Source organism: Gymnogyps californianus, chromosome 10 (assembly GCF_018139145.2).
Source record: "Gymnogyps californianus isolate 813 chromosome 10, ASM1813914v2, whole genome shotgun sequence".
Classification (NCBI taxonomy): domain Eukaryota; kingdom Metazoa; phylum Chordata; class Aves; order Accipitriformes; family Cathartidae; genus Gymnogyps; species Gymnogyps californianus.
Genome location: NC_059480.1, coordinates 1,423,552 through 1,484,499, shown reverse-complemented (window position 1 = coordinate 1,484,499; position 60,948 = coordinate 1,423,552). Strand labels below are relative to the sequence as shown.

Below are 60,948 nucleotides of genomic sequence, written 5' to 3'. Positions count from 1 at the left end.
TATTCCCTGGACAGATCAGAAGAAATAAATACACTTTGGTATCACGGGTTATAGCAAATGTCTAAGTAACATAAATCAGATTAAATATCACAGCAGATCAGCACTGTAGTACAACCAGCAAAGCAAAGGTGTGTCTGAGTAGAAACAGTCACCAGGGAGGAAAATGCCATGACTATGGGGTCTGTATGCATTGGCCACAGCCAAAAGGACACAATTGAATTTACTTAAAATACACAGCAAAATAATATAGGAGACTACTAGATTGTAATTTCTGCTTTTCAACCTGCTCCAAAAAAAAAAAAAAGAAAAAAAAATCAGATGGCAAAACCAGAGCAAAGATACACTGTCATTTCAGCAAAACACTGTTTTTTCTGATCAACAGAGGACACAGGTCACGGGATACTCTTCACCTCTCCAAACTCTGAGTAGGAGAAGACATTGCCTAATTGCATGAAAGCCTGCCCAAAGGGAAGGCGGCAATGGGATAGCATCGCTTTTACATCTGGGCTATTATTAAATGGGAATTTTAACCTATTAGAAGAATTAGAAAAGGGCACAAGGCACAATCCTGGTCCTGGGTATCAGAGTTCATATGTAAAATATGAGCGAACTGTTCTACTCTGAAAGCATAAAAAGGCATTACTTTTGTTGGCATACTAACAGGCAGTCAAATAAAACCCATGTTCATAACAAGCTAGGACACAAACTCAGAGTAGGGGAAACATGATAGAAAACACCATCCTATTTACAGACTGCTTTGTTTGCGTATACTTTTTGCTTCTGAAGTTAAAAATATTTTATAAAAGATGGCGCAACTCAAGCCCAGAAAGTCTGCTAGACATAGTCGTGTTTTGAAGGGTACGAACGTCTTCCATCCTCACTTCGAGCAGCTTCTTCATATCCTGCACCCTTCCTAGTCTTCGTTTCAGGTTCATACCCCGAACCAACCTTATACGGCCCTGTTCTGTAGGAGATATTCCGTCCTGAGGCATTGTAGGACACTGCTTTGTAACTGAAAGAAACACGAAAGATGGCATCAGCCACTGGAGGGTCTGTGACTACCCTGTGTTGCACCCTGTGTTCCTGTTTGCTGTCGGATTTTAGGCAGCTTTGTACTGTGTCATCACTTGGAGCCACTCCATGAGCTCAGAGCCAACCATCCATGGACAGGCTGCAAGTCTCTGAACATTTTTTCATAAAATTATACTTTCTTTCCCATGAGTAAATCCTTGGTTGAGTGAAGGACCCACACACAATAACCAGCTACGTAGACGTACAAAGCCCTACCTGATGTAAATCGTAGCTCAGCTGATGCAATCTACACCTGCTGATGATCTGCTATGCAATTCGCAATCGAAGCTGCAATTAATGGGCCTGGCTTAGCCAGCACATTGCAAATTTTAGATTTTAAGGTTGATCTCTCCTGTCCTCTCTATTTGTTTGCAAGTCATGTAGTCAGGGAAGGGAAATGGTCACTTTTGACCCATGATACAGGGCAAACAGGTGTATCATCATGATAACTCTTGCAACAGGGGTATTACGCATAGACATATCCTGTGGTGTGCTGGCTGTATGCTATCCCAACAGCCAAGGTTTCATGCAATACCTTCCCATGTCTACCACAGATAGATAGGCTTACCGGGATTCTTCTGGAATCAGCCCTCTACAAGCAAGGCACATCATGATGCCTCCTATGAGGGCCAGGCCACCTGCCACCCAGCCAACGAAGAGGGCTGAGCCAAAGGTGTACCTACAAAACACAGAGACGTGGCTGGTTAGTGCTGTGAGAGTGGTCCAGTCTGCTTCTCTTCTGAAACGCACTGAACGTTGTCGTTCTCCCTCTGGCCCTGCAGAAGTTCCCGTGAGCACCGTCCCGCCTGCGGGCTCATCCTCAGTGGGCTCTCTACCTGCTTCCTGAGCTGCATGAACAGAGACATCCCAGCCAATTTGCTTGGACAAATTATCTCCAGTGCAGATAAGAAAGAGACTCAATAAATCTTCCGAGTCCTGGGACCAGACTAATATGCACCCAGAGTCTGCCTTTCCTTCGGCTGCAGCACACCCTGGCCCTGAGGGAGATCTGCTCCGTGGAGCACCCTGAGCCAGTTGACCACCTACCTGTTCTGGACGTTCTGTATTCCCTGGTACATGTTGGCTGTGGACATCCAGAAGTTTGTGACCAGCATGTTGGCAAACACAGACACTCCGGTGATGGCACACAGGCCTGAGATCAGACAGAAGGACAAACTGAGACCCACATAGTACAAGCAGTCACCTTTGTCCTTGGGGAAGCACCTTACAGCTCTGGAAAGGTGGGTGAGACGCTGCTTTGTGTCCTGGCATGTACCGTCAGCAGAAGTGGGGACCCACAATATGTTACACGTCTCTGCCAGGATTTCTACATGTTTACAATCCAGCAGCAAGAATACAATGTCACACTACAAAATCCCAAGTCATACCAGCAGGAATCTTTCTGCTGATGTTTTCTCACAGAAAATGAGTTTAACAAACAGATCATTTTAGCTGCTGGAAATATCCAGTAGTTCAGTTTTAAAGATCTGTTTTACAGTGAAAAACATGGACAAAAGATTCCCTATCAGAAATTACTTTTATGAATGGGAAAACACACTCTCTGTCACATGGAAGAGGAGATACATTTGGTTCACAACCTGTTCATCGCCAGGTAGTGATGCCTGGCAGCCTGGAAGACCAGACTCAAGAGGCAGGAACTTAGTCCATTCATCTGCACAGGCGATCACTGTGATGCCCAGCCGTGACGAGCCCGGCAGCAATGGCATTATCATTCGCTATTTCGCTATTGATCTCCTTAGCAGAGTGATTCGTGCTAACAAAGGTCATCATTGTACTGTACGCCACTGTGGAAGGAGGTATAAAACACAGCTAAAGGTCACGTCAGCGTTCTTTGCCAAAAAAGATGGACTCCAGCCTTTCTGGGCATTCCAAGTCCTCACTACACCCACCGAGACCTCTGGGTCTTTCCTGAAACCCAATTACTCACAGCACTGGGGAGGGTCTGAGCAATCAGTGGTGCTTCTGCCTCAGGTCCCCATATAGCCTTCCCTATCGTGGTACTTCAGTGTCACAGTCTTTAACACTTCTGTCCTGAGAGCAGCCCTTATTTTAGGAAGAACCACAACCTCCAGCTCACAGAGGTGTGACCAAGGGCCAGGTCCACCATGGCACATGGGTACCCAACTCCTCAGCTAGCTGAGGCTAGGGACCTTGTTTTGAAATGGGTGAACTCAACCAAGGGATGTCCCATCCCAAGAGTCAGTCACATCATCGTTTTAGACATCCTCTCTTCCGGAATGCATGTGTGGGCTTTTCTAATATCCTCATTGGCCAAATTCTCAACCCACTGACTCAAATGGGTAAAATGATAGATTTTAAGTGCAAAATTAAAGCTGTGTTGCAGAAGGTGGTTTCCTCTTTCCAACTTGTACTTATTGTACATCTTTAAGTTGTGTTGTATGTCTCATATCCCAACAAAAGTTAAGTGCTGTTCAACTACAAGGATTTTAAATAGGAACATTCTCCTTCCCTTCATTAGGATACGGATTTGATTTGATTACTCATCTGCAAAAAACTGTGGGAAAACCTGTAAGTGTATTAAGCATTTGCAATTTCAAGGTAGCTGGGCAACACGAGGCATTTCTGCAGCCTGCCTGATAACCCAAGGTATTTAAAAATTACGAGCTAGGCTACCACAACCCTGAGAGTCTTCATAGAAGTATTATGTATAAAGCCTGAGACTCTTCAAAAAAACTGTTATGTATAATAAAGGCTATAATGGTCCGTAACAACAGTACACATATAACAAATTAAGAGATATATTTTCTTTTTTATCTGTGGGCTGTTTTTTCAGCCTTCCATGTTCTGTCCCATACAAACTTCTGATTTTCTTTTACTAAGCAGAGGTAGAAACCACTTGACTCCAAGAGGCCAGGCTGGAAGACAAATGCCAATAACTTTATGCAAGCATCAATGCTTTGGGTTGCTCCAGAACATCTGCTACCTATGACCAGAAGTGCATGAAGACTTGCCCAGTCCTCAATTCCAGGCAATTGCAATGCCTTGCACACAAAAGACATGACACCACCCACTTACCAGCAACGATAAACATGATGCCGGAGGTCAGAGTCATGTTGGCTTTTGCAGAATCCTCCATGTTGCCGATACGGATGCATTTCAGAGCAAAAATGCACACAAGGAGGCCAAGGATACCCAGGACGATACCCACGATCATGAGAGCCCTCACAGCCTGGAACATCGCTGCAAAACAAATCGACAAGAGCCACACTAAGTGACTGAAACAACATTCGTCAGAACCTGGGAGGTTTTTAAAGATTGTTTCTGTCTAAAAATAAAAATATTAAAGAAGAAAACCTTGGAAAATGGGCACCGGATCTACTCTCAGCATCATCTGGGGCACTTCTGGAAATGCGGCTGTTTGCCTCAACTTCCCAAAGCGTTTGATGACTTACTTAGACATAATTTTTTGTAAATGTTCATTGGCACCAGTCGCGATTTATTCAGCTGAAATTCATGGAAAGGAGTTGGTGTACAGCTGGGGTAAGCATGAATTCTTTCATAAATGAATTGAGAAAGCTTTTTTTTTTTCTCCCCAAGCAGCGATGAAAGCAGACAGCTCCACCCAACTATCCGTGGTATTTCCAACTACTGTGTGACTCAAAATGGAGTTCTGTGTGTTCCTGCTTTACCGTAAAATGCATGGCACAGGAGAAGAGGAAAATCACCTTGACAAACATTACACATACACCAAGAGAGAGCAACAAAGCTTCGGCAATGACCTCTCCCAGCATATCCTTTCCATGGTTATTTGAAATGTCACTCCTGTATAAATCTGTCCACGTTGAGTAATACAACACGCAAATACCCTAGCCCTGAATTTGTTTAGCGGCCTGCCATCAACATGGGAATGCTTGGTTGGAGGCAGGCTGTGACGCTGGTGGGTCATGCCCATGGGAGCTGAGCGCTGCTGTCAATCAGCTGAAGGTAGCAAAACCCCTCCAGACTCCTCTTGGCTGGAGTAGAAAAGTAGAGGGAAAAGCAAAGGGAAACTTGTACCTTTTAAAATGGAGAAGTGAAGGGGAAAGGCCATGCATTTGAATACCAAGGTGATTTTCTAATAAGGTGGCACACATCCCATCTTGCCTGCAATTCAGTGCTGGCCCCAGACACTTCTCCTCCCTGCCTGGGCACGTGTCCCTGGCAGAGACAGGAAGGCGGCAGCACTGGCAGAGCACCGGGAGAGGGTGGTCGAAAGTATTTCAAGGGCTGTTGTGATTTGGCTGGGATGCTTTGCAGCCTCTTCTTACTCTCCCATGAGCTCGAGCAGCCCTGGGTTTGGCTTTGATGCTCCCCATGCATGACTGTCCCTCTTCAGGGGATATGATACGGGCTCATGACCGACTGAGAAGGGCAGGCAACATATCCTACAGCCCCAGGGACTTCACTCAGCTTACCTGACATCCCTCTTTGCTGGGCTGGCCAGGATGACCATAGTGCCCGAGGGTCCCATATGGCCCAACTGGAGCAGGAGGCACTCACTTGTGCAGGAGAGCAGGGAGCAGACCCTGCTAGCCTTGCACAGGTTGGGAGAAGGGTTTATAAACCTTCCCCAGGAAGGCAAGGGTGGGTGCTGGGTTGCCCGTGTGGGTCTCCTTGCTTGTGGGGTACCACGAACCCGAGCAGAACAGCACTGGCACCATGACGCACAAGGAAGCCAGCGGTCTGCCATCCCACAGGCTGGAAATACACCACCTTCTCCCATCTAGCAGTCCCACTGGGGCTGCTGCTCTTATGACTCAATTTGCCCTTATCAGCTGATAACAAGTGCTAACGAGCCTGGGATTTTCAATCTCCCATTCATCAGCCCCCAGGTGCAAGCTCATTAGTTATTATTCATCAGAGAACAAGAAGCTGGCGGATACGCCTTATCAGCCCTCAAAGGTCGGTCGCACAGCACCTGATGCAAAGCAGAAAGCTGCAAAGGGAAGAAAATCGCAATGCTCATTTGTCTTTACAGTCACTTAAGTTTCTTTGCAACTGCTTTTGTTTCAGGGCAGGCAGGAGAGGCTGATACTCCAGGGCAGCGTAAGACACTACAGATCATGACGGAAGGTCCTTGTCCCCAAGACAGTCCTTCATTCCTGGGATGCTTCCTACAGACCTTACGGTTCCTAGGTGCCATCACTGTGGTGGTCTCAACCCTCCAAGAAGTGACCCTCAGCTAAGACCTCACAGAGATATTGTGGGTTCCCAGGAGAGATGTTCCCAGTGCCTTGGGTGCCCATGGAAGGACACAACAGGCAGGCCAAGCCAAGCAGCTCCTGGGATGCTGCACTTCTGCTGGAGCACTGAAGTCCAAGTGTGGCGAATCTCCATTGAAAAGGAGCAATCTGCAGCTGTTGGAAAGGGGAGAGAGAAACACAGCAGGGCACAACAGAAAAAATGCAAAATAGCCATCAGCAGCGATTCCTCTCTCCATGGGGCTGACTTATGCGCCATCTCCACAAAGGGACGGAAAGGAGCAGAAAGTGCTCCCAGGTTTGCTGTGGCATGAAGGCCTCTTCACTTGCCTCATGGGACTGAAAGTGAGAGCTGTTTGGAAAGAGAGCACTGCAGTTTCAAGTGAATTTTGGCATCCATCAAAAGTCCTCTGAATAGAGCTGCTTTCCAAAGGTGAATGACCTCCCCCCTAGAAGGAAGGAGTGGAAGGGCTCAGACAAACAAAATAGGAGACTAAAGGAAAAAAAATTGTATCAAGAGCACTGGGTAGCAAACAGCCCTACAGTTAAAGTCAAGCCCAGAAACTAGCTGCCATTTTGCATACATATTTTGCCTGAGGTAGGATAACCTTGCTTCATGCCTGCACACATATGGTTGTTCATTTTGCACACCTGATTTCCATGTGAAGGGATAGTGTGCACAGGAAATAGTACAAATGCAAGCTTATTCACCCAAAGAAATGTCAGTGATCTGAAACCACAGTTTGCATCGCTGTGTTTTTCAGATGTAAGTGAGACTGGGGAGTTGTCTTTTTCCCCCAGTGTTGCTGTGAGTAGTGAGAGGTGAGTGAAGTCAAACAACTTAAAGTCATCTAAACTAACATCACTTGCATTTCTGTTACTAATAAAAAATACAAAGGTGGAAATCTAACTTTATGACTTGTTGCGATTAATGGAATGTAGAAAGTTTAGGGGGAAAAAATGAGGGTTTTAAGTTAATCAAGTTCAAGCAGCGGCATTCCTTCTTTATGTTTTAAGGTACTCATCAACTAAACAGACACATAAAGAGAACAAAACTGACAGAATAGCTCTAAGACACAACAGAGAATGCCCGTGACTGCTTTGCACATGTCCTTATTGCTATATTACCTAAAAATAACATAAAAAGTAAAATCTTGATTATGATAAATTGGCATCAAAATGATGGTTACCATTGCCTCATTGCTCTTTTAAAACACAATCACCTACGTACAGCATTATAAGGATAAGTATATATATTGATCAACATTTGTATATATAGTTTAATAAATATATTTTTTATTCTTTAAAACAAACGGTCCCATAGGAGAAGTGACTCCAAACATCAATTTTGCTCTTCCAAGTGAAAAAGAAGTCGCCTAGCAATCCCGAAGCTGGGTACACAGAAACACATTTATTCCATCGCACCCCTCGGGACGGGCACGGGCTTTTCTCAAAAAGCAAACACCGCAGCCAACACACTGGTCTTCAGCAAAGCATTCCCTCCTGCCTCACAGTAGGGACGCAAGGTTAGCATCCTTGAGGATACGGGGCTGAGAGCCCACATCGTGCTCTCTTCTACACCAACCAACAGATGCAAAAGGCCTACATACAGTAGTGCTTGCTTGCACCTATTTGCAATCGTGCACCAAGAGTGAAAAACACTCTCGGGGCCGTATTTATTGCTAGCTGGCAGGGCACAGGCACCACAGCTTACGGGGAGGCACGGCGAGCCAGGCTGGCTGCTCCCCTCCCCTGGGTCCAGCTAGCTCGGGAGCACTGGAATACCCTCGCACGCAGTGGGGTGGGAAAAACAGCTCTTTTTGTAAAGTAAGCAAGCAAACAAGAAAGTAATACTCCTCTGCAATCTACTTCTGTAACCACGAAAACTGCCCAGGTAACGTGAAGTGACTGAGCGCACCTTTCCCCTTCTCACCCTTCCTACACGCGCTGCTCACAGGCAGATTTCTTCAATTCCATTTTTTGCTTTGGGAAAAAAAAAACCCTAAAAACATTTCAGTTGTTTTCTGTAGAAACCATTATTCTGATGATAACAATGCAAAATTACATGCAGCTGTTTTCCTTGTGTTTCGATTCAAAGGGACATAATATCTGTAGGTTTAAACATACTCGCTCTCCTCACATCAGTGGAGCTGTGCTGATTTATGCCAGCAACAGGGCTGAACCCATGATGCTCATCCAGAGATCACCTACACATGCTCCAAGTTGTAACCTCCACTGAGTAAAGGTATTATTTCGGTAACAGATATGCACATATTTTTATGCTCACACACTGAGTAGCCTGGAAATTGTATTCCTCACAAAGTGCTTTAAGATATCTGCTCCTGCTTTTGGATGAAAACTGCGGAGCTACAGGAGAGCTCCTGGGTTAAACCTGGTGCGTCTTTTGCCCCTACCTGGCAGCCCAAGAATGGTGAAATATGGCCGGCACTCTGTAAAGCCAGAGCTCTGCCGCACGCAGCTCCTCCACAGTCCCTGATACTGGAAGACAGCCGTGACCGGGTTGTCATACAAGTCCTGCGTGCTCCACATATCCATGGCAGTGGACACGATGCACCCCGCGACACCCAGCGACGAAACGATGAACCCCATCACCTGGCAGATGGTCGTGGACATGGTGTCTCCCCCGGAGAGAGGAGGTGAGACAGCCCTGATGAAGCCACAGACCTAATGGGAGCACCGAAGTCCTCTTGACTGAGCCACCAGAAACGCAGCAGCTCTTATCAGATGCTTTCCATTGAGCGGTGTGTTTGCTCAAAGTGTTTTTGCAAGATAGTCCAGTTTCACTCTCGACAGGTAGGTTTGTGCTGGCAGGGCCGGAGATATGAGCTTTTGTCCTTTAGAAGTGCTTGTCCTTCCCCAGCTAAGCAGCCACGCTCCGTCGAGTGTTGGCTAACCCACTTGGAACATGCACCGTCCCCCCACCAAAACCCTTTGCTGTCCGTCGGGCTTCTCCTGCGTGCTTGGCACAGTGCAAACATGCTGAGAGGGGCAGAGGGAAGGACCACGTTCCCGGGTGAACTCAGCACCTAGCCCAGGTCACTGCCTCCTTGGCCCTCTGCTTATGCAAAGGGGGAGTAGATCTGCCATCAGACCAAGATAGGGACATCTCCACACCCGGCCACCCATGCAGGTATCCGCACAAGAGGCATGGTGATAGATAGGGATGCCAGCGGTGAGCTCTGCGGGAGGATGCGGGGCCACCAGCTCAACCCAGGGAACAAAGAGGGACATGGCCGCTCCTCGCAGCCGCTTTAAGCATCACTGAGGTTGCCTCGGATGCTGACCATGGCACAACCCAGGGCACCGAGCCAAGACCCCCAAACAGATCCAGCAAAGCTCCTGCAACCCTATTCTCCTCCTGCCTGCATCCCCATCACCCGTCACTTGGCCCCACTGAAACCTGTGTGGGGAGAAGGAGAGGGAGGGGGCAGGGGCTGTTGGAAAGTGCCTTTTTACAGGTGCTTCTCTGTGTTGGCTGAGGAGATGGTCCTGGAAAAAGGGGTGGGGGATATAAAAATTAAGAAACTAATTATCTCTTTGCATGGTGGAGAAGTGCTGGGCTCGGGGAAGCAATATAAATTCTCTGTGCCACTCTGCCTACGGAGCGCAGTGAGTTACAAGGACCTTCCAGACTTCACACTCATCCATTCTCATCTAATACCCTGCTCTGACTGATTTACTTCAGCCCTGACCTAGAAACAAATTCCCGCTTTAACCAGTCCTGATACCGCTCTGTGCCACAGGCACCGTCAATACCATCGCCCGGTTGTGAAGCCGTGTGAAAGCCACCAGGAAGAGAGGAGAGGCTGATTTCTGTGGATGGATGAGTTACGATGGGATTGTTACACATTGGCATCCATCATTGCTTCTGCCTTCTGGAGAAGGACCACTCAGGACACCCCTTTTGCTTTTGCGGCTGTGCACTGAGCTGGTGAGCAGCAGGCAGAGATGCTTTTGCACTGGACTCTGCTGTAGCAGCCAGAGCGCAATTCATATGTCTAGTGGCCACAAATCACAGCCACCAAAGCCCTCCTAGGTCAGGCACAAGATGTCTTTGCTTCCAGCAATTTTATTCAAATTTAGTCCTTTTCACTGACTTTGGCAAGTTTATATCGGAGGAAGGGCTGGCTCCAACTTATCTAAAGGTCAGAAGTTGCCAGCAAAAATAATAGCAGGAACAAAAACCATAGAAGTGAGCCCTCAAGAACCAGAGGTGGTAAGAGCTGCTCATCCTCAGTGAGGGAGAGGGCATGCTGACTAACATTCCTCATCTTGGATAATGCTTTGTGATAAATCAGGGCTGGAGAGGACTTAGAAGCCGGGAGGACAATAAGCGCTAAAACAAGTAATGTGGCCAGCGCTCCATCCCATCCTTCACTGCCCAACAGCCAGAATTGTGTCCCAGTCCAGAAAAGCTGGTTGCACCCAAGCCCTGATGCTCCTCAGCAGCTGCCCAGGACTCCTCTCCTTCTTCATGCCCCAGGACTTGCGGCCTTCTTGCCATCTAGTGGTAAGAGACCACATCACTTTTTCCAGGCTAGACCACTTCAAACCATGTCCCATATTCCTCTGGGACATAACCCCTATTCCCAAGGGTGGTGTCACCCTGCATCATTAGTGTGCAACGGCTTGTGGGGCTGCACAGAAAAATGGACCCATGGACTGGTCACAGCTAAAAATAACTCCTGGGGAGGAAAAAGAAAGGAAGGGGGGAGAATACAAAGGGCAAACATTTTTTTCCAGATTCTTTTTTTTTCCAAAAACCTCTACCACTTTTTAAATTACTGGTTTTTCTGCTAAAGTGGACGTCTAGGTGGTTGCATAAATAGCAGTGGAGGTGGCCCTCCCATGCACCATGCCCGCGTGTTTGCTTTGCCGGGAGGGGAGCCACCACTCCTTCCTCTAACCCTTTCTGCTGGTTTCAGCTGCGTGCAACTGGAGCAGCTTTTCAAGCCAATAGGGACCTTCTCTTCTCCTCCTCTCCCTCTCCACCATTTCACACCCTCAAGCCCCACTGCCTCCCCCCCCAACACACCTGTTAGAAGCAGGGCCATCCCCTGGATTGCCCCTACTTGTGCCCTGAGCTGGACTCTGCCACCCAGGCAGTGCTGCCTCGCTAACCTTTCCTTGGGGATATAATTTTCTCCTGCTGATGGAGGATGCCGCTTCTCATCATCCCTCTTAGTCAGGGCATCGAAACCCCAGAGCAATGGTGGAGCAATCAAAAAATATCATCAACAGCCTCCAGGTATGCAAGAAAGCCTGAGTGAACCAGTCTGTCTTTGATTTTGAGGGCCAGATTGAATCACGTGTCTGAAGAGGATAAACTGGCACAGGGTTGCATATTCCCCCCTGAAACCTCATGCGTGCTCCTCCCAAAAATGGAGCTGAGAAAGCAACTTCAGTAACAAGTTGTCGTCTTTGAAGGATTATTGTGTTTTGGGGGATTTCTATTTGCTCATCCCTAAGAATATTGCCTAAGGTGCTATCCAGCCATCCCAGCATTAGCTGCTTGCCATTTCTCATGCTCTGATTAGCATCACACTTGTAAACACTGGGAACTCAAAGCTCCCCAAATACCTTCCTCAGCGGTTGACTGAAGCAAAGTTCTGGAGAAAAACCACAAACTTGTTTCCATCCCAGCCCTTCCCCTAGCCCCTTTTCTCTGCCTTTCTGAAATGTTCTTATTTTAAGCTTATTTTTAATGATTGTTTCTGAGCCACTCATGATAGGGAAAAACATGTTTCCCTTTGCAAAAAACTCATCACCCCATTTTCCCAGCACCCAGCCCAATAACAGAAGATCACCTGGGAGTTTTATCTGAACTGTTGGCTCAGAGAACAACCTGAAAAGTGGTTGGGTGATAGGATAGCTGCAGACCATGTCTAAGCATCTTTACCACAACCTGATGCTCATCTCCAGCCACCCCTGGGAGATGTTTACAGCCAGGAGTGGTTGAAGGATGGGGATCTCTCTCCAAGCGCGTGCTCGGTCTCCAGCAAGGTGGTTGAATGTTTGGGCCAGAGGGCTTGCCACGCCACATGGTAATGCTGAGCAGTATCTAAGGAAGGGACATGGTGGGGAGGCAGCTCTTGCAAAGGCCGAGCTTCCTCACCCAGGAGCAGAGAACAGGGCTCCCACTCTGAGTATTGGGACATCTCCAGCGGTTTACCCAAACTAGGAAAGGAAGGGTACTTTGTGACCACTCCCCTCTGCAACCTTTATTTCAGCTCATACTTGCTTTATCTACCCACGCGTTGACTCTATATTATCTCAAAACCGTTCACTGGGCCCATTGCAACTCCTGAATGTTATCACCGCCTCTCCCATAAAAATCACCTACAGCTCATGTTTACTTTAAAATTTGCAAATATAGCTCACACCCTACCAGTCAATTCCAGCTTGTTCAGACTGAAACAAAGCAAACCCACCCTTTTCTTTCTGTCCCTCCATTGCTGTGATGACCACAGCCTCCAGGAGCGTGTGGTCCACCAGTCCATAGCACGAGAAGGGCTAACTGGCCTTTCTGAAACTCAGTTGGGAAAGGGGGTCATGGAAGGCCTCTGTCCCAGCTCAGACCCACTCTACCCCATTGGTCTTCAGGTGGTCCAGAGGGGCCTTCAAGGTCCCTCAGCAGAGCTGGGGTGCATGAAGCGGCATCCTTCCCTATGAGCTGTAGCCCAGCCCCACATCTCCACAACCTCTTGCCATTTCCCTTGCCTTGCTCCTCTTCTGGCCCTCAGCCCAGATCCTTTAGGATTATTTTTCATGTCTCTTGTCCTTTCATGGTGTAAAGGCACGAGGCAGCAGCAAGGATGCCATGCATGCATCTAGCTTCCTGACATCCCCTGCGGGGCTCTCTGCCACCTCTCCCCACCTGGAGCATCCCTGAGGATCGGAGTGCCCGAGACCTCTCCAAGGGTCTCACATTAGCTCTTTCCCCATCCCCACACCTCCTTCAGCTCCTGCTGTGAGTGCAAACCCACGGCAGCCTCACGCGCACCCTTGGTAGGTTGTATCAAGTCTCCAGCCCACCAGTGCCACCTAAACCCTTCTGTGCATGAAACTTGGTCTCAAAAGACTTTAAGCAGGTTACAGCAGTTGCCTGCAGACATTTCAAAATCTGGGGCTGAACTGACTGGGTTAAAGGATTTTAAGTAGCAAGCAGAGCTTGGAAGAGACTTTGCTGTGGCCATCACCAATGGAGGATCACGATACGGCAATTAGCAGTCCCCATCCTTACAAACTTTGGGCGTGAAACGCTTCCAGGGAGCAGAGACGCTGTTTCCTTGGCCGGTGGGCTGCCCTGTCTCCAAAATCCCCAGAGCAAGGCTTTTACTAGGGTTATGCCACAAAATGTGCGTTGGTTGTATGAAATCAAAGAAAACCTTGTCAGAACATCGATACAGAAGAAAAAAAATCCAGAGACACCAACATTAAGACTTCCCGGACACGAATTCTCCTCAGGGAACATCTACGCATCTCTGCTAGCCCGCACCAGCAAAACCGAAAGCAGTTGTTTTATGCAAAAGTCTGGACAGTCATGATTACATCCCCATGGGCTATTTTTACTCTGACCCTTCTAGCAGCACATACCCTTTTACTAGTTGGAGAAGTTTAACAGGGTGCTCTCAGACTTTCAAAGTTTGCTGTTGGAAAAGCAAAAATATTCTTATATTTCAAGCCACTAGCTTTTTGTTCCACAGCAGAGAGATGCCTCAGCCTTTCTGAAAGGGTCAAAAGGGGTTTTGGCTTGAGAGCAAATGTCCTTTCAAAAATGGCTGAACCGGTCTAGCTGAAGAGGTCAGGAAAAAAGAGACCAAGACAGACAACAGGAAAATTACTGGCCATGTTATTGTAGTTTAGCAAACTTGTAAGCGACTGAAAAATGCTCCTTTTAGCAGAAAGTGCCTTGTGACTTCCGCACTAGGTGAAACTACCAGCCTCGCCGGAGCTCAGCTATTGCTATTTGTCTATTATTTGTGTGTTCAAATTCAGATCGTGTCCTCCAGACAATCACAGTAAGGTCTGCCGACACACCAAAGCAAGCAGCAAAAAAATAATAAGAGAAAGCAAAATCAGAACAAACAGGCTTAGTTGTCAAGTGACATATTTCACCAGAGACTGACTGTTTATAGCTGAGCAGCAAGGGTGAGAGCCATAAACTACCTGTGTTATTTCTCATTTTCATCTATTATCTTGATTTTTCCTCAATCTACCTGAAATTAAAATTCCCAACTGAATTGAAGATAGATGATGGGCAAGACAAGTTTAATCTTTGCTATGGGAGCGAGGGATTGAGAAAAAAAAAAAAAAATCCTCGGAAACCAAAAACTTCATTGATGTACTCAGGTCACCTCGCTGCTTTGCTAGAGTCCTATTATTTTTATTCACTCTGGCACTATTGTTCCCAATATAAATTGCCATTGTCAGAATAATAAATAGGGGTTTGTAATGGAAATGCTGACAAACCATTAACTATGGTGTGGTTAGCGAGGGGGGTTTAATGGAGATCAAGGTGCAGGACGGTTAAAATAAACACTGGGATGATCCACTTAAGTAACATCTTAGCAAATTAATAATTTGATTTTTAGCATCGTTTTTTCCCCCCCCTCTGGCTGGGATACAGTTGCCCTTTGCTGGTGGTGGGTGGGAAGAAATGCCCGTAGGAGCAGATGAATTCAGGAGAACGGAACCAATCTATAAAGCACAGCAGTGGGGCGCTTGTTTTTTGCACCAGCTTCTCCAGAGACTGGAAGTGTCAGACGATATATAACAGGAAGGAAAAGCGGGGGCAGAGGGGGAGAGCAAGGGAGTGACTTCAGAAGAGCAAGCCCAGTTCATTAAAAAGGGGAAAAAAAAAAAAAAAAAAAATCCACCTCACTTTGTAGGAAGGCACATAAATATTCATATAGCTACGCACCAGTGGGGAAGGCACCGACTTCCCAACACCACTGAGGATGAGGACAGCAACTTCGTGGGGTTCAGGGTCCCACCCGCCTTTATTTTTAATGGTTGTGCTTTATTCTTTGGGCTTTTTTAAATCCCTTTTTGTAGGCGACTGCAATAAGCCCAGCAAACACACATGGTAATTCCACTCTAGGATGACCGGTTCATTAGAAACCCTGCCATTTAGCATAGGATGCTCATTTCTGTCCGCAACTGGGAGGGAGCCACGGAGCTTGCTGGATGTAGCTGAGGAAGGACAGACTGATCTCTCGCAGCCCGTCTGCGAAATGAAGGGAATCCATCCCCCCCAACATTGCTGTGTTTTTCCGTTTTTAGGAAGTTAATAGCCACCCTACAGACACCAGTCTGGAGGCTTGGGAATTGCAAAAAATTCGCTAGGTTTTTTTGCTGTAATGCTGAGGTTGGCGATGGAGGTATTTTGAAAGAACAAAAACCCCCAAATCTCGAGTATTCTGGTTTCTTCAAAGATTAAAGTAGTTCCCAGAGCTGAACACTTGAAAAGCTTAATTGCTTCTTCTGTAGAGTTACATTTTCTGTAATTTTAAGCTTTTAGAGCTGAAGAACTGAGGAAGTTCTGCGGTGTGTTACGGGTGTATGTGTGCGTGGGGAGGATTTGCTTTTCACACCTCTATTTGTTCCTCATATGGCAACTTTAATCTCTTTACCTATAAGCAATTAGCCTGCTGGAGTCGAGTTTTACCAACCTGTCCTGCCCCTTGCTGCATGCATTTTCCCTTGGCGAAACTGCTCGGCTTTGCTGACTGCGATAGCAGTGTGTGAATACATGCCCTGCCCAAACATCCTTCTTTAAATGTCATCCTTCACTCACTCGTACCTGCTACAGCGCACACCTTTTGCTAGGGGCTGCACAACGGGATGCCCAGGCAGGATCAGGCCCACGTCCTTCTAGGAAAACGCATGTCTGCACCCCAGAGTCCGTCGGAACAAACAGGGACATTCAAAGCCACGGCTCCAGCAAGAGGAAGATGCTCGCAGGCATCCCTGGCACACGCACGGGGATGCTGCAGCACAGCTAACGCCAGACGCCAGTTGGGAATGAGGATCCAGAGATGAGGGACATGGAAATACAGCTCAGGGGATGAAACACCTCTCCTACTGGTGTCTGAGGCCACAGCTGCATTGGGTTATACTGGTTTGATTTGCACAAAGATCGACTACTTGTGAAAGAAGCAATTTTTGTGCACAGTGCTTATTTCTGTGTGTTTTGGAAATGCCATTTTGCAGAAGTTTCTGCAATGATCTGCTGATATAATTGGCTTCTTCCCTCCATTCTTGCTGTGTCAGAGCACAGAGGCTAGATGGATATAAGAGTCTATGTGCCTTTTTTCTCACTGTACTAAAGCGAGAAGAAAACCCAGATAATCCTGTTGTAACCTAATTGTTTGCACCCCTAGATACTCTGGGCACAACCAGGGCAGGAATGATACCCGCGGAAGAAAAAAACTGGAACCAAAGGAGAATTAGGGAGAAATCCAGCCTGGTGGTGTTAGCCCGTACAGAAATACAGTGAGCTGAACTGTGACATATCCTCTTAGAAAAGGATCTTCTCCGATGCCAAGAATATTAGTGGTTTCTGGTGGGAAGCCACGCACAGCCATGCAGCTGGGGTAAGAATGTCTATCCAAGCCACCCACGGCACGGGGAACGAATCACCCCACGGAGCAGCCACTGCCCCCGCTGTATTGCCTAGGCATGTATTGCCTGTATACCTCAGGAACCTGATGCATAATCAGCATCAGTAATGAGTTTTGCTGAACCTCAGCTTGGCCATGGGTGGGGGTTCGGGTTGAGATACCTCCAAGGGACCTGTCGTCCAAACAGGGTGAGCACCTGAGGTCCCTTTTGGCTAAAATTTGGGTTCCCTGCTCGGCACCGAAAATCACCCATCACCACCGCTCATGCACGGCTTCTGGCACATGCCCATGGCTCTGCCCTCCCACCTCTCTGCCCTCGCGGCCAGCAAGCCCTACCTGGCAGCCCCAGGATGGTGAAGTAGCCGCGGCATTCGGTGAAGCCGGAGCTTTCCCGGACACATGTGCGCCAGAGACCCTGGTAGTTGAACACCGCCGTCACCGGGTTATTGTACAGGTCTTGGGTGCTCCACTGGTCCATGCACGTTGACGCGATGATGCCTCCTATTCCTAAAGCGGACACCACGAAGCCCATGGACTGGCATATTGTCACAGACATGGCGCCAAGCACTCGGTAGGCAGGTCCTCGGTGTGCACAAGCCTCCACAAGCCGGGTCTGGGGCAAGCAGCCAGGGCAGAAGGGACTTTTAGCTGGAGGCACAGCCTACGTCACGGACGGGAGCCAGGAGAGGTCTGGTCCGCACCATACAAACCTACCCTTTCCCTTTATCTATTTGGGTGAGATAATTTTCCTCACTCGGTACCAAGAACCGTTTGTTATGCACGGCGTAAACGCCTCGCTCTCTGTTTACCTTCTCCCTCCAGGCAGAGGTGCAGCCAGCGCGGGCAGACGGGGACCATCGGGTCCCTCTGGAACAGCCCAGGGGAGAGCTTCTGCAGAAGCGACCGTGCGCTCCAGGAGACCAAGCATAGAGATGCTTAAATTGGATGAAACAGATAAAAATTATGGAGAGCCTAATCCTTTCCTGGCAGGGATGATGCTTTTGAGCTAAGCGGAGAGGCATTTATTAGCACGTCTCTATCTGGGGATGTTTGCTCAACTAAAACATTTAAGCAGAGCGTAGTGTATAAAAGAGGAGAGCGTGTATCAAGGGACAGTGCACCGATGTTTGGATGGGCCTTGCTGCTTGGTGAGCTCGGGCTGGGAGCCCACGGGAAAGGCAGCAGTTGCTGAAGAGTGAATGGTGTGAACCTGCAGTTTGCTGTGGGAGGACCAAGTCTGGCAGGCAGAGCAAGGAAAAAAGTAAATAGAAACAAAGGTGTACACTCATTTGCTATTGCTTTATCCCCCTCATCCAAATATGAATTTGGACTTGTTTAGATGGACAAAGAATGAGGGCAAGGCAGACATGTTGCTATGTATTACTGTAAGACAAGAGCACCTAAGAGACCTGACCTTATCGTAGAAAATCACTTTGTGGGGTAATGTCTTTTTTCCCCATTCTGCTACATCCCTCACCACTTCCTTCCTAGCCCGGTTTTCTACTGGTGCCAGGCTGTTTGCGGCTGGAGAGTAAAGGGGAATGTTGCTGGAGAGCTGCTCTCTGTGAGAGTGAGGAGATGATGAGCCCTGTTTTGGCAGTGCCAGACTCACAGACGGCATGTGGAGGGTCCAGGAAGGGACCTTCAGAAGAAGCGGAGCCCGGTGGAGTGACATCTAGGTGGTCACAGTGGAAGGTCATCAGAGAGCATGAAGAAGTGGACCACTATCATCTGGCTACATTCACCCTTGCTCAAGGACCATTGGGTCTCTCCCAGATGCTTGGTCCTGTGTGTAGACCGACTTCCCTGTGAAGGTACTTCTGAAGAAGATCCAACCTGTTGTGTGAACATAGTGGTTGGCTCCTAGAGATTATTTTGTTTCTGCACCTTTTCGAGAGAACCAAGCAAGCTGGAAGGGACCTTGGAAAGTCATCCAGTCCATTCCCACACCCAAAGCAGAGCAACTCTACTTCTCATAAAGCTCTGACCTGCCATCAGAGAGCATCCATGAAGGAGATGTCGTTCTCACTCGAGATAATTTATCCCAGAGTCTCAAAAATCAATTCTGAAAATTTTATGCCTGATACTGAAGTTTGTTACGCATCATTCATGAAAAGTAGTGCCCGAAAGTAAACACCAAACAGGGAAAAGATAACTCCATGTCTCTCACCAACAGTCCTCTGGTTTAAACACAACATTACCCCATTTTCGTTGTTTTGCCCAAAAGAATAATATTGGTGATTCATGTACACTTTCATAATTCACTCTCTTTTCCAGACCTGTTTTTGGACATAATGATACCCAGTTCCAGTGACACACCTCACCTGCATGTCGTGGCTGTAATTACTTTCGGTATCGGTCAGTCAACACAGCTTAATCACGGAAAGCTTTCCCGGTATCACGTAGCTAAATATAGAGCCTAAGACTAGAGCACAAATACACTCCCCGTGTTTGTCACAACCGGGCTCACCAGGTGACGGGAAAGACTCATGACAGCCAGGGCTTATTCTCAATACATTAACTAAAAGGATAAATTCGCCTTGCATTCGATCAACCTGGGAGGCCTGAAAAACACATCTCCATTCGGTAGACCTCAGTCCCTGGGTGGGAAGCGCTATATACGTGCAAAGGGACAGATCCTGGCCAAATCACCGCTCCGTTTATTTCAATGACTGTGCCAATTTACAGCAGCCAGAAGAGTAGGGTCCCAGAGTGTGAGTAGTATCATTCACAAACAGAAATTTCATAACCGTAACCAAAAGGACAGTTTTATCTACTGACAGCATTTCACAGTGAAAATAATCAAGGACTGAACTCCTTCAACCACCTAAACTTACCAACTTGACGTGAGAGTACCACTTATTTCCCTCGTTCAAAACTCACCAGCACCTTTAACAACTGTTTCTCATGTTGAAGTGCAATCTGCGACTCTCACCCAGGTCGTCTGGGAGGATCAACCACCATCCTGGGCTCTTGCCTTTGCTGTTTCCCCTCCTCCGCCCACCTTTCACAGTGCCTCTCAGCCCACCTTTCACAGTGCCTCTCATCTGAGCAATTCCTCCTTGATTTCCCGGCACTGAAATAAAACGCATCCTGCCCTACTTCGGTTTTCTGTAAAAGCTTATTTCTAGACTGTGATTTTCCCCAGAGCAAGGGCTAGTCCACCCTCCAGTGAACAGTGCCAGAATAAGGTTTGGTATGAAATACAGGTGCTTTTAGTCAGCAGGATTTGTTCATCATAAAGAAGCAGATTTAAACAACCAGAATAAAAAAAAAAAAAAGGAAAAAAAGGAGGGTGAAAGGTGGCTTCTCTTCATTTTTTGTTACTTAATTTAGTATCTTAAACAGAAAAATTAATCTCATCCCATCCTCTTCCCTAGGTCTGTTAAATTTCTGCTATAAAGCCAACCTTTTTTTTATTTCTAAAAAACTCAAAGAATGCCAGTGTAAACCCCTTCTGAACAGCTGCCACCCCTGGTACGAAAAAAACAGCAGGAGATGAAAATATCTCCATAGGGCAAAGATCTCACAGCATCTCCTCTCAGGATAAAAAGAACTCCACCAGACCTGAATTCTACAGAAGCATAGTTGTAAACATATTTTTGATAATAAGATCTACAAATAAGATTAAATAACTACAAATAAAATTAAAGCATAAATACGTGCCTGTGAATATTCATGTGCTTGGTGCGCACCACCGAGCCCAGCAACAGTTTGATTTCCCCCCCACACCCCTCAAATAGATCTGGTGGTCGTGCAGACAGGAGAAGTGGGGTGACTGTAAGGCAACACTCAGCCCAGGACGCCCCGTTTTAACCCATGTGAATTTTCCAAACTAACAGCTTAGGAGGAAAGAGAAGAGATGCCGAAGCTGAGGAAGATGTTACAACGGCAGATGACCTGGGGTTTGCCTGTCTACCGGGGTTAATGGTCTTGATGCTGTGCGAAGCGTCGCACGAAGAGATGTGTAGAGAGAAATCCAACTTACCTCTTTTCAGGACAATACCCCAAGGTGGGCCTTGGGAGAGACAGCCTAACGCTTGCTGGGTGATGCTCGTCCATGCTGGCCAGGGCACTGCCTGGCTCTGCTTCTGCCTTCTGTTTTCTTCCAGATGGAAGTGGAACCGGGAAAGCCTTGTGCTGATAAAACAGCCCTGGAGGAAAATAACCTGCCAACACTGCTCTCAACAGGGGGATTTTCAGCAAATGGTGGTGGTGGGTTTGGCTTTTTCTGTGAAATGGCCTGAAATTAGCCATGGAAAAATGATAAATAAGCTGTAAAAATTAATAAATGATGGCGTACATAAATATTGTAGTTTTGCATTAGTATAATGCAATATGTCAATATCAATAAATCAATATAATGAAAGAAATAATAAGTTATACACAACTTAGAAATAAAAATTCCTGGGAGAAGACCAATTTAAAAATAAACAGAACAGCAAAAGAGGATAGAGCAATGAATTTAGACGTGCAGTTTCACTCGTGCTGGGCCTAAAATGACAGTTATTTCTGGTAAAGACTAAACAGCATAGTCTCATCTCAGTCAGTTGTCTCCCACAAAATGAATATGACAAGGGCAAAGCCTTCCCTGGGTGTTTTTCTAAGGGCCTCGTCAGGGAGGGTGCCACCAGCTGCTCCGGTTAGCCCAAGTCCCGCCAGCTGTGCCTACTGCCCCTCACCGATGCTACGACTGCTTAAGTGAAAAATAATACCTGTTAGAGAATAGAGTTTGTGTTGTTCTCCGTGACTTCGGTGATTTACACTGACTTTAGTCATTGCTGCTGCCCCTAGGAAGGGGACCCCTCGCGGGACCCTGCCCAGAGCCAGCAGCCCCTTCCCGCCAGCAATGTCCGCTCTTCATCTACCACGTCTCCTCACCAACTTCGCAACCCCATTGAAACTCCTTCTTCCAGCACGGTGGAGAAGATTTCTCCTGAATACGGGATTTGTCCCTGCCAAGGAGGACGCCTTCACTGCCTAATTATTTTATTCATAAGCCGGCCGTAACTTCAAAGGCATCTAGGTGACCTATCTAAAGCTAAGTGAATCCCTCACCTCGGAGGAGACCCACTCTTCTTGATCCCTCTGGGGAGCCGGGGTTGGGTGGCGGAGGAGCTGCCGGGGGAGTTATGTGCAGCCGGACAATGAGAAACACATTGACAAAGTGTTCACATTATTGGCTGATAGGTCTGCATCAGTCACTCATTCACAAGCACAAGGTCTAAATTGCAGAACCAATTAACGGCACTAATAGCCCTTGCCTGAATTAATCTTTGAGACAAAAGAGGAGAGAAGTGGAAGAGCTATTAGCAAATCAAGCTGTACCATCCCTGCTTTATTGCGGGAATCTAAGTGTCTGTATTTGGCTATTATGAACTGACTGCAATTACAGCCCTCATTTAAAATGATTAAGTGGTTATAATTATTTTTCAATTAAAACTTAGATCTTCCATTTATACAACATTGCAGGCTTCAATTAAAGTCCTTTTTCCTCCCTTTTTTTTTGGAGGGAAAAAAGTACCACTGTGCCAAAAGAATCTTGCATCTTTTCTACCCATTAAGAGCCAAATAACATGCTAATAAGGCTTTTGTTTGCATCCCTCCTTCCCGGCCTCGCTGAACTCCTACATGGTGAAGGAGATAAACTGCCAGGCACAGCACTTGCAGTACCTGCCAGAGGTCAATAAAAACGAGCTTGGGAAGTGGTACGGGCCTCGGCTGCTTGTCTGAAGCAAGGTACGCCCAAGTGAAACAGTGGATGAACCATTTTCAGGGCTAGGCACTGCAGTACTGAAGTGTTATTTAGAAAGGGGTTTGGGTTTGGAGAGCTGGGGGGACTCGGTTTGTCTGGGATTTTTGCAAAGAGTGAAACACACTGGAAAACACAGAACTGGAGTGAGTGTGGCAGCAGATGAGCTCAGGACAGGTTTCTTCCAGGTCTGGTTTTAAAAACTAATCTGGGGAGAGAGAAACCAAGATCTTTGTATGTAAATTTAGCAAAGTGAAAACTTTTTCTAGTTTTCGTTTCAAAATGATGTCTCTGTTTCCAACTTTACTTACAAGAACTTAAAGAGATCTAAAAGAGGAAAGTAAAAGGAAAGGAAAGGATGCAAAAAGGAGGTTCAGAAGAAATATGTTGGTCCAGCCAGAATGTATTTTTCTGTGAGTTTTTTTAGCCACATGCCCCAAAAATTTATTTGTGCTTTTCATTACCTATATGAGATTAGAGACCTCTGATGGTGTTACTTGCCCTTGACTTCTGTTGCCAAGCTTGACTCAGGAGCGTTAGTCATCAGGTGAGAAAGACAGCTACCATCAAAAAAGCCAGGCCACGCCAAGAAGTCACTCCTTCCATCACTGGGTGGCCTCTAACACAGAATATCATAGTAAGCTTTGTCCCAGAATGCTGGGCACACCAGGAAACTTTATGTAGAGTACGTTTTGCAATTAGCCAGGGAGGGCTGGGTGGAGGGGGCGACTCAGAGGAGCAGGATAAGAAAGGGTTTGTAGCCCAGGAGGGCAGAGGCAGCAGAGCTGCACGGCGCACTTCTGTTTTTCCCAACAGGTCAGAGCCGCAGCCACGGCTTCACGCTATCAGGGTCTTCAAAGAGCAACAAGGAGCACTTTCCCTCCTCAAGCTCATTAGCTCAAGCATGAGAGACCTCTTTGTATATGCCCAAGCAAGATGAGCTTCTCAGGAAGGGTGAACTTCACGCAACCACGCAACTACTACAATCCTGCCTGTCCCCAGGAGGAGGAAACGTATGGGCAGGAGAGCTTTGTCCACCAAAAAGAGTTCAGGAGAACTCATTCATTGCTGGTTGTTTCCCTGTTTTGTGATAAGGAAACACCCTGAAGGAGCAGCAACACAAGAGGTACTGTTTGAAGATGTCGGCAAACTCCTATTCCCACCCAACCTCGACTTACCTCTACAGCCTTCCCTTTTTCTGCCATTGACTTTTCAATCTCAAAACTAACCCACACTGAAGCGTCCCCAGACAAGGTTATTGTCAAAGGAAGCAGAAAGACCAGACCAGCAGACAGGAGCTGGGACCTTTGAGTGGGTCTAGAGGACAAGTGAATGACATTAGCCCCTGTTACAGGGGCTGCAGTACCCTGTATTGGCACCTGGACACCTTGAGGAACCTAGCTGGCAGGGCTTTTGCCAATATGTCTTCTCTAGATTTATTGGTGTTTGGGAATAGGTTGTTTAAATCAAGTCCCTGGAGGGAGATGACCCAGTGAGCTCAATCTGGGACCCCAGGCAGAGGCTTCTGCGAGCAAGGAACAACAAGCGACAGGCTGCAGGTACAGGATCTTGTCTCACTGACACTCATACAAGCTAAGCACATGTGCAATTAACTGTGCAATTAAATACATTCCCAAACAGTGGATATTCTCCTGGATCAGAGCTTTGCAAGGAAGAATCTGAGTACTGCCCAAACTAATGGATGTATTTAGCTTTGACTTGGTGGCTTTGAGTGACAAGAGAAACTTCTACTGCGAAGCGGTGTGAACCAAATGGCACAGGTATTCTTGATGAAGCAAGTGGGACTGGTCCCCCGGGACGAGCTCCTACGAGCACACAGTGCCTTTTCACAATGTACTCATCCATAAATCGATGCTCTTGCTGACAGCCAGCCTAGGTTTCCTTTCTTTTCTAGGTTTGGATCGATAGGCCTTCTTTTCCCACCTTAAATAATTTCTTGATCACTTTGTGCTGTTTCCACTCATGCATTTGTACACAAATATCATGTGTGCCACTTTTGTTATCTTTCTTCTAGGTGGCACGGGCGTTATCCCTTCATCTCACTACATGAATCATATTCTCTAATCTCGTATTGTATTTGTTACACAACTTCAGCCCCCCCAAGTGTATCAATGGTTTTTTTATTATTTTTACAACTCGCAACCCTTCCTCTTGTGCTGATACAACACTGAGGTTGCATATTTAAGTACTTAAAAGCCAAGAAAGGCAGAAACTGAGGTTAAAAGTAGAATAAAACTGTGATATCTTGTGTGCATGTTGTGACATGCTCAGACCCTACAGTCTTCAACTAAGGAGTGGTTGCCTAAAAGGTCAGTGTGTTTGACATGCATAAGGACTTCAGAAGTGATGACTTGCTGCTGCTCACACATTTCAAGGCAATATGGTGTCCTGAATCCTGCTGCCTTCTTTTATTTCTATCCTGGAAGCAATCCATGAAAAAGTTTTCTGCTTGTGAGGGGTAGACAGGAATAATTTACATACTATATAAATTAAAGTATATAAATTTGATGTGCAATGGTAGACTCTGTTTACCTGACCAGTCAGAACAACTTTAAACGCTGTTTCGGGCCACGGAGCAATGAATTTTTCAGCTTCTACATATTTAAGAAGTCATTAATGATTTCTCGATAATTAGCTCTGGAAGCTGATGTCGCACTTTATCTGAGCGAGCACCAGATTGCACAGAGGCTGCAGGGAGACCGGAGCGGGCATGTTCTAGTTACCATATCCAAGGCATGAATAGAGTTAACACTGAACATTGTTGCAAAGATGATGCTCTCGTTCAGTGGTTTCATGATGCAAAATGGCTCTCTCCACCGCTCACAGAAGGCACAACTTAGTGTTTTGTGGCATCAGTTCTCATCAGCGTGTCCTGGTGCCCTGCTTCTCCGTGGTTTGCCAAAAGCATGGTGTTTTTCAGCCTCTTGATCATCGCCGCCAGAAAAGCTCCACTTCACCCCCACCAGCCATCTGTGTATCTCAGGCTCAAATCCCAATCTTAAGCCTTCTTGGCAAACCCTCTCTATCCCCAAATCTCCCTTTGCAGCATGGATGCCCACCAAAGCAAGAAGTCTGGAGGGGTGGAGAGGTTACCTGGGAGGTGACCCAAGGTAACTGGAGGGAAACCAGAGTGAACACAACCACACCCCAGCTCCTCTCGCCTATCTGCAAGAGCCCCAGCACGGATCAGTGTTCCCCCTTAGCCAAGAGCATCACCTTTGTGTGCTCCCACATCGCATGGCAGGGGAGCACGCATGAGCCCCTGCAGCTCCATCCCACCCACCGGCACGCTGCAGCCACAGCCATTAGGTCCCCCGGGCACAAGTGGGTGACTTACTGAAATACCATCAGTGCCTGTGCCAACCACATCATTCTTATACGTAGGAAAACCGTATTAAACCTACTCCACCAGCAGCAATTAATTTTGGGGGGAGGGAGGAGGGTGATTTTTAACATCTAAAGCCCAAACAGATGGTAAATTCCTGTTTCAGGTTTTGTGGCCAGAATCTAAAGGCTCAGACACATCTGTCACAAAAACCATTTCAAGTCTTTCTTCTCCAAGCCTTTGTTTTCTTCTCATTGCTTTGACACCAACAGATTCCCTCTGGAAATTCAGGAATTGTGCTTGCAAATAATACAGCCCCAGCTTTCTCAAGACCTAAAGCCTGGCACTGAAGAGAACAATTGTATCTGTCTCCAGTTTCTTTGGAAAGACAAAATTTACTTTGGCAGTGCTCTTCCGCGTTGGTGGGCAGAAAGCGCCTAGGACACTCATCTAAATCACACTCTTCATTTTTTTTTTTTTCTTGTGTTTACTTCTTACTTCCAAGAAAGCCTACGTGGACCAGACTAGAAGGCCTCTCAAGGTGCCTTTCAGCCTGTTCTATAGCACTCCGAGTAGAGCAAAAGAAACAAGGAGGGGGTTTCACGAGTCTCTGATTTTAGGATGAAACAAAGAGGGAAGATGCAGCGTGTGAGGAATGAGGACAGATGTCCCTGCGAGGCTCCAGCAAAGTCCACTGGGAACAAGGGGCAAGGAATAAACTCTTCCACCGTCCCCTGCATAGCTGTTAAGAGTCAGGATTTATTTTCCCCCTCCAGGGCAGCTTTCTATGCAGTCTGGGAATTCAGAAGGTGCGGTTGTGCTGCTGGCGAGCACCAGTGCTGCAAGGGAGCATCCTTGCAAGGAAAGAAAAGAAGTCTCCAGCCCTTTAGGGGTTATGCCTGCAGATCCTTCGCATTGTATATTTCTGTGTTAAATTCATCATTAATGGATTTTTCTACTCAAAAGCATTCAGATATATCCATTGATGTTACAAGTAGCTAGACAAGAAAGCCACAAAGAAAAGCGCAGTTTCACTCTAGAAAAAGACACTTTTTCTGTACTTGCTCTTGTCGTGTCTGTATCCTTTGCTGCTGTCTTTTGCTCTTTCAAGGAAAGCAGATAGTCTCTCTTTTTGTAATAAGAGGCTCAATTTTCTATTTAAAAACTTCAACTCCATTTTTTAGATAAACCATGTTGGAAAAGCAACCGAAATGGAGCCGGCACATAATTCTAGTATGCAGAGTGTAGGTGTTTCTGTGCAATGCTGTTAATGTAAGGCTACATGAACCCCCATTTCAGTCATAGGGTGTCTAATGCATATCCTAGGTTGATTTTTCAGAGCAAAGATAGGAATGCCGAATTATTGCATTTGTATTGGCCAAACCTCCCCTCTCGGGTGGGAATTTCAAGTTTTATGCAGAGCACGAGCCTGCTCTCTTCCAAGTTACCTTTCTCCCAACTCCTCCTCTTCATTGGGCAAAGAGTCCCCTCTGGGTTTTCCTGTTCTTAAGTGTAGCTTTCCCCCCCCTCCTTGTCCTCTTTTTCATCTACATTACTTTCTCAAGCTGACTCCTGACGTGGCAAGTAGTGAAACTGTTAAAAACGATCACATCCAAAGCAATGACAAGGTTTAACGTGCATGGATTACTTTGAAGAAAAAAAGCCTATAAATATTGTCACTGGCCACATCAAGAATATTTCCAGGGCTCTGTGTTTTCAAAGCAACTCACAAACATTTGACTAATTAATTTCTACATGAGACGCAGGCTGCAGGAAGAGATCCTGCAGACCCTGCATGCATGTGGCATGTACCAGAGCCTCTCATTTTGTCCTCGTGTCACTCAGAGCACCCTGACCCTGCACAGGGTGCCTGGCTGGTACCGGCTTTCGATGTGTTGATAGGCCTATTGATCTGAATAAAAGCAATCTCTGGGCTGTGGCCTGAATACACAAAGATTTATAATTACTTTGTCTTGTTGGGAGTTGTGCGATCTCTGGAGTTTTCATGATTCTGCTGTTGCAGGAGTGATGGGAACACACCTACCCAACTTGGAAAAAAAAAATGGACTTTTTATGGTGGAGAACAGCGCACAGATTAACCCTGCTGATCTAAACCCAGGGGGAAACTTTCACAACAAAAATATTTTTGCAAAGAACGTCAGGCTGGCAGGGGAAAAGCATCAAGCGCTTGCATGCACATGGCAGGGAGATGCCAGCAGCAGTGTGGAGAGGAGCAGCCCCAGCACACGCTGCCCTAAGTGCAGGCAGCTGCCTAGGGGACGTGAGGGACATCTGCCTCCACCTTCCTCAAACCAGAAATCTCTCAAAAAAGAGATATCGGGCTCAGGCAAAGTAACATGGACCGTAGCCACAGGATGGCAGCAGAAACTCGTCGATCCAGTGCCGGCCTGAATTCTCACCCTGCTATGATAGACTTCCTCGATTATAGGCAGTAAATTGAATCATTTTATTGTCTGGAGGAATTTTCTGCAGTTTTCCATCCAGAGACCTGCTTTGGTGTTTCAAGGAGATGGTACACAGATAAAGGACGACGGCGCCCACGCACGCATCCTGTGCCCCGTGGCACACGGGTTTCCCCCAGCAGGAGACAGGCACCCTTCAAGGGCATGGTGCAAAGGGCTGGTGGGTTAATTGATGGGGGAACTCTGCTACTTCATCTGAGACATTGCGGAATCACTGAACACAGATTAAAAAAAAGAAAAAAATACATATAAAAGGCTGTTCGTCCACCTTGTCCACCTCCCTCCTCCTTGCTGCTCCCTCCCTCCAGGACACTGGTTAACCAACCTTTACATACTTAGGCTTTTCAGTCTTTCCAGCCCATTTCAGGTGCGTTGTTGCTCTTCTTCGTCTTCCCTCCTTTTTATTGACTTGTCGGGCTGCGGTTGTCGATAGCAGCCAGTTGGCTGTACAGCCCTGAACGCACAGCCGGGCGCCTGCAAACCTGCTCAGGGCACTGGAAAAGAAAAATACCCTCCCGCTCCCCCTGCTTGTCCATCCATCTGTCATCCTCCAACTCATCTCTCAAAGGCAGGCACCAGCGTTCGGCCACAGCACTCTGTCGATGTCTGATCTGCATTTTTCCTCCTTTCCACGTGCTTCACCACGCAGAACGGCTGGGTCTGAGCAGTGAGCAGAGGGACTTTGCAAACTTCAAATCAGTGCTACTCCCTCTGCCCTGATCTTTCTACCTGTTCTCTCTGTAATAACGTGGCTATGGTTTTTCCTTTAAAAGGCAAATATTAGATGTTTATGCAGGCAATTAAGGTTGGTAGCCCTAGGACTTTTTTTTTTTTTTTTTAGTTTTCCATGTTTTAGTGAGCCTGATTGACTGTCAGTGTTCAGCCAGTGAACTGAGACATAAATTATGCATACAGATCTCCCATGATCAGCCCCTAGACTAATATCCAGCCAGAAAGTTGGTTTGTTTGATTGTTTTTCTAGTTTAGCTGCTTCGCAGTATTGGCAAAGGCAAGCCAGCTGCTTTTCCTGAAACCAGATTTGGACTTTTTGGTTGAAGACCTTCGCCAGCCCCGCTGGGGCCTCTGACACTTTGCCTGGATGAACAAGGAGACAACACTCAGTATCCAGCCCTGCCCTCCTCCAAGACATCTGCTCTTAAACCCAACCACCTCCCTCCAGCTCTTGGCATCCAAGTCTCCAGGTCATACTCGCAGGGCTTTGCAGAACTGCACAGAAAACAGCGTGGGAAGAGGCCAGTGCAAAGCTGTAATTCACATTTCCCCCAGAGAGGGTCCGGGTTTACCTGCAAAATTCTGGCTGTTCAGATGTTGCATCCAGAGCTGACAATAGTCCCAGCCTCACTTTTCTCATGCTATTTCACTGCCTGCAGGTGCAGAGGCTGGAAAGGAGATGACATTCAGTATTAAATAAGTTATTTGGGCATTCCCCCCCCCCAATGGAGGAGTGCTGCTTCCTCTCCTCCCGGATGAATTGTCCCCCTCTGAACTGTTTTTCCCCATCTCCTTTTCCTGTTCAAGTCCTTGACTTACGTAGAGCCTTTCATTTTAATAGTTTGCTGCAGGTTTTGTAAAGAAACCAAGGAAACTCTTGGACCAAGACGACCAAGGAATTCTGAAGCCGACCACGGTTTTCTCCAGACCATATGAACAGCACTGTGCCCCAGAGACACTGTGCCTGTATGACACCGTTACCCCAGACTTCAGGGTCGGGGGGGCCGCAAATGAGGCTGGAAAGGGGGGATATAGGAGCAAGAGCTGGTGGCTGGTCAGGTAGGGTGGCCAGATAAAGGTCCATTCCCCCGTGCTGACCCCCCTAAACTATCTTACCTGGTGGTGTTGAGTAGCCGTAGAGCTGGAGGAGTGATGGGGAAAGTAACTGGGATGCGGTAGCGCTCCCTGTCACCCTTAGAGAGAAGAAATGCCTCAATATTTGACAACTGGGGGAAATAATGAACTCACAGCAGCCATCCCCCTCCACCGCTAAAGCTCCCACCAGTGAGTCCATAACAGCCCCTTGCCAATGGCATGAAAGGCAGCTGGTGGATCCAAACCTGCCCAGACTCGCTATTGATGCGAATCAAGGTCTATCATCTGTCAGAGAGGTTTCTACACCACTGTGAGCTGGTGGTTTTTTCAACTCCCTGTTAAGAAAGTCCATCCCCATCCAAACATAGTTTAAGTCTTTTTCTATTGAACAGGAGCCTGTATCTCTCTTTAACCAGCATTATCATCAGCAGAAAGACCTAAGACTGAAAGGATGTAGAGATTCAGCTAACCATGTCACTGAAAAAAGTGGTCCTGTTGTGATCCCTTTGATTTGGCCCTAAGAAATCCCATCGAAAGATGCACTAAATTGCTGGCTCATAGAAAAATAGAAGTCATTTTATCCAGGCTTTGAGGGAGATATATTTCCCCCTTCAATACAGTATCTAGCAAGTCTGTAACTTAATTGTTATGTTTTGTAGATGAATATGATATCTTACCAATATTTTTGCCAGTGGTGGGTACTTCGAGCTTCTTTCACTTGCAGGATACAAAACCAAGCAACATCATATCACTACACAGTTACCAAGGTAACTGGAGAGAAAGATACAACCAGCTGGGGTTGCACACTTTGTGATCTCACTTCATTAGCTCATTTCTTTACATCTAGCTCGCTTTTCTAGCTCCATTTCTCCCTTTGCCTTGAAACCACACAAGAACCGCAAATCTGCTAAGTCTCTTATGAGAAAGGTGATACTGCCCCAGTGGCTATTTTGCAAGAGGCAGAAAAACTCTTTGTAAGCCATTTGCCACTATGGTTTCCTTCTGGAAGACATTCGTTCACCTGAAAAGGGGAATGATGGGGGCGGGGAAAGTGTGTCATGAAGAAAGAACTGCCAATGCAGTTGTCCCTCTACCCTGGTGGCCCAAAATGTTGGCTCTCACACTCAGAAGGCCTCCGTGTCCAGGGGCCAAGCCATGACGTCCATCGTCCTCCCATGCCTGGCATTAATTCACTCTTGGGCTTGTGCTCCAGGGCAAAGCAAGAGCAGTGGGGAAATGGTCCAGCAGCGATTTGCAAGGTGTCAGCTGGGATTAAGTCCTCAAGGATCACAGTGCGAGCAGCTCCCGCAGAGACCTGTCACAGCATTAGAAAGGGTGGGTGCTAATACTAGTGCCAGGGGAAAATCAAACTGGGAATAGACCTGATATTCGGAAGAACACTGCATAAAGGTGCAGTGAATGCAACTGCTTCCTAAATGCAGTATTTAGTAAGCACCCAGGTGATTGCAATGCAACATAAATAAAATGCATTCAGGAGCATACAGCTAGAGGCTCAAGTACTTCTAACAATTTGGAAGCAAGGTTCTTCACTAGACATTTTTTAATGCATTTGCATGGCAAAGTGTCAAGGCAAGTTGATTTGTGATAAAATCAGTTCTGAAGTACGTTCAGTATAAACCCAAAACTCAAGCCAGGCACTACTTTGAGAAGTTACAACACTAGGATGGATAGCTGTGCAAGTGTAGACCGAAGAGCAATATGCTGCTGCTGAGACACAGAAGGCATCCAGAGATACAGACCCTGCTTTAGTCCCTTCCCACTGTCAGAGGGAGAGGAGGGTGAGAGAAGGCAGGAGATGGTGCGGGGTGCTGTAACCTGTGTAGCACTCAAGGCCTCTCCCATATGCAGTGTTGATGTTTGTCTTTCGCTTGCAGTGCTGTAACTGCTCACCGACACACCTAGAGACTGCTGTGGCAATGTCTTTACCCTGGCATCCCAAGTGCTCTTATCCTCAGGGCCTCGCACTGGTGAATGTGGAAGCACTGTGTGTGTTACTTTGGGAATCTTGTAGAAAGCAGTTGTCATTGACTTGTGAATCACCCTTACTTCCCCTATCTCACTGCCCTTCCCCTTGTTCCCTTTAGTTTATAACTTCAGAGCCTGGTATATAGTATAGTAGAGAACAGTAATTCACATTCAGATAGATGCTACCCAATACTGTACATGCACAAAGCTCAATAACCAGTGTGTAACACCTGCACCTGGTCATGCATACTCCAATCAGTACTGAAAGCAGAAGTGAGAACAGCCCATAGAGTTTGAGCAGGCCCTGATGAAAACCACATCCTTACTGCCAGAGAGGTCATCAGGGAGGGGGAGTGCACTGGAAAGAAGCCCAGATGAGGATGCTCGCCTGGGGACTCCCAGCTGGCATCTGAGCTACCACCCAAGTGCCCAAGGATGGAAGAAGAACAACTCCAGCCTTTGTCATCTGCTGGAGTCCAAGGGCTGGGGTCTTGGGGCTTAGTTCCTCCTCCTTATCAACTTCAGTTCCACTTCAGCCATCTCTGCATCATGGATGTAAAGACTTGCTAGACGCTGGTGTCAGTAATAAGCTAGGCAGTGATTTCAAAGAAACATTGCTTACACAGAGTCGTGCTTGCAATGGGTTGCAGCAAGTACTGAATCAAAGCTTCCCTTGCCTGCCTCCACACCACCAGATACGCACTAAATGCAAAACTCAATACAGAAAACAGCCAGCCACAGAAACATCAAGCCCAAACTCTTTCCCCTCTCCGCCCCCATTTTACTATCTCTTTCCAATCCCAAAGACAAGATACACTGATAAACCTGGGCAATTTGAGCCACGGAGGATGCAGATCTCGGGTATTAGAATAACCCTTGCACACACCTCTCCTTTACACCAAGCAGTTCCCACCTCTAGCACCTCGTCATACCCTATGTGTGGTGCAGATGGGTGAAGCATCATCCTGGGGACATCAGCCCCCCTGCCAGCTCGTTAACCTTGCAGTGTTTGACTCATTTCCAACAGACATGGCAGACTTCGAGCCTTGCACTGCCTCCTCAGCTGCACACTGATGCTTCCAGTGCCCACAAAGGGTGTGCAAGCCACCAAGGACCATGCCACAAGCACGGGAACACATCCCACAGAAAAATAGCCCAAGAGGGACAGCATTTCTGAAATAAGGGGTGGGGGTCGTCCCAGTAGCATCTCCTGGTGGTGACAGCAAAGTGCTCACTGGTCTCTTTTGTGGCTTCAGTACGTGTTTGGTTGCCCATACTCCAGTGGCTCATTTTCAGCACGGTTGGTCTGGGTTGCGGGCAGGCCACAGGAACAGCTACCAGCTCCATTGCCTTCCCTACACCCTGTTACACTTATGTTTAAAAGCCATGCCCAGGGGAGAAATTATTTAACATAAGGACCATCTGTCATGCTCCCTCTAGGAGAGACCTGAGGCACACTGGATGCGCTATGGGGAAAAGTATGGAAAAGCTGGGAATGGGATAGTTCTCCTACTACGCCCTGTGCTTGTTATTACCAAAAAAAAGGGTAGCTGCTGAGCCTCATAACTTGTATTTCAGAGCACATCAGCCTATCCCACTGCCTCCTGGGAAGAAGATACATCCTGGCCTGGTTTCTAACTTTTTTTTTTTTAATAATACTGCTTGTCTCCCAAGCTGTGCGTTCCTGCTTCTCTTTCCATCTTCTCCCTTTGAGAATGAAAGCAAGGACAGGTCACTTGCCTTTTTATATGAGCATCTCTCTGAACATCTCCAAGAGAGGGAGAGAGAGAAAAGGAAACCAAAAACACAAAACAAAATGAGAGAACATTTTTAATTGGAAGTGTTTTGTTTTCGCCAGGATTTTAACTTTAGAGAGCACCTCACAAATACTCTCTCAGGGTCCACTGCTGAACAGCTTTATTCTGCCACAGGCAGGCTTTCATGGTGCAGCACAATAGCTTTTGTTTCAGAAGTATAGGGCAATGAGGACCTTGAATGCCAGAGGTCTGCATTATATCCATAACTGTAGATTTGGATGGTGGAACGGAGGTTGGGGGAAGGTGAGAATGAAAAATTTCTCCATTGTGTAGATGGAGTCCTTCCAGCAAACACTGGCACAATAGGAAGCACATTCTTAAGAGCTGAAGCAGACTCTGGATAAAGACTCACTCATTTTGTACATAATGGTCCCTGTGCTTTAACCTTGTACAGCTGCTATGACACCTGCTTTTCAAAGCCATTGTCGAAGAACAAGCAGAGCTTTGTCTGCTGTATACATTCTGTGCCACACGTTAACATTTCTCTTTTTGTATTTACTTTTGTTTCCCCCACCTTCTCTCTCCCTCTTTTTTTTTTTTCTTTTTTAAACATAACAGTTATGAATGAAAGGCTGAAAACTAATTTCAGCCTTGATTCCGGCAACCAGTCTGAAAGTCTAAATGTGTTGTAATGCAGAATAAAGGGCAGATATTAAACTGGGGAGTACTATTTTCCTTTTCTATCAAACCATCGGTCTTTGTGTCTCTGCTTCCTCCTCTTTTTTCCCCGTTTCCCTCTCTTTCCATCTCTCTGGCTCTGGTTTGAAAGGGCGGGCAGAACCCATCAGCTCGTCTCCCCTCCAGCAGAAATAGCTGGAGGACTCCGTGGCACTGGCTCACTCACCGCTGTGACTCACCGGGACACATCTGGGATGGATGGTGGGAAGTCCGGGTCACCAGCGCTCATGATGAGATGGGAAAGGTTTGGGGCACCACAGTCCTCAAGTGGACTTTTCTTGGGCGGGGATCCAGCTGAAGACAAGAGCAAAGAAAGCCTGCAGCACACGGGATCTCAGTTATCTTCCTCTCACTTTGCAATCCGCGGTGGAAGTAGATCAAAGACATCAGGTCCTGCTGAATTACCTTAAAGCTCCCTCATTTCCAAGTTTCCTTAGCTGAGTAGGTGCTGGCTACAGGGGGCAATGGGAATAAGAAAAGCTGCTACTGATCTATCAAGGAGTAAACAAATGATGATTCTGGCCAATCATAGAATGGTTTGGGTTGGAAGGGACCTTAAAGATCATCTTGTTCCAAACCCCTGCCATGGGCAGGGACACCTTCCACTAGGCCAGGTTGCTCAGTGGAGCAGCTAAAATCCAGGCCCCAAGATCTGGTCGTGAATCATATAATGACAAGGTTATTGATGATGCTCGCTCCATGGAAATATCTGTGAAGCAGCGAGTAATTGTCCAATGCCTCATCCCATGGGTGATGGCCTCTATGTCATACAGCAGATCATCTCTATAGGGAGGAGGTTCTGCTTAGTTTTCTTCAACGAGCAGAATCAGGACTGATAGTAGCCACCAGTCTGGGTCTGCTTCTTCTCTGACCAGCACAGGTTCCAGCTTTGGCAGAGGCTTAAAGCTGTGGCAATGCTGTTAGCTATATCATTTTATGAACACACACATCAAAACAGAGTAGGAGCGGATGGCCAGAGAGGAAAACGAGTGATCTGCTCACGTAAGGTTGGTTATTCCAAGCATGTGGCATTGCCCCTGAGCAGTACAAGTTAACAGGTCCAAGGTGCAGCAAAACCCTTAATAACCACCACCATTAAAATTGTCTGGGCTTTATGCTTGCATTTGTTTTTGCGGCTTGGGAGGTTTCCTTTGGTTTGTGGCTACAAACCCAGCTCCACTCAAAGGCAGATTTTGAGGGCTACGGGAAACGTCTCCTCCTCAGCTTAACCTCCCTTCCCAGAGCATGAGTACAGCTCCAGCAGAAGGGGTGGGGAGGATCCCCAGTGTGCAGATTATCCATCAGATTCAGCTCCTTTCCGACACTGGTATTACCGTGGCATGAGAAGAGACATCAACGACAGTGAGAAGTGTGGGGTAGGAGTGGTTCCCAGGTCCTAGACACTAGACATATATTCTCCTTTTCTCAAAGAGAAAAAAAAAGAAAAAAGAGGCCAAAAGATGAAATTAAAGGCAGGAGGCTGGTTTCTGAAATCCCTATTTGAGTTTCAGTTTTTCATGAGAATAACTCAGACTTATTTGTTTCATGCTTGCTTTCATTTCTAATTACTGACGGGAAGTGCCTACCACATTCACTTGATCTTTAGCATGTTCATACTTGTTGGGGAAGGGAAAAATCCATGGATCTATCCAGAAGACAAGCCACTGTCCTCAGAATGTGAGCAGCTGGCAGGATGGCAGGCAAAAAAGAGGGGCCGGCTGGAGCAGGGCTAAACACTGAGCTTCTGATGGGCACAAATCTTGGATGCTGGGAGAGATTCGTTGGCATAAAACCTGCCTTAGCACTGTGTTTATCGGCGCTGCTGCCCAAGATGAGAAACTTAAACAGGACTCTCACGAGATCAATGTTATTTCTGAAACAACACATCCTTTACTGACCTGAATCGAGGCGTTATTTCTTTTTTAAGTACACTTCTCATTCGACCGGTTTGGCGTGAAGCTTGGACATGTGCACCTTTCAAGTCCAGACACTGGGAGCTGAATGAGAAAGAGTTGAATGAGAATGATGAGAAATTATAACACAACTGTTAAAAACAAGTCTCAAGGTTTTCATGCATACCTCCTGAATTAAGCAGCCTAACTCTTAGCAAGGGATGCATCGGTCTGCTGTGCTGCACAAGTCCTTCCCAGTTATGTTGGAAGGGGGGTGTGAATCCCAGCGGGCTGAATTTCATAATATCTATAGAAGTAGGAATGTTTCTTCAATTTAAAAAAAAAAAAAGGCAAAGAAAAAGCCAGAGTGGATGCAACTTGCACCTTCAATACTCAGTCCTCTTTCGTGTCAGACCCCCAAGATCAGTTCACGCCTCCATATCTAGGCTGTTAATAGAGCATGAGACAATTCAGGCACCGAGCCATTCGGAGCATAATCCTGCCATTTGAAAGCATATAAAGGCACTTCATAACAGCAAGTGTCAATAGCCACTCCCCTATTGATATAACATCCCTTCCCTCCTCCATAAACTCCATCTGGCAAAGAAAACAAACAAGGGTTATATGAAATCTAACCCCAGCATAGCTATAAAAGATGCTTCATAAAAAAAACACCAAAAAAAAGTCATATTTAATCTGCTAATTCATGCGCAGGTCCCTGCTCCTTGTTTAGGAAGTGTGTGCACAGAACAGTTCCAATTAGGGCAGAGGGGGAAATACAGCTCGTATCCTCCACCACATAAGCTGCTGGGAGACCTGTCAGATAACAGATAAAAGATCTGGTGGAAAGGGGAAGAGGCAGATGCTGAAGGAGCCCTTAATCCATAGTCTCATTGCAGACCATTGGACATCCCTGCATCCCACGCATTTTTTGCATCCCCAAGTCATTGGGGGACACAGCAGCAGAGCTGAAAAGGAGCATGGATCAGAGAGATGCTGCCAGAGGATTCTGGAAGGGAACCAAAACCCAACTTGCTGCAGACACGTAGCTTGCACTGGGGCTCGCTGCAGCCGGGGCTGGGACCCAGGCGGTGCTCAGTCTGCTGAATCTGCCTCTCACGCCCGAGCACCCTGCCCTGTGGGTAAAGGCAGCACCGGCCTGGCAGCAGGGCTTCCTGCAACACCAGGCGCTGTCTGTCAGACAAAAGCACCAAAATGCGTCACTGTCTCTTTCAAAATGTCCTGCAGTCGCCCTGAAAGATTCCAGGTCCGTGCTTTTCTTGAGGAGCAAGGAGTGACAGGCAGAGGGTAGATCTGAAAACCCCCAAGGAGCGATCAAGGAAGAATTTAGGCACCTACATCAAGAAACATAGACCACAAAAGCTCTCTTTTGGCAGCTGAGTGCCTGCTAGCACCTAAATCCCTGCTAGAGCGCATATGCAGAAGCACTGGCCTCACGGAAAGGCTGGCCAGTCAGGATGCCCCATGTTCTCCAAGGTGCAGGGTCCGTGAGAAATATCTGGGCCAATTTCTAGGAGTGTCTCAGGAGAAGGTCTAACCTGCTGGGCAGAGGAGAGCTGGACATCCCTTCCCCAGTCCCATCAAAGCGGTATAAAAAGGAGTGCATCTTCCACAGTGTCCCAGCAGCCCAGTTAACCATGCCCAGCAACATGTCTGAGATGTCAATACCAGCCTCAGAGCAGCTCCTTATTCTGTGCTACAAGAAAATGCCTCCATCAGAGAGTCACCGTTCCTCTAGCCCCAGCTTAGGTGTTTCCTAGGCTTTCCCTACTGCCACACAACTCCATGCACTGGCTGCGGGGACTCTCTTGGCTATCAGCTGTCCCATTCCACCCGGGAGAGGTCTAATCCACCCATATTGAGTTCATGAAACCCATTCTCAGACCCACATCAAGCATGGGGACCACAGAGCATCACCAAACCTGTGCCCTTCTCTGGATCTGGAACTGCGATTTGAGAGAAGGGTCCAGACTCCTAGAACTTACGAACCTTTGCCAGAGTCCTTGCAGGAGTTAAATCTCCCTCCTAACCCATCATCCTAGGCTCCTGCAAGTTTATCAGAAAGGTCTTTCCCATTGTTTCGAGGAGCCGGTTGTTTTGGGGAGCTTCTGGTACCAGTCACTCCCAGAAAGCTATGTAGGCAATAGAGCATTCTGAAAGAAAAAGCACAAAATAAGTGAATTACTGTAAAACTGGCAAAAGGCACCTTTGCTGCCCTGATGGGGCACCACATGTACTTCACTTGCATGGAAGGAACCAGAAGATGTAAGAAGAGACCTTCAGAGGCCAGAGATGGGGTGAAGCAGAGGTGATTCGGCTGTGTCCAGTTTTTGCATCGGTCAAATGAAAGATGATTTGCAAAAAGAGCGACCCTGATTGGTTAATGAACATCTCAATTTACAGCAGCAAAATGCTGGGTGCCATCAAATGCAACCCAAAGTTAAAGCTATGACTGCTTTAATAATCAATGACTGCAGAGTATTTAAAAAAACAGCTAAGCTTTCAGGGGCTTAAGACTTATTGCTCGCATTTTCTCAGCTTTCTTAAAGAAAAAAGGGGTGTTGTAGAAAATGGTCAAATTTATCATTTATAGCAAAATATTAATGTAGCAGCAGGAGACTTGATGTGGCCATCTATCTACAAGCATTCAGACTTCAAAGGAAGCATAAACACGAAATTAATGGTTTGTCTAGTGTAAAGGAAAAATAAATGCAAATGTAGCCTCATTAATACCAAGTGGGTGACTTCTTGGTTTATGGGGTTTGGATTGATTTTGTCAAAGGCCAATAGATTTATTAAAAATGTCTTTTAAATTTAGCATCCGTATACCCATTAGTTGAAAGAAATAAAATTCCCTGCAATTGCCACCACCTCTCCTCCTCCTCTCCCCCCTCCCTGGATGTTGTTTTACCTAAATAAAGTTCTTGCATTAGGACTCACTTTCATACTGAAATATGTCTCTTGTAGGAGCCGCTATAAACGTCAGCATTTTCCACAGCGTTAGTTTATGGGCAGAGTGAATTTTAATGGCATCGTAATCTCGCTGCAATCAATTGTGGTACGTGGGGGGGGGGGAACCTTAGGGAGTGTCCATTAACCAGAGCTCTGCATCACTCCCAGTGCTCAGGAGCTTTCAAAGGGTGCTTGGAGGATTTTTTTTTTTTTCCTTTTTCTTTTTAATACCTATTCACAAAATGTTTGTTCTCAGCTGTTTCACCTCATTTCTCACGGCTCAAAGTGAGCTGAGAGGATCCTAACTCCTCTTCTCAGGACATGCTTTCTGGCTGGGACATCTCATGTCCATCCTCTGCCACCCCTCCGACCCACCAAGACCAGGATGGGATGCTTTCCAGATGTCACATAGACAACGGTGGCAGCTGGTGGCTACATAATCATGGTCCACAGGCTGGTTTGTTGTTTTACATAATTTAACATTCAGGGATCTGACAATAAGTCTACCCCTTGGCATGACATAATGGCTGAGCTGATTTAACCCCTTCAACATACACTGTCCCAACACACACGCCATCTCCTGCAACAAACAAGGCACTTGCCCAAAACTCGAGGTCAGCAAAATGTGCTTGTGCATCTCAGGCCCTCAAGCACACAACTACCAGAGCAGCAAACAGAAAAGAGGACGTGGGAGAGCTCATCCTGAGCATCTGTGACCCATAAGGCAAAGGAAGAACATAAGCTTGAACCATGCAAGAACCTTTTTCCTACATCTTTTGACCAGTTGAAGCTGACAATACTCTGCACCAGGTTTCCACCACTCATGGCAAAGCAGCCACTCCAGTCATGGAGCAAAGCTGTAGGATCACGTCCTCTCCGAGACAAACCCCTAACCTAGCATGTAACAAGGTTAGCTGATGCATAGCATGGGGTTTTCATTAGGAAAATAGAAGAATACCACCTTATAGTCCCATATCACACATTTTTGGGTTGCTGCAGGACTCAAGGTCACAATTCCCCACTCCAAGAACCATTGGGAAGTTGTCCTGAAACACAATTCTTTGGTTAAAGTCCATTTGTTCAGGCTATTTTAAAGAACGAACTTGCAGAGATATTGCTGTGCTCCCACATCTGTACAGGAAAACGGTACAATGTTATGGGAGAGAAACAAACGGCGAGAAACAAGAGATCTGGGCCCCAAGGGTGTGCTTGGTTAAGTAGAAGGTGAGATGAGGGAGACACAGGCGACTAGGAGAGAATAGACCTAAACTCAGAAAAGGCCTGAAAATGGCAAGTTTGAAATCCTTGTTAACAGATGGGGATGTAATGCAAGGGAGACACACATATATCAAATTTCTGTGTATATACAAAGACAGAAGAGAAAAGGTCTTCACTCATTTTCTGCATTAACTGTAAGTGGGGATGTTTAAGATAAACTGACTTTAAAGTTCACAAACAAAAACCACGACAGCTGCATGAAGAGCATCCTTTCCCATATCTGGGGGGGGGGGTCTGTAACTTTGATCTAGTTCTTTATTTAAGCAGAGTACAAAAACTAGGAAATATATCGTGATCCTTTGAATCATCACATTCACCACACAGAAAAACAATTTGATTTAGATGGTCCCAAAAAAGTCAAAAGAAATTAAGACATTGGATTTCCTAGGAATTGTAGTTTTACACACACCTGAATACTAGTGTAAAGATTGCAAGGGGATCCACCACCTCCCACTCTAGTAGAAGATGCCACTTGGGTGCAGTGATTTGTTCTGGCGTTCTTGACAACTCTAGATTTGCTCTCTCACTGCAGTTTTTCCTTCCGCCAGAAAAAGAAACCAGGATGCAAGTAGATGCTTTGCTATTCGGTTCTAGCGGTCCGTATTGCAGGAAGCGGTTATATATTTAGAGTATAGCTGGAGACCCCTTGAACCAGATTCACCATTCGTAGCACAGGACCAGCTACACACCCCCAGGGTGTTTGAAGCACGTAGGCAGACACAGGCGACCACAGATGTTGGGCAACAAATGGGACATTTTCCCATAAAAGCTATCAAAAGAAAGAAGTGTATGTAAATGCATTTATTCCAAGAAAAATAACAAGGCTTCAGCTTGTGGGCTTCCATTAAAAACAGAAATGTTTTCAGTACAGTGGGGTCCCTGAGTATCTGCAGTCTACCTGGTAAAAGCTCCAGTGCCATACACCCCAACGTGCCTTTCACTGTTTGGTGTGTGAATTCCTATTAAAAGTGACTCAATCTGCTGTCACTATCAATGCATAAATCTCGGGGCTGACAGCGATTAGCAGAAGACAAACGGTCAAAAAAACGTAACACTCTCCTTGACCTAGAAATCATCAATTCAGGAAAGCATCTGAAAACACCCTGGAACCTGTCAGCAGAGCTGGGAGGGGAACAAGTCTCCCGACTCATTTAAATCTTTTAGATGCAAAATGTTTGTCCTACATGGACAGGTCAAAATCAAAACCAAATAAAACCAGAAAACTCAACACAAACCGTGGCTTTGCGCACACAGGTGCTTTGTTTTCTCAAACCAGAAACAAAATATTTACAGTAAAAAAAAAAAGTCTGATTAGGTTTCTCATTTGCATCCACATCCAAATGCAAACTCTGCTTCAAGGGGAAAAGCGGATCTTTTAAACTGAAAATGCCATTTCAGCCATTGCAGAAAGACTCCCGAGTCACTAACACAAGCCAGAGCTGACCCCTTCCATGGACATCTTCATGGCTGGGCTTTTCTGAACATACAGAAGAGTTTGAGAAGGAACCAGCCCCATTAGCAAAATGCTCATCACAGCACTTACGGTGCCCGTTCACCTTGCAGCAGAGAGGAGGAAGCCTGGCTGAGCCCACACAGTCTGGAGCAGGCGTCTCCAGTCCTCTCTCGGACTTGGCAAGCCAACTTTTGGCACAGCCAGAGCACAGTTTCCAAAATATGCGGAGCCCCTGATGCCTGAGCACCCCCAGCTTGCATTCGTAGCTAGGTATGGCAAGCAGGAGGCAGAGCATGCCACGCTTACATGGCTGTGGAGAGACAAGCAAGGCGGAGAGGACAGGGATTGACAAGGAAACAAAAAAATAAAGCAAGAAGCTAAATAAAAGCTGGGGCCAATCCTGCCTCCCCCCTCCCCACAGTGAATCTGTATTGTTCCTCATACAGAGAGTGGGAGAATCAGGGTGTCTGATGGTGGAAGAACTCAATTGCAAGGAAAATCCGAGTACACGTGGACATGCCAAATCCCCTAGGGGTAACCCAGCAAATTAACAGAGATGTGGGGTAATGAAGAAATAGGTGGAACACTCCCTGATCCTGTGCCAGTTGCTGTCTAGGACGTCTGCCTGTTGGGAGCATCGCTCCTGGCTCAGCCTGCCCCGGGGTGGCCGGTTCTCCTGCAGAGGAGCCAGGCTCTCAGGTCCCAAACCTGCCATGCCATTAGCACCCAGATCACCTGGATGGATTTGGATTCACCAGCACCTACTGATACAAGACGACTGCCAACCCTTGCGGCCAGTACCAAACCATTAGCCAAGGCTTCCCTCGTTCCTAGCTCAGGCTGGACTCAACCATTTGCACCTCAAAGCAGGTCCAGACCCTGAGACAACCCTCTGCTGCAGCTCAGCTGAGTCTGCTGAGCTGCCTCTCCCTCCGTCCTCTGCACAACCTCCTCTGGAGCGATGGTCAGCCCTTTTATCAGGCATTGAGCACAAGGAAGCCGCCCAAACAGTTGTCCTTAATGAAAGCTTTTGTCTGGCTTCAGAAAGAGCCAGTAAATACATCTGGCTGCTGCTTCTCCTCCTTCCTATAAGTGTTTCAGGGCCATTCTGTGTTGCCCATGCTGATAGCAGACAAACAGAGGATTCAGCTGGTTTTCCCTTTCTCATTTCTTCTTTCTAATAGGGCTCAGAAAAAAAAAATGATGAACTACTGCAGTAAGTGCATTTATGTTACATCTGCAGCATCTATAACATTTTGGCATGCTTGCAAAGTGAGAGAGACCTCCTGTTATTTTGCAGCCACCCAGTTGGACAACCCCTTGAGCCTTGTCTACACTGCTGCTACCGTTATCCTCACCAGACACGTGGGGACAAATCCAAAACACCAGAGCAGAGCTAGTCTGTGGTGAGAGAGATCAGCTTATACAGCATTCACTGCACAGGTAAGGCCACCATGTAAGAAAAACAAGATTATGGGTGATGTTTCTTTTCCAGCCTTCAAAATTCAGAAAAAAGATGAGACATGCTTAGGGAAAATGTTCTCAGTATATCCCTTCTTGCACCTTTCTTTTCATTTTTTAAAATTAAATATGGAACAATCCAGGGTGGTTTTTTTTTTAAAAAATGATATTAAAATGAACATATTTTTGCAAAATGTTCCCTCCTAGTAAGTTTAAATACAGCTTTCATGCTCTGAAAAATCTCAGTAAGGGGAATTTATTTCTGGTCTTTTTGAGATGATTCTTTGAGCGGAGCTATTCTCAAGCCTGGGCTTGCAGAGAGCTGGGTGTGAACTTGCTTTCTTTCCTATTGGGAGGGTTTTTTTTACAAATTGATAACATGCTCCGTGGGGCAAGATGAGGAGAGGAAGATGAAGTTTTTTCCTGGAGAGTGATGCTGTTAATCTTTCTTTCTTTCTTATTTGCTTAGTGCAAGCAAGCTTGGTGCTTTCCAGCAAGCCCCGGTGTGCCAGTCCGGTCTGAGACTGGAAACCCCCTTGAAAATGAAAAACAGATAGGGTATCTACAGCCACATACTTACCATGCAGGTTTCTTACATTTGGAGGGCAGTAGATATGCCCTGCTAAATATCTACTAAATTAGCCATAATCTGGTCAATCTCTCAAGCCAGCAAGCTTTTCCCATTACGGTATCACACTCAGTAATATGTCTCCCTCCCCTACGTACCCAGCCTGGTGCCAGGTCTTCAAAGCACAGCACATCTTTCCCTCTGCCTCCAAATGGGGCCATTTACCATCTTCCCCCCACCCTGCCCAGTGAGCACCTGCGATCCAACAGGCAAGAAGCTTTGGTGCAATGGACTTTGCTGGGATGTTCCCTGGCAGCTCCGCATTGTCCCCTCTCTCTGCTTCCAACCAGCCTGCACCAGAGCTCGCAATTCTCTTAACCCTGCCTCCAACAGGCATGCGTTTAGACCCTAGTACAAGGTACAGTCTTGCCTGGTGCCAATTTGTCTCTGCTGTCGTCTTCCAGGAGGGTTTAATAGTCTTTCCTTGCTTTGCTGCATTTCTATTTCTCCTGGTGGAGCCTCACAAGGATTGAATCTGCCTCCCCTCCCTTTAAGCTGAGCAATATCATGTTTCTTATCCAACAGCAAGTCCCAAATCCATCCCGCAGCCTCACAAGAGGCTGGGCATTCAATTAACCGTGTTTTAACCACAGATTAGGTAAACTAATCTGCAGTCTGGCTGTCCTATGTTACTGCAGCTTGAACAATTCCCTACAACACCCCAAAAGGCAAAATGAAAATTTTCTCCCTTCCACATCATCTGACAGGCAAAGTTTTAAGGTTTCCCTCCCTCGTACACACATACGTTCTCTATGTCCCTGGTCAGATAGCTGCAGACCTTCCTACCTGATTTGAGTTGTCTAAAGGGTCCCTACACACTTCATGCATCAGCTGCTTAGGAAAACAGGTCTTCATTCTGCATGTATCAACATGAGCCTTAGATAATAAATGGAGGACTAGAAGAAGAGAGAAATCATCAGGGCTGTTAATTTGACACCGACTCTTTTGATCTCCTCTTTAGATCATAAGGAAAGGGTAAGTGTGCTTCCTTTTAATCTTCACTCCCGCACTTTAAAGGCCTCAATAATGTTCCCACCAACCAGATCATTTTCATTTGCAGCTCTAATTAATCTGTGAATAAATATGCTTCGGAGAGGTGGATTGATTTAAATGAGGGCTGTCTTTTCACCTTTAATCTATAATGCTGCATTTCTCTCTTGAGAAAATAGCTTCTAGCTTGCACTCTCTCCCTTTCTCCCCAAGTTCATGCAAGGCTCTTTCTCCTCTTTTTTATTATTATAAAATAATGGCTTCAGCAGGTGAATAAAAGGTTAGGCAAGTTTGACAAAAATGGGAAGCTATTCACCCTTGCTACCTTTAATCTACTGCATTCTCCTCCTAATGAGTGTAAATTACCCAAGCTATTTCACAGAGTCTTTATATGGCATAATACCAGCCAGCAGGCCATTCTCAGAAGGGCGTTTTTATAGTATTAGTATTATCTTTAATCTTTTGTGGTGTGAAGAATAAGGACAACACAAGGATCCACACAAAGCAGTAGGAGCCAGGCAGAGGGGAACCTGGCAGGGCCCGCTGGGCTGTGTGAAGGAATGGGTCCTCCATCAGAAGGATCCGGCAGTCAAGTGGCATCCTCCTAGGATGGAAACCCACCAAAAAAAAATCCAGCCTCATTGGCTTTGCAAAGCTTGGCTAAAGCCACATCAGTGCGTCTGAGTTTTCTGTACCAGTCATTAGTGGCTTCAGCCAGGGTTAGGAGAGGAAGAGATATCTGGCCCCCCAAACTCCCTCGTATGCAGTCTTCTCGTGCTGGTTTGCAGAACCGAGGTCTAGGCATAGATGCAGCAAAGATCTGCCTGCGTGGCAAACCACACGCATGCGAGCAGTGCCATCTATCTCCATAGCACAGAGGTCCAGACAAATCCCATCTCTGATGGGAACAGAAAAACCCATACTCAGATAATCCCATTCTGGGAAGATGAGAGCTGGAGGTGGAGCCAGCCCGCTCATGGGGATGTCAGGTAGCGACTGCATGCATCCACGGCACAGGGAGCAGCATTAGAGGAGCATCCTGGAGGACAAACTCGCAAGCTCTGAGGACAGAAGGGATGAAGAGGAAAGCTAAAGTAAAACATCCCTCACAGCCTCTGACAAACAGCAAACTGAGGGGAGATCTAGGAGGAAATCTTGCAATGTAGATCTCAAACAGGCCAATACCACCAACATAAAGAAGTAACTCTGATTATTGAGAAGAAATCAAACTAGGTTTACATGCAAAGGAACACTTCAGAAGCGAGTCTCACATCTTCACTGATGATCTGGAGAAGGCATTTGAGACATTTCTCCTGGAGGTATTCAAGTCAAATCGGAAGCAGCTGTGAATGAGAGTTACAAAGGGGCTACAGCATACAGGATTTGGTCAGGAAAAGTGCAAGATATCTCACTGTTGGGGTTAAATATCCTGCAACACTCATACCCAATGTGAAAAAGAACCTGGGAAGCTACAGTGTGGGCAGGGGCTTTGCCTTTAGGTGAGCACCGTGTTAAGCCTGCCCTCACAATAGAATAAGAAAGCAAGAAACAGATGATCCACAAGCGGTCAAGTTGGCTTGAGGAATTGCCACCGCTCATGTGAGATGCTACAATAGACTGGGAAAGCAGTACAAGAGCCCTTGCTACTTCACAGTGATGTTTGTTAGTTCCCACCACCTACGGAGAGTGCTGGTGACAAACTGGGAGCATTATCGCTTTTCAGCGGGAACGCCAGTGGGAACCCATACACCCACTGACCCTGCCAGATCCATGGAGCCCAGGGATGAGCATCAAGCCACATCCCTCGCTAGCGTGAACTGATGCCACGTCACAGCATCCATGGGTGTCACCAACCCCTGCCAGCCACTGTGCTGGAGCCGGGCTGCACATTACAAGGAGGGCAAGAGGGAGGACTGGGTACAGCCGGGCAGCAGAACTGAGCTGAGAAACTGTCCCCCTCCCAAATTTGGCCAGCGGTCTGAGGAAGGAGCAGAGTTTACACATAGGCAAAGATAATAAAACGTCAATAAAATCCTCCTGGAGCCAAAAGCAAATCTTGGCTTTGCTGCAAGCAGTAACTAGGCCATTCACGAGCCCAGCCTATTGCTAAACCCCTTCAGTCATTTCTCTCATCTCAGGCTGGTTCAGGTCCCCATTACTTCTGTCATATTATATGTCTTCCATTTTTTTTTTTAAATTTGCCACTTGTGATTATTATTCTCCAGTCTAAGAATGCCTCATATTCAGAGGTTCCTTTGTTTCACTCTTATTATGCACACCATATATGTTCAAGGTCGCTAGTTAGTCTATTATTCAAGCGGGCACTTTTTTCCTTTTTTATTCCCCCCTCCTCGAAGAGGCTCAGTTCAAGGTCTCACATTCTCTGCTTTCTCCCCTAAGTTTTACCATTTCTTTTTCTTATAAAAAGATTTTCCCTTGCCTCACATTCTCCAGTAGCTTCCATTCAATTCAATCCCTGCTAATATATATCCACAAGAAGCCCAGGGCAGACCCCAAGTCAGCTGCTTCTGCTGTTTTAAAAGAACCAAAGAAAGCTCTTTATTTTCTTAGACTCTCCAGCAATTTCTTGAGTTGCAAACTGATATACAAAGCGTTCTTAGAGGTGGTCAGGAGATTTCCATATCATTTGCAGCAGTACCAGCTAAATATCAGGCTGCTGCGTAGGGACTTGGGTGATAACCACCCCAGGAAATGAACACTTACAGTCCTAGCCACTAGACATGAATTTTAGCTGTGCTGCTGTTGTCTTGCTTGCAACAAGAGGTAGAATAGCAAGGGCTCACCTAGCAGGCTGATGTTTAGTTTTGGATGAACAACAGAAGTATGGCTTTAGCCCACTACAAACCTACTTGTTTGTCAAGTGACAACATCCTCAACAAATCTGCCTGTATTATCAGTCATCTCTCATTATCCAGGTATATTTATGTACATTGTCTGTGCCGGAAAAAAAGACCTAACTGCTTTATGAGCTCTTCAAGGAGGAGACTCACAACATCCACTCCCGTAAGCGTGAGGGGCAGTCGTGATCTCACAGCATACTTTAAGACAACCATCAAAACAAGGAAATTCAGGCCGATCCACTTGAAATCTGAGTTGCTAAAGCAGTCTGTGCAGTATGGGAGGAGTAAGCTGCACTTTTATACACAGGATAAAGCTGTTGCCCTTAGGGAGAGGGAGCCATGTTGAGGAGGAGATACCTTCACCAGGACAGACATTGGAGCCTGCTGGGGCTCCTTGCTGCTGGACACATCAACAGCAGAGCCCGGCTGTGAATCACAGCAACATCCTGATCAGCTCCAAAGAAAAGCTGTCAGGAAATAATGATCTGAGCAAAACATTAAGCTGAGCTCGTTGCACCTCTATCAGCAATCCCAGACCATGGGGTCGGGGCATGGGAAAGATGTGCAGAGGACGCCCTCTATTTGTAAAGATTTTTGCATACCATTTCCTTTCCTTGGGCTCAGCCCTGCATAGCAGGTGTTAAACCTTTGTAACACACGCTGGATAGCTGAATTTGATCCTCCACCAGGTCACCAGGAGCACTTTACTAACATAGGTTACTTTACTGAAGTCATGGAAGGAGGAGGTGAGGTCTTCTGTGCATCCCCATGCCTGCACGTGGCTCCACCCGATACGACTGCCAGGCCAATACAAGAGAGATTCTGCCATCTCTTATGCGCCTGGATGTGTTTTCACTTCCAATTAGGAGCAGAAAGAGTCCACCTCCCATCCTTTACTCCACGACATTTCTCAAGGCCCTCATGCCCCAAGTTACCATCACCACAGGGAACACCGTTGGTTTCTTTTTAATCTGTTCTGCCTCCTCCTTCTCTTCTTTTTCTGCTTTTTTTAAAAAAAAATTATTTTTTTGTTTGCCAGGCTCAGTCGCAGCACAAGGACATGGGGAAAGACATTCTTTCAATTCTTTGGGCATTGTGGCCAACTGAAATGGGAAACAAGACAAAGCCAGAGAAGAAAAGCTTATTATGGGCAGCCTAGTTGGAAGAAAATGAATCACCCAAACAGATAGGTTTCAATGATCTCAGGCGAACTACACTCTTTATTCCACACACCCGCGTCTAATTGTTCAAGAAAATGTTCATCTGCTTCATAATGACAGTCATAATGGAAGTTATGTGAAATAACTAAAAAAGTTTATTCAAGGGTCTGCTTCTGAAAGTACAGCTATAATGCACTTTCTTCTGGGGATTTAATAGAATTTCCTCTCATAGAAATTGGATGGATAACAAGTAATTTTTTTTAATTTGAAAACTATGTTAGCTAGAAGGCTTTCCTGACATTAGGTAGGACTTGTGGGATAAAGGAACAGGGCAGTCAGCTGTTATTAAAGAGGGAACAGGATGGGAAAACACAACAGCAGCATTTGCCCTGCTGCCCACGTCTCAGGGCCTCTCATGCTCTGCCCAACTTATATGGTGGGATGAAGAAAACAACTGCTCCTGTTTGTCTTTCGGACCTAAAAGCAGGACCAGAGCACATACCTCTCAAAACCCCTCCCCAAGATACGACTCAACTTCAGTGCTCTCCTCCTTTGGTGAAAGGTGGTATAAGCAGGATGCATTTGCATGATTTCCCTGGGCAGAAACAGCAGGAGAAATTCAGGCTGTGTGCTGTGTTTCATGTGCAGGCTTGAGCAGACGCCGTAATCAAGACAAGCCCAGAAGGAACAAGAGGAGAAACCCAATGTCTGCAAGGAACAGGACAAAGGAGCTCACTGGGCTTCCTAGAAGATGCTCAAGACCTAAAGTGAAATGATGAGAACAGCTAAAATTTCCCTCGGAAACTTTAAAGCACCAGAGGGAGGCAACACTGGGTAGATTTGAGTTTACAGTGTAGCGAAAACCTCCTCTTGGTCCTGCAAGTCCACTTGATATTCCCCTGGTGCTGATGGTGCAGAAGGCAAAGCAGGCTCCTCCTGGCACTGCAGCCCACTCAGGGTCATCATGGGGCTCTGCTGCTGGTGAGGTCCATCAGCTTTAACACGTGATGGAAAGTGTCTCTCTAACTTAACTCAAAATGAAGGCTCTCTTAACACTGCCTCTAGTACCTTTCTAAGACTGGTAATAAAGGTTCAGACAAACTTAAGTATGCAGGAATATTTCCTCCAGCTGGGCAGCAAGAGGTTAACAAGACATTGAGAAAACACCTTTTTTAAACTAAAAAGATCTTTAACTGTTTCCCATGTGAAACATTATGAAGTACCTAGCACATCCCTACTTCTACTTGTCAAACAAAACCATAATGCAACTTTCAAAGCAGAACGTTTTGACATGAGCTTGGGCAGGAGGCAGGTTTTGCAGGCAGGATGGCGAGATGCTGAAGAACCAGCCGTTTGTTTGACACTGGCTCCGATTCTTCATCCTTGAGCTGGAGGGAAGGAAAGGCTCCATTCAATTCAGCAGGACCCTGAAGGATGTGACCAACTTAGAAACCCGTGAGTCATCCAACCGAAGCCAGGCAGGAGGAGAACTCGTGCAATTCAAGTTGGAATTGTGCTGAAGTACTCCACGGAGCCGAGGCCTGAGAAAACAGACTGGCAGATGCAATTTCCACTCTGGAGAAATTACAAACTACTTTTTTTTTTTAAGGGAAAGAAAGCATTTTTACTCCACATCTTTTTTTCTCTAAGGGACTCACTGGCCTGATCCTTGTCTTGTCCTGATGTCAGGGGCAGTCACGGGGGAGGAGAGAGGATCTGAAGCAATAGGAATTTGCAGAATTTAGGGGATTCTGAAAGAGCACAAGAACCACCAGGAGCCGAAAACCATCCTGTGGGTGTCTTACAGCAGGGCTTCCCAGGTCAGCAGCATAAGGCAGGCTGGGGAGACGACCCACCTGCACCCCTGGACCTCCCTGCAGCCCCAGGCAAGGGGGCAGGTTGCTCAACAAACATCCCCCAAACCCTATTTCAGCTTAGTCCTGCACAGGCGCCTGGGTGGTTCAGCAAAGACGCCTACAAGCTGAGCCCAGCTCTTGATGGCAGGAGGCTGGTCCTTGCTGGAAGAGCACTTGGTAGGAACAGAAGGAAGTGTTAAACCTTTCATTTCATATACAGAAACCATTGTACGTCAGGCTTTTTGTCTGAGAGCATGCCTCTGTTAGCTGTTTTCACATGCAGGCCTTTTGAAGGAGACACAATAAAGTTTCTCGGAAAAGCTTCAGCTGGGAAACTAGTTGAAATGTATCTGATGTTTATGTTTCAGTTTATAATACTTCAAGTTTTATGAAAGTAACAACCTGGGGTTTCCCAGGGAGCTAATTGCTCAACTTCCAGTGGCATTTCAAAGAAAATTTCAGGAAAAAGGCTCCTGATTACAAGCACCATTTATAAACAAGCAAAGCAAAACCACTTCCCCCCACCCACCCATAATGTAGCATCATCCAAAAAGGTGTCTGTTGTCTAATTAGAGACCTTTTGTGCTAATTGCACTGGCCAGCACTGCCGGCCAGGGTATCTTGGAGCCGGTGTCCCTGGGAGCATCCACTGGCAGGACTATTCTAGAGGCTAGAAACCTGGAAGGTATCTTCAGCATTTCAGAGAAACAGTCATCTGAGTGCAAACACTTCACAGAGCAGCACCAAGGTCTTCAGAGAAACAGTCATCTGAGTACAGACACTTCACAGAGCAGCACCAAGGTCTGATGAGCCTCTTATGTCAGTGGAAATTTAAGTTAAAAAAGGGTTTATTCCCCTTTTTGATTTTACACACATAGCAAAAAAAAGAGGAAGCATTTCCACAGCCACTTGCCGTCTCAGCTCTGCTTTTGAAACAGTCTGCGCACAAGGATGGGTGCTCTGCTGATATATTTTATATCTGGCTTTTGAGCCTTAGATAGGGGAAAGGAAGGAATTCTAATGTCACAGGCTCTTCCCTGTGCAAACCTCCAGACCCCCTCAGTTCTTCAGAAAACTACAAATGCACACAAGCAACCTATGGACAAAGGTGCTAAAGAGCTCCATGACAATATTAACACTTAGGCTAATCCCAGAAGAATTAACTGGGCTTGCAGATGTGTTGCAAGCAAGAGGATCATGGTGCTACATTACCATCAATGAGGGCTTGAAATTGCCATCAGGACCTCCAGGTGCTGAGGGCATTACACAAAGTGGAGAAACAAGCCTAGAATTTGGGGCAAGAAAGAGCTTTTTGTAATCTAAATGCACTTGATAAGGAAATCACTGAGTGAATCCCACCATGCAGTCATCATACGAGTACCAGGAAGGAGCTGCACTTTGGGTTGCTCACAGCAATCACTAGAGTGGAGAAAAGAGCAAGGAAAGAGCAATATATGCTTGCCTTCATCATCAGGGCACCAGAATCTAAGAGCCTGTAGCCAGCCCTGCTCAGTACACAACAGCTCTTCTCTCCCTTCCCACTTGAAACAACACCCCAACTGCTCAGGGATATGAAAAAGGGATACAAAGCAACACACAGCACAAAGATTTGACACCACAGAGTACCCAGGCTGCTCATCTGAACATAGCAGGATTACAGCAGTTTTCATCCCAAAAGATCAAGGTCTACTTTTACCACAAGCAGATTTGCCCATCCTTACAAGAAGCATAGCCCATCTTAAACAATATTTGCCACAGACTATTCAACCCAGTAAGACACTCTTCTACTAAGGTGATGACTACCAGAGCCTCCCTGGAGAAGTGTCCCAGGTTGGCTTTACCCTGCACAAAGGAAAAGAAAGAGAAAATATGATGCTTAATTGCTAGACAGAAAAAAAAAAAAAGTGGCTACTCCAGGCCTGTATAAAGAAACACCTCCTGCTCAGGGCATACAGCAGAGACCACCTTACCTCCAGGGGAGATCCACCCAGCACCAACAACATTCTCAAGCAAAAAAGAGAAAGCCTTGCTGAGACCCTATTTAAGCCCATCAGGCTCTTGGTGAACTCCCTCCACCTGTGCCAAGCAGGACCACCTGCACCCTGCATCCTTCATCAGACCCTTTGCTCAGGTCACATCACATTCAATGTAATCCAAAGCTTTGTTTCTTCCTAAGATATAAAATGCACGTGTTTTCCAAAGGGTCTTGAAGTAAAAAGGCTGGGTGAGTGAGGTGCTCATGCATGCGTTTCAAGCCTGCACCTATTCCTGCTAATGGATGTTGAGTGTTGGATGAAATCTCTTGCTGAATTGGGACTTGGATTTGACTTCTTTAGACCGTCCAGCTGCTTTGAGATTTGACTTCTTTGGACTGCTTTGACAGCCTCTGGACCAGGGTCCTGATGGCTGCATGGATCCCACACCATCACAGGTCCCGGGGGCTCCCCGTGCCCACAGCCACAGCAGTGCCAGCCCTCCGCTCCCCACTCCACGCCTCTCCTCCCGTGGGGGTTATTGAAAGCCTTTCGAGGCAAAGCCCTGCCTCTTGCTTTTGTTTTTTCCCCACCTCGTTTCACCGGAGCCTGGTGTAGGTATTCAGGGATGCTTTTTCTGGAGGTGGCTCTCATTGTTCCTTCCCCCGCCTTCCCCCGGCCGGGCCGAACGCATGGAAGGTCAGTTAGAAATGAAGCTGCTTTTATCTGCAATCTCCCACCAGCCCTAAGCTGGGTCCCCTTTTTTCACACTGAGGCCTAGCCAAGCATGAAGGAAAATAATTTTACCCAATCTCTCTGCTCTAACGCGCACCAACCCCCGCCCTCCTTTTTCCGCAACTCCCCACCAATCTAAAGGGGAAAGAATTAAAAAAAAAAAAAAGAAAAAAAAGCCCTTTCCACAATGAAAGCACAACTAGATAGAAATCTTGGTGAGGCACCACTTTAAATGTGACTGCAGCTTTCAGCTCGTCCTCACTCAAATATCACCATCCCCACTGTTTAGCCTCCTGGTATAAAAATAATAATAATAAAAAATAGTAACCTGGTAATTACTCGTGTTCCATATAATTGCAACAGGCAGAGGAAAGGACTGATTAATTTGCCTTGTGAATTATGCATTATTTTCCCCGTCTCCTTCCTCCCCCCACCAGCTCCCAAGCACACTTCTCCAAAGCTTTATTATGTATATTTCTTGAATATTGTCACCTGTCCTCTCTTTGCTGCAAAAGCTGTTGTCAATAAGTATCGGTTAAGGCTTGGCGTTTAATCCGCTATGAACACTTAGCCGAGGCACCCGGGTTTGTTTACTGCGGTCGGCGTGTGAGCGAGAAGAGAAAGCCCACCAAGCCAACGCTGAGTGCTGGCCCGTGTAATTCCCCAGGACCAGCTGCAGGATTTACGGAGCCAGACAAAACTAACTTGCACGAATGAAACAAAGACACTCCAGGCGGAACAAGCAAGCTGCTCTTCGTATTTTAAAATCATAGGTGGAAGAGCCCTTTCAGCTCAGCAAAACGCTTAAGCGCGCGTGCTTATGTTTAATGTCCATGGGAGCATCCCTGTGCTGAAGTTAACACTCCACGACCCTGTTGCCTTGAGGAGTGGTATTTTCCTCAAATCATGGCATAAACAGGTTCATTGGTCAAGTGTTTGGGGTGCCTTTGTGTCAGAGTAGATACAGATTTCAAATAATTGGTAAAATTCACATCCCCGCGTGGGTGTACCTCTTTGGTTTGGTGATGCTCCAGACCAAGCTGCAAGAAGGGTCTGGAGAACGACCACCACCACCTTGGAGATGCATTGGTGTACCAGGCACCAACCCTCTGCTTCCCAGTTGACCATGGGTGATCTTCCATCCGTGGCACCTTCATCCACTCTCTGTCCATCATTTAAGGCCTTGAGCCAGCGAAGTACTTAAACATGTCCTTCCTTTCCAGCTTCTGCACAACTGCTCACAGGCTTATATTTATAGCCTGGCAACCCGGGGTCCTGCAAATATTCTTGTGATTATAGTCAGTCATCTGTGTGATATGAGCAAAAGTTAAAAACTTTTTAGTTTTTAGGTTAGTTTTTAGGTTTTAGTTAAACCTTGCGATCTACTAATTCTGGTTATAGGGGTACCTGGTCACGAGACAGCTGTGCAGTCTTACATCTCTTCTTTAGGGACTTGAAGAGTGGAGGGAGAAAACAGGTGATATTTTGTCCTTTTTGGTGCAAAGTGGCAGTTTCACAGAACGCAAATGTACTTCAGAAGGGGCTGGCTCTCTGCCTGCCCTCCTAAACATGGGCTACGTGCTTCCAGGAGGGAACAGGCGCATTACGACTTTTCTCCAGAGCGAAGATGAGTTTTCATGATTTCATGACCCAGGCAGTCACACCAAGTTAGTAGACCCCCTCCTGGAGTGCTGCAATCAGCAGATACGCAACACATATGACAGCACCAGCTCTTAAATCTACTGGGACACCATCTTCTGCAACCTGACTGCTGGGGCTCCCAGTAAAGGGGACTGATTCAGCCTCTGGGGAGGCATTCAATAGAAAAAGCAGATGTCCCCCCAGTTTTAATCCCCAGTGCTACCTGCAGAACTATGTGACAGAGATTTGCTGGGGTAAAATCTCCCCCCCCCCAAACCCTGCAGCTCCAGGCCCCACTAACCCCCCTTAATGGTGTTCAGGGGACAGTGGTGCTTCTCGGAGATCTCCTTGTTCCTCCTAAGGAGAGGCTGGAGGGACAAGGCAAGGAAATGGAGGAAAGCATAAGTGAACCCCCCACTAGATCTTCCTAAGGAGATTTTGGACAAGATCCCCTACTAAGGAGAGGATGGATAGAAATTTTCAGGGTCTAAAAGCTGATTAAAAGCTCAGATAAGGTCAGATTTTTCAAAGGCGTCGAAAAGCTGCTTTTGAAAAGCCCTCTGGTTTCCTCTGCTTCTTCCGTACCATTCAAAATCCCTCTCTGGGTTCCTGAAGGTGAAAGGAGCTGAGCCACAGATGCCACAGAGGGATGCCAGCGAGGGAGCGCTCTGCATTGGGCTGCTGGGTGGATTTGTTCCCACTGTTTTGTGTCTGGATCTCGGCGCTGCAGCCCAGACAACGGGCATTCAATGCCCCAAGCCCTGGGGATGCCGCTAACCTTGCGTTGCCATCAGGTACATACAAAGCCAGGAGCCCTTCTGCAGGAGGAGAGCAGTGGAAAGCTAAAAGGCGATTATAATATTCCAGGGGGAACTTTTTTGCTTAAAATGAAAATAAATGGAACTGAAGGATTACAAAACCAAACATGTAACATTACATGAAGCAATAATTGCCTCCTATTATTTCTCTGCACTCACCAAAACAGCTATTTAGACAAACAAAAGAGCAAAGAAAGGCAGAGACCAGTACTGAAAGTTGTTTTATCTCTACTAATCCCCACTGCTTTGATAAGTCTGTAATAGGATCATTTGGCATCTCCAAAGTGCGGTGTCTAAGGAAATTCCTCTTTGCAGGCAGGTTTTGCTCAGGTGTCTGTTTCCACCTCTCAGTGATGGGGCGATACGGTGGCTGTTAGGCTCTGGGCATGTGGTAGTGGAAATAAAATTCCCCTGCGTTTTGCATGCATGGAGACCGGGACTCTTGTGCTCCTTCTTTAGCTAGGATTGCTTCCAAATATTACTTTATAATTGTTTTATTAGTCTCTCTTTTATGTTGTTAGCAGTTTAGTTAATATGAATGGTCTTCGGTCAACTTCGGATGCCTTTGCTCATATTTAAAGTAGCTTATTCCACAAATGCTGACATTCAGCTCACTTGGCCTGCGTTAGAAGTTGGGATGAAGGAGTGTGCCAGGCACCAGACCTGTCCTACCCCATCCCTGACCGCTGGAAACAGAAAATATCGGGGTTTATCCTAAGGCTATAGGAAGCTCTGCTCAGTGCAATGGTTTGATGTTTTTAGTATTCACAATGTCCTTTTCCCTCTCCAGATTATCTTGTTTCACACTCAAGATGCTCACATGGTCCATTGTTTATGTACTCTAAAAAGTATGAAGACCATGCTTGGTCCCCAGCTCATGCTCTTTACCCATCTCCTCCCAGCAAGGACCATGTTGCTGTCGCTGGTGGCAATGTCCCCGTCTCCCACCTGCTCCCCTGACCCACATGGCACAAGCAAGAAACCTTAATTTGCCTCCAAAGCACACTTTTCATCAAAGATGTAAAGACGGCAGAGACACAAAGGTGTCTGGTAGCCACTTCCCAGTTAAAGCTGTGATCTAAACTGGTGATAAAATCAAGCACATGGTCTTGGTTTCGCTTAAGTGACTGACCCAAGAAAATAAATTCCTCAAGGCTAGTCTACGTCATTTTTGTTCAGCTTTTTCCCCAGAATTAGTTTTGCTAATAAGGAGTGCTAGAAATTCACCTTTGCCTGGAATTTATCCACACTGTCCTATTTTTTTCTTTGTTGACTAATATTTCTCTTTAAAAGAAAAACATGACCTGCCTACACAAAGTCGGCGTAGATGGATACCTGGAGTCGATTTGGTGGAATGTGGGGGGTTTGGGTACTTTTTTTAATGTTGGATTTAAGATCAATTTTAGCCATTATTTGCCATATCAAAGTTTATGAGCTGTGCACAGAAACTTAATTGCATCAGATTTTTCTGTCAGGAGCTATGCTTTTCTGTCAGATTTTATCTTACAACAAAGAATGGTTCATGCACTGCTGCTGGCACATAAGAATTCATGAGCAGCTGCTGGGGGATAACATTTTCTCCATAAGCTGCTGAACTTTTTACCTGTACAGAGCAGTGCGACCATTGCGCTAGCACAGGAGTAGGGCAGAAAACACCTGGGAACGACCCCCCAAAAACTCTCTCGCGCAGAAGTAAGATTGCACTCTAACCACACTCTGTCTTAGCCAACTCCCACAAAAAGGAGGCGGTGCTGTTTCTGCAGATGCCCATCTCTGCAGATCACCCAGTTGCAGCACCCCTGACTCAGAGAAAACAACCTCCTCGTTGCTATCCTTTCCCCTTGGACACAAGCAACTGCTGTACTAAACCTTCAATATCAATGGAGCAAAGGGAAAATAAAGCAACTATTGCGTGCAGAAAGTCGTCAGTGATGGGGGCTGTGTAGGAGACGTGCTGAGTTGGGATGGGCTTCTCAGCAAAACACGTTGCGTGAACATACACCATGCACACAGGCAGAAAAGCAGTATTTATTGGGCAAAGTATTCTGTTTAATCATTGTGGGGCTTCCTTGGTAGTGGAAATGGAGCAGTGAGGTGATGTGGGGTGAGCCTCCTCTGAGAGGGGAAGGGGAGCTGCAGGTGGAAGGAGTATTGTCGGCATTACTCCATCCCAAGAGCAGGAGGGAAGATGCCTTCACACCAGGCACTGTCCAATGCATATTGCAAATGGCGGTTCCTGCCCCAAAGATCTTGCAGTCTCATCTCCCGGGGTTGGAAAGGAGCGCTTCCAAGGCTCTGGTTTGTATTTACAGGGAACCACAGGGCTGTTCCCAAGAGCGTATTCCCTGTGGATGTCTCAGAAGATATATACCGGTGACTGTTCCTATTCATAGCAGTAATATGAACTGAAATGAAATATCAGCGACCCATCTTATTCAGCATATCTCTATTTCAAATCTGTATTTTGTAAAGAATATTGAAAGCATAATACAGAGCCTTCAGTAACCTGCTCTGCTTTATTACACAATCCGCACAAGTTTTCCATTTTTTATTGAATTGGTCACTCAGTCATACTAAACATGGCAGAAAAAGAACAGGAAATAAAATGAACCAATAAATAAAAGCACGGTTTCCAAAGCTCTTCTTACTGAAAAGAAAGCTAGAGCGTTATTCAGAGTTTATCCAGGAGAAAACTACCTTAGTTAGAATAAAATTGTGCAGTGGAACAGAAAATAAGATGTTACTGCAAATGAAATGTATTCTTTAGTAGCAAAAATTAAAGATGTCTTAGAAGATAGGATTGGCCTGTGCCCATCTCACCCAACTCTTCCCTGGGAATGATGACAAGATAGCAATGCATGACCGGTTAAACCCACCCATCGAGGGGCCAGGCAGGGCTGCGTGGTCCCTTTGCCGCTAGCCCATCTCTACTCACCCCAGAGCTTTTTAGTATGTTGTGAAAGTGAAGATGTTTAGTTTGCCGTGACATCTTATTTTCTGTTCTGCTGCACAGTGTTATTTTAACTAGAGCAGCCTGCTCTCAGATAAACCCGGAGGAACTTAATACCTGCAGAAAATCCTGCATTCAAATGTGTGTGGGTGTGTGCATGCTGGGGAGGCAGGAGAGGGCTGTGACTTGCCGTGATTCTCTGTGATGTTGCCTTGCTTAGGTCTCCCATGTGCATGTGGGGAGGATTCATGTGTGCTTAATATGCGGGTTAGAGTGGCATGAAAATGAGCATCCTTCCTAGCTGCATGTGCTTGGGTAGAAACACACATCTCTCAATTAAACCAAGGGGTTTTGTAAGACTCTAAACAGTCTGGAAGGAGAGTTGTTTTATGTAAATCTCCACAAGGCCTTTGTCTCATTGGGAGACACAGCAAATATTCCTTTCCTCCCACCTGAGTGCATTCACCAGGCAAATCATGGCGGATTGGAAAGGTGCTGTTCAAATATCACCTGCCACATTGCCTCTCTGGATGCAGCACCCTGTCCAAAGACCACCTTCAGCAGGTGATGCAAGAGACCCAGCAAACAGCCTTGCATTTCCTTCATCTCCAGACCCTGATATCACATCCTTGATGTGACATTAAAGGTCTCCAATATTTAGAGATCAGGACACGGTCATGAATTTGTGCTCATCTTTGCATTTTCAGACCAGCTATTGTCACCAGCACTGACAGCTCTTAGTGTGCATGTAAATGTTGCATCACCTCCCAGATCTTGCTCAGTTCTTAGCCTCGGTAGCTTCCTGCACAAAGGACTTCCCTGGTTCAACACCCACTGTATGAAAACTATTTTCTTTGATTGTTTGAATCTCTCAGATTTCAATGATTCTCCAGCAGTTCTTGCATTCGTTCTTCCATGACACTTTTCCTGATTCTCCATTCATTATGCAACCGCTCTCCTGGGATGGTGGGACAACAGAAGCTGTCCACAGCATTTGGGGAAAAAAAACTCAACATGCGATTGTCACAAAAATATCGAGCCCTTCTTCACATCAGGAATGAAATGGGTGTTAACTAATACTTACTGGTATTAGCATCTCCAGCTTCATGATTAGGAAATGCTCAGCCTCTAAGCTCCTTGGTCAGTCTCAGAGCAGAAATCCGTGTCCCTCCCTCCGCTTCATCTCCCTGAGTTACTTACGAGTGAGTGTTAAGGTTTGGCAAAATGGCCACAAGAAGCAGCCTGGAGTCCTCCTCCCTGGTCAGCTCTGGATCTTGGAGCTGTGAGTGCCAGAGCACTAAATCTGGAGAAGTCCATGGTCCATCTTCTCCAGTGTCCAGCAATGGTTCAGGTCTTCCTGAAGGTAGTTGTCCAGGTTTCACATAGCAGTTAAGGACCTCTCCAGTTCATTGGCCATATTTCAATTCAATTACAAACTGGATCAGGAACAT

General features: G+C 46.5%; 1 protein-coding gene across 2 annotated transcripts; it reads right to left on the bottom strand.

Moving 5' to 3' along the window:
- Positions 1 to 834: 834 nt before the first annotated feature.
- CLDN18 (claudin 18) lies at positions 835 to 17,495 on the bottom strand. 2 transcript variants are annotated; one of them, XM_050902734.1, is made up of 5 exons: positions 17,276 to 17,495; positions 4,129 to 4,293; positions 2,119 to 2,224; positions 1,640 to 1,750; positions 835 to 1,012 (listed from the first exon to the last, which is right to left on the bottom strand). In XM_050902734.1, the coding sequence occupies exons 1-5, from the start codon at positions 17,493 to 17,495 to the stop codon at positions 835 to 837; spliced, it is 780 nt and encodes a 259-aa protein (XP_050758691.1). The 2 variants fall into 2 exon arrangements, with proteins under 2 accessions (XP_050758691.1, XP_050758690.1); XM_050902733.1 differs by lacking the exon at positions 17,276 to 17,495 and adding an exon at positions 8,708 to 8,927.
- Positions 17,496 to 60,948: the final 43,453 nt, after the last annotated feature.

Coding starts and splice junctions, on each gene's coding strand:
- CLDN18 (XM_050902734.1), bottom strand. CDS start 17,495: ATGTCTGTGACAATATGCCAGTCCATGGGCTTCGTGGTGTCCGCTTTA. Junction 4,294..17,275: donor CACCATCCTGGGGCTGCCAG/GTAGGGCTTGCT, acceptor TTTGTTTTGCAG/CGATGTTCCAGGCTGTGAGG. Junction 2,225..4,128: donor CATCATGTTTATCGTTGCTG/GTAAGTGGGTGG, acceptor GTCTGATCTCAG/GCCTGTGTGCCATCACCGGA.